Genomic DNA, 72,089 nt, shown 5'->3' with positions numbered 1-72,089 from the left:
TCTTTCTATACCATTCGAAACCAAAGAAACACATCTTTTGAAATGTTGATTACAGTTCACTATTATTACACATCTGAAACTGACTTCATTATTGCACTTGAAAACCTTCGCACTCACAAGATACTCCATACACAACTTCACATCTCACCTTCACTACATATATCATCCTCCAAATAGATTTTATCTTTATATACCATTTGAAACCAAAGAAACATCAACTAGGTCGACCTAATCTGATGTAATGTGTACCATACAAAAAGTCACCTCAAAAAAAATCTCCAAGGCAATGTGGAAGGATAAATAAAATGTGTGAAGGATCACACTATGTTGGCACACCTTCCTATCCATACCACTAGGTCAACTCCTATGATTCTACACACTATTGCATGAACCAAAACTGCACAAGTCAGGTGCAAAGGATAGAACTGTTAAAGCAAACCAAACAATCTTACTCAAAACATGATGCAAACCACCAAGACTCTTGTGAATGCTCAACATAGCATCACCTAACACCAACATAGCCAAATCACTAAACCACACCACCAAAATAATTGAAGGCGAAGAAATGCAACACATTCCTACAAATAGTCACACTGTCACTGTATAAGTCGATGCTCAAATCATTAGAACTTGAATTGTAAATCAATTGAGAACACAAAAACTGAGATATATCGAGAATTTGCACCCACCAACATCATACACCAATTGTAAGCAATGATGAAACAATGTGCCACAACGCGAACCATAAAACTATATCTAATCTAATAGATTATTCACCAAAACAGTGACCTTTAGCCATCAGAACTGCGGACCACAAAGTACATCTCCATAGTTTCAGGAAAGTCATAAGACAATTGGAAACACCATCTTAATCAATCTCCACATATCTATGTGAGCTCATAACCAATCCTCAGATACTACAATATTGTCTACTGACACTACAATACTCTGAAACACAACTGCTCAACCTTCTAGACCAAAGTTATCATCAATGGCAACAAGTTTGACATCAATGGCAACACAAACTCATATTTGCAACAATCTATGCCTTATAGATCAATTTTGCATTGCTTGAGGTCAACCCACAAAAGATTTTAGATTTTCTTAATGTTTAAAGAGTCCTCAAGATTGACCCATAAAATATTTTGAGTCTATGTACAAAGTTCGAAACAAATAACTCCTCAAGACAACCAATTTTATATATTATACATTATATATATAATTTGAACACTAAATACACTCATCTTTCACATTTCAATTTTTTAAAATAGCATTTCAATCTATTAATTCCTCACTCAACACACTTCTTACTTAATTCTAAAACTCACTATTCTTTTATTACTTGCAAAAAGGATTTTATTCCCTTCCACTAAGATCTATTAGTTCCAAAAGGAAGTTAGGCTTGTTGCAACGACTTTGTTAAGGATAAAAGGATTTTGCTTCTATCACAATCTAGATGGGACTTGTACCCAACCTTCCTTCACACTCAATAAAGTATTTATTCACCAGTATTTCAAACTAAACTCAATAAGCTAAGCTCGTAATTGAGGGGTATAAAAGTCATAAGTTATGGGTCCCCATACACTCTTTGCCCTTTCTCTTGTTTTGTAGTGAAAGGCACCCATAACTAGGTGTAAGAATAGCTTTTCGTAGTACTTTATATTATAGCATTTATTTATTGAGGGTCCCATTTGACCATTCCCTAAGAACAAGGAATGACCAATTGTGTACTAGTTGTTGTTATAAGGCACAATCCTCCAACCATTTGTAGGGCCAGGATTCTCTACACAATCTCATCATGGATTTAGAGAAAACAAACACTCAATATGGAGAGGCATTATTAGGTGGTTATAAACTCCCTTGCTCTAAATTTGGAGTATAAAAAATGGCATCTTACCAATTTTCAGTTTTCTATTGCATTTGAATGATGGAAAAGATGAGAAAGAGTGTGCAAGCGTTTAGTTGACTATTATGTCTTTTTAGGTGAAAATGTTGTTCAAAGTCAATTTTAGAAAATGTGTCTCCTCGTTTCAAAAATTAGGATCTTTTACAAGCGTTTATTTGAAGACTATTTTATTACTTTCAATTTTATAATATTTCCCTTGGTGACCTATTTAATGGTTTTGTTATAATATATTATTAAAAAGGTATAATGGTTAATACCTAATACGGTTAGCATATGGTTTCTTAAATGTTTTCAAACTAATTTTTTAGTTACATTGACTCAATCTAGAGTATTATATGAATTTGCTTTAAGGAGATGGTTCCTTTCCCGAGGTCTTAAATTAGTATTTTAACACGTTTAAAATATATAGATGTATTTAAATTTTGTAATTTGATTTTTTGGGTATATTGAATATTATAAAAAATATAATTATTTATTAATTTTAATATTTAAAAACTATTTACTAGAACATTAAAAATTTTGGGTTTGAAATATTTTATAGGAATCATATGTTTTATGTTGGTTGTGTATTATATTGATATTATTTTTAGGTTATGTATTTTTGTTTTATGTTATTTTTAAATGTGAGATTTGTGTAGTAATATTTTATTGGATTGCAATTGTTCAATAGAATCTTTATCAACAATGATAGTTTAACTATATAATTAATCTATTAATTATTAATGATATTATTCTTTGTATTTTTATGTTTAATGTGATATTTAAATTAAAAAAAATGTTTAGTAAATATTTGTTATATTTATATTTAAACTAGTTGTTATTTAAAATTTAATACAATAAAGACAAGGCATGTATGACATAGTCTTATATAAAAACAATCTTAGACCAAGGTAATATTATTGAGAAATACCCACGCCTATAAGAATATATAATGAATTCAAATGAAGCAAATATTGATATGTTAAAACCCTTTTAAATTAGGTTCAATCTATATCAAATTTATAAAAATATATAGAGATAAGTTTCCTACAAGCTACAAAAGCTAAAATTATCTTGATTTATAAACTAGTGAGCCATCAAACCAAAATTGGTGCATTTCATGAACATAAATTAATATATTGTACATTAATTTGTAATAATTTAAATTACAAATTTCTTAAATATTCTAGCCATCTAGTTAGATTAATTAACTTTTAGTAATAGTTTCAAACTAGATTTGATTGATTGGTATTATCAATTGAGTAAGTTTTAAGGTTAACTTGAATTTTAGTGCACTTTTTTTTATTAGACAAAACTTATAATTTTTTTTTGCAAAGTATAGCAAAGAAGCATAGTACACTTTTATATTTAGAATATACATATGTGTTCCTTCTCCAATTATTTTTATGTGTATGGAATCTAATTTTTTACAGGAACCATTTTTTAAAACTAAAAAAATTAACTTTTAGTACACTTGTGTATTTAGAATGCACAAATTTGTTTTTTCTCTAATTATTTAAATTATCTATATAATCTAATTTTTATCTTACAATTTTCTTTTGTTAACAAAGTGTTATCAAGATTCTACTTCAATCTAAGTATCAAATAGTTTATATGTGCAAGGTTATTTCTAGTGAATATGACAAGTCAATGTTCAACATAGCATAAGAGGCATAACCTTATACCTCCTTTTTGTCCTTATTCTAGTTTGTTGTATTTTTTAGTTGAGAAAGAATTAAAAAAATGAAAAAAATTAGATGTTAACAATTTTGAGTTTCCTAGAAAAAAAATTGATTGCACCACCATATCCAAAATGCTTGAAAACATCAATACCAAACTAAAATTCACTTGATTATGAAAATATAGTTTAGGGTTTCTTGTAGATCTTAAAAATTCCTTTTTAATCTTTTTTTATAAGATTTTAAAAGCTTTATTTTAGAAATGTGAATGCTCCTAAATTATTTTAAGTCCCACAACATACAAACCACATTACATTAAGCTCATTTTTTCATAATTAAAAAAATAAAAATCTAAAGTATCTTTTAAACAAAATTATTAAAATATATTTATTGGACATAGCTTGATTGTGTGGTTTGTGTGTAAGAATAATTGAAACTGAGATTTTAAGTTGTTCATGATATTGTGTTCAAACTTAAAGATTTGTTTTTTATTTGTTTATAATATATCATTATCTTTTGACTTTAAAATTTCTCAAAATGCTATTTTCTAAAGATTTAAAATTCCATTATCATCTTTTTGTTCAAATAGATTATTTTGTACAATTTGAAAATAAAAGATGAATGCCACTTTAATTATTAATCAAATCCCCACACAAAATATTTCTTTAAAACAATTTGTTCATGTAAATCTACATTATATTTACCGTTTGGATCACACCTTTGTATTTTATTCATGTGTAACCCCTCACTAGTGAGCAACATTTCAAATACTATTTCTTATTTTACTCACATGTTGGTTAAACAAAGGAGTTTTTTTAATTTTTACATCATAAAATTAATCTGGATATTTTAGCATAGTGAATTTTTTTTATCAATTCCTAAGAACATTTCTTTAGTATTTTTGAATGGTTTCCTATAAAAAATATTATAGGATCACTAAATATTTTATCTAGAAGAGTTAGAAGTTGTTCTTTTTCATCATTTTCTCTTTTAGATATATCAAGTTTAACAATAAATATTTTATAATAAATATTAAAAAAATTAATTATTGTAATCATCTTTTTGAGAGATTTTTTTAATTTGATAAAGAAAGAGTTTTGGAGATTTTAAATTGTACTTTAAACTGTTTATTATTATTTATTAGTAAGATTGTATATTTTAGTCTAAGTTATTTCTATTATAATAGTTGTGTAAAGTTGCATTTTCTTTACTAGTTTACATTTTGTTCATTATAAACACTTTATTATTGTTGTATTGTAAATATTTTTCTGCATTTGTTTATTGTGGAGTCACATTTATGATTTTCAATCGCATGTTTAGTTTTTATATTAGACTTACAGATATATTTTTGTTGAAGTTTGTTCTCGATTCAATGATGTGGGAGCATGCAGGTTCATATGCAGTCCTACATCTCATGATAAAAATGTTATTTCATTTAATATTGTTTTATTTGGTTTTCTTTGTCTTTTGTAGAGTTCCAAGTACCTGAAGAACATCCATATCAAAGATATTAGATACATAACTTGGTCAATTTAGTGGCACAATTTTTTTTGAAGATAATTGAATTTAATGCATATTTAAATTGTGTTTGACTTCAAATGTGAGGAGTAAATACAATGCCCAAGTAAATATTTGGGTTTTTGATTGTTGATTTGGGATCCATGTGTAAAATTCCAATTCCCCCATTTGGCAAAGCATTATTCCAAGCACCTAGTTCTTGTTGGAGAACAACGAGTTACATTTGCTAGAGTGTTTGATTGCTAATGGGGCCTACCAAATAATTTCACACACACACACACAAAGAGAGAGAGAGAGAGAGAGAGAGAGAGAGAGAGAGAGAGAGAGAGAGAGAGAGAGAGAGAGAGAGAGAGAGAGAGAGAGAGAGAGAGAGAGAGAGAGAGAAGGAAAATCCAATGTCTAGAGAAGGGGAATTGAAGTTAGCTAAAGATGGTTGGATGTTAAAATTATTAGAGATGATTGAAATGGAAGGTTTCAATGCCCAAATAGGGTTTCCTAGGGATTTTGGCTTGAAATGAAGCATGTTGTTGTTGATAGTTCTGATTATGCATTCTTGTAGACGAATATTGGAACTTTGTGCAAATTTTTAGAGGAAAGGGACTTATTTTGATAGTTCAAAATATTTTTTGAAATTTGGCTTGTGAACAGGTTTTACTATACAAGTGTTTGAGGAATAATGAGATAAATTTCTTTCCATTAAAAGTCTATCTCATTTAGCTATAAGAGTATATTTGAGTGAAGAAGTTGGGATTTTATTTATGGTTGAAAATGTCAACACTCCAAATTGGAGCTCTTGATCTTCAATTTGCATCATTTAGCTACCAATGTGATCAAGGCACCAATTTTTAACAATTTATTATTCCACCACTCTAATTAAAATTATTCAAGTTTAGTTCAATTTTAGTTCCTTATCTTGCTTTCTTGTAGTGATTTAGTCTTATAAATTATATTAATTTTTTAAAGATATCAAAATCCAATATACATAACCATACTTTTGTGGTTTATAAGTTACAAATTTTTATTTCTCAATTCATGAGATTCGTCATAATAATTATAAACTTGTTTCATAATATTTTTGCGTGTACATACTTTCCATTGTTGTCTTGTTATGCCCCTAAACATATAGTGTGTATTGTGTTATGAGTAGTTAGCCTGTGGCTACCTAAACTCTTAAATACATTACATGGTCATTTTTATAACCATGTATATGTATTTAGGTCATCCTAGGAGTTGTATTTCAATATGTAAGCATAAGTATGTTGTATATAGGAGATGTAGCTTAGTTATTATCATCATGTTGAGTATTGAGTTATGTTGAAGACTATTATAGATATCCCCCTTGAAGTGGATTAAGAGGTCGCTCCCTCAAAACGACATATTATTATCAAGTATTTACAAAATATTTCTTATTATATACTTATTGTGTAATTTATTCCATGGCAATTGGTATCAAAGCATGATCTTCGTATCATGAAGATAAGGCATTTTTTTCAAATTTAGAGGTCATTTTGGGAAGCACGTATCTTTCAATTTTTTGATGAGTTTTTGTTTAATTTTAAAAGGGTTTTTAAATATCTTATCAAGGTATCTTCAACATTAATTTTAAAATAATTTGAGCGAATTTGAATGAATTGTGGTAGAATTAGGGTTTCTAGCCATTTTTTGTGAAGCATATGCCTTTTTGAGTGAATTTATTCCTAGTTTTTAAGGGTTTTTCAGGGGTTAATGAAGCATCTACTTTACAATTTTTAGAGAAATTGGAGTAGAAATAAGAAATTTATTATATAATTTGAGTTTCCAATAAATTTACTCCCTAGGCTACAAACTAGCTAATTTTTTGGATATTTTTTTGAGAAAGTGTCATTTATGCCATGGTAAGGAACAAAAAAGTTTAGATCATTTTAAGTTGCAGTTATTGTGGACAAAAAAAGGTACAATTATCCAAAGAAATTGCAGATCAAATAGAAAAAGATGACCTTTCAACTTGGAATTGTAGTCCTCTTCCGATATCTCAATCAAAAAAAGATGGAACTCCATAACAAATAGCCTCTAAATCTTTTTGTGGGAGGAAGCCTAATAGTCAAAAAACACAACTTTAGATCATTGTAAGGATACAATCACCAATAGAACAAAAGTTGAAGGCAAAAAAAGAGTAGAAATTCAATGTTAAAACAAAAGGGAAGAGTTAAAAGGATTGAAAAGATATTTTTTTCAAATAGGAAATAAAAGAAGTTGGAGATCATTGTTTGGGGTTAGCCGCCCTTGAAAAAAAACTCAAATCAAGGAGAATCGATAACTCTGCTTAGGGTCAATGGGGTTGTTTCATGCAATGTTAGGGGCTTAAATGTCTCTAACAAGAGGTGTTTGATAAAATACCAATTAGATGCTATTGGTTCTAATATCATTCTTCGTTGGGAAACAAATCTCTCTATGTTGGAATTCTCTTTGGTTTTTTACTCTTGGTAGAAATGAAAGTATTGTGTTGTCTCTCAACATGGTGCCTTTGGGGGTTGGCAGTCTTGTGGAACTACTCTAAGGTCTCAATGGATTTTATTGTGTTTATGCACAACTAGTTGTTGTACTACTCAACCTCTCAATTCCTCCATTACATGTTTCCTTTTCAATATATATAGTCCTTCAAGTCTTGCCTTGAAGAAGAAGGTTTGGGATTAGGTGTCAACTACAACCATGCCACTTTCAAATAATTTTTTTATTTATGGTAGGATTTTAATTTTGTTCTTGCTACTTTAGAAAAAACAAGTGGTATTATTCCTAGTCAGAAGGTGATGAGTGATTTTAAGGATTTTGTCTCTTTTGCTAAAGTAATTGACTGCATTCCAGCAAATGCACTCTTTACTTGGACAAATAAGAGGAAGGACTTTTCCCAACTTACAAAATGTTTGGATCAATTTTTTGCTTCTAATAATTTCCTTCTCTTCATTCGTGACTTTTCGACTTCCATTTTGGTACACACATGTTTTGATCATTTTCCAATTTCTCTTTCCATCCTTGAAGATGTTATTATTTCTAAATCCTCCTTTAAATTTGAGTTGATGTCGTTTAGAGATTAGAACTTCATTCCACTAATTAGATCCGGGTGGGTCTATTGTCCATTGGTAGAATGTTCTCATGTGTTTAAATTACATCACAAACTAAAAATTCTCAAATCTAAGATAAAACAATGGAATACTTCACATTTTAAGAATGTATTTTTTGAGTGGATTTAAAAGAAGTTAGTAGATCTATATGAGGTAATTTTCCATAAGGGTATGGATAACATTTGTTATGACAAGGAAAAGAGACTCAAATTTGATTTGGAGTAAATTTTGTTGAGGGAAAAAGAATACTGGAAGTAGAATTCAAGAGAATGTTGGATTCGAGATGATGACAAAAATATGAAGTTTTTTCATGCTTCAATAAAAATGAGGAGGCTTATGAATAGAATTGAGCTATTCACTCCAACTATCGGGCTACTTATACTGAAATTAAAGATAGAGGCTGAGACAATGTCCTTCTTTAAGAATATTCTCTCTCCATAACCTCAAGATTGTTCATCTTCTACACTGGTCAACAAAATTCCTAGATTGATTGGAAAAGCTAAAAATAAAACTCTAATGGCTATATATATTGAATTAAAAACAAAAGATGTGATTTTCTCTATGGCTCCAAATAAGGCCCCTAGATTTGATGGCTACACTACTTTATTTTTCTAGATATGTTGGGATATTGTTGGTACAAATATCTTTCTTTCTTTAAAAAAAACTCATAGTAGTAGACCCATTTATAGAAATTTTAAGTCTACTTTTGTTGCATTGATTCCTAAGAAACCAATACCCTGTTGATTTTTAGATTTTTAGTTGACTTTTCTTTGTACCACGATCTATAAATTTTTTACTAAAGCAACTACTATCAAGTTGAGTAATTTAGCCATTTGACCATTTCATAAGAACAAGTTGCTTTTGTTTTGGGAAGAGAAACTTCATATGGAACAATAGTTATGCATGAGGTTTTGCATTCTATTTTGGTTGAAAAAATCTCTTCTATGGTCTTTAAACTTGATATGACGAAGGCTTATGATAGGGTTAATTGGTCCTTTTTGTTGAAGGTCCTTCAAGGTTTTAGTTTTTGTGAGAAATGGTGTAAGTGGATCAAATATTGCATCTCTGAAGCTTATTTTTTAATTCTTGTGAATGGTCTTCTTTGTGGATTTTTTTCCTCATCTCAAGGGATTGGACAAGGTGATCCCTTATCTCCTTTCCTTTTCATCTTAAATGGTTGACGGTTTGAACAAAACTATTAAATTTGTCCATTCTTATTCTCTTTGGAAAGGAGTAAATCCCTCTTAATTTCCTGAAGCATTCACTCATTGCCTTTTTGTTGATGATGCCCTTTTATTTGGACAAGCTACTATGGAAGAGTAATTGATTATTGAAAAAATAATTGTATATTATTTAGCTACATCGGGTCATTGTATTAACACGGAAGGTTCTAAAATATTTTTCATGCATACTTCTTTATTGGTGCAACAATATCTTACCAAAATTTGGGGTTTTACTATCGAGTCTCTTCCTTGCAAATACATTGGTATCACATTATTGTTGGCATGATATATAGGGATATAAGTGTTGGGAAAATGGTATCTCAACATTGCATATCCATAAGGTTACTATTTTTAATAATTATTTTATTTGAATACGAATTGGCCCACAATTCTCCCAAAATCTTCATATTAGCTAAATAAGCATGTCGATGAGTTTTTTGTGGCAATATCATGTCTAGTTTTGAAGATATTAAAATTTTCATTTTTTACGATGTCATATGAAAGCTTCAAATTTGATTTTGAATGCCTTTGAGGCTCAAGATGGGCCCAAAAGTGGTCATAATAAATGTAGTACATTTCAACTTGATAGAGAGAATCACGATCTTTCCAAAACTTCAAATAGTTCACCAATTGGACACTCGGTTCAAAAGTTATGGCCTCTGGAAGATGGGTCTCCCGAAATGGGAAATGTAAAAATGTGTTGGACACATGAATGCACTGTAAAGGGGAGGTACATGTGTTGATGTGTGTTTTGACACATCACATGTCATCTTGTATAGGAGATAAGATGAGTGCCAATTTATTGGGTCGTTTTAGCCCATGGTTTTTGTAATACTGTTTGACAATTTCATGTATTGTATCTCCTATATATGAGGTGCGTGAGATGGGGTTCTGTGTAAGAGTCTTTTAGCTATTGATTTACCCCCAAAGATTTGGCTGGTGATACTCTTATGAGAAGCTTGCTTTGAAAGTATATTATAACCAGCTATTGATTTTTGAATAATATATTGGGTAGCTTTTGGAGTGTGGGGTTTTTCTCTTGAAAGGGTTTTCCGCATGTAAATCATTGTGTTATGGTATGAATGCTATTGTGTTATTTCTATTTAATTTCCATTTATTTGCTATCAAGATTTGAAAAGTTTTTGCATTACCCTCCTCTCAAGATTAGTGTAGGAAGTTGTTATGTGACCTTAACTTCCTCACAAGTGGTTCGTTGGTTTCAGTTATGGGTTGTTGGATTTTTTGAACTAATCAAGATTCTAGTGAGAGCTTGTGTATAATATTACTTTTTGATCTTATTGTAGGAATTTTCAAATGGCAAGTTCATCAAAGAGAATAGAGGTGGAGAAATTTCTTAGAAGTAATTTTGAGATGTGGAAGCTAAAGATGGAGGATTTGCTAATAAATCAAGATTTGTGGGATGTTGTTGATGTGAATTTCTCAAGACCTATAGATCCCCATTTGAATAAACAGTATGATTTTATAAGCCATATAATGTATACATCCTCTCTCAAATATCCTACCATTATATACATAAAATATAACTTAAAGTATAAGAAATCTTATACAAGTGAATGTTATATTCTATGTATATATCACATAGAGAGAGAGAGAGAGAGAGAGAGAGAGAGAGAGAGAGAGAGAGAGGGAGAGAGAGAGAGAGAGAGAGAGAGAGAGAGAGAGAGAGAGAGAGAGAGAGATTGCTAATGCAGTATTCATTTTTTCACATCTAGCTAGCGCCAAATGGTTTGTATTGAAAAACACAAAGCCTTTCTCTTGGATTTTGCTTGGTCATCCAACCCAAAGGCTTGGACCACCATTTTAGGCCTAAGACATGTTTTTTTGAAAAGATAAAAAAAATCTCACATTTTTTGTTGTGCTCTCCATCAAGTTTTCATGTGTCTCAATGCAAACAAAATAAACACCTTGATGATGTTAAGCTCTCTTTTAGCTACCCAACCATATAATTTTTTTCACATTTTGATTATGTTAAGGTTTTCATCTCTAATTTCTTTTGTTAGTGTCTTTTTTTTGGTTAAAAAACAACATGTGCTATTTCAAGGATAGATTTTTTACCCGTTCATCAAATTTGGAAACAATTTACCTTTTTAGAAACTAGACTCCATTCTACACATTGGAAAAAATGATTTTCGATTAGTCTTCAAAAAATCTAGTGGTGAGCACGCTCAAATTTCTATTTTTTAGGATGTGTCCACTTCAAAAATTAGGCATAAACTACAAGGTGTTAGCTATTTTTTCACTAGAGTGGTTTTAGAAATTCTAAAAAAGTTGACATTTTAGGGGGAGCACACCATATGCTATGTTATATTGTTTTGAAAAAAATTGGACCACATTATGTGTTGGACCCCTTTTTGAAGCCCTTAATCTCCACTATTTTCAAAACAAATTAGTAGTTTAGAAAGTAGATTCAAAGAACTACAACTCTTATTCTTCTTGCATCTTCAAATTTTGAGTGTAACTATCTTCATTTTCTTGTCAAAGTTCAAACTTTGCTAATTTTTTTTTTTTAAAGTGGCATCTTAAGACCTCTTTTTGGTCCCCTATCTTGGTGCACTTACCCCTAATAAAAGTGAACTAAAATGATTAACAAATAATTTATAGTTTCTAAATAATTCATGTCAATACCCTAATTTTCATGTATATTAAAAAATTAACTACAAACAGTTTACAATACGTTATCCACTAATTGAATTCTAACTAAATATTTTTTATATATATTTGATTTCCATAATTATTTCAAAACGTTGCTATAAATAACTTTGTTGAAAGTTGGCACATCAAGCCACTCAATTCCATTTGCTTCTTTATGTTCCATGGACTAATATCAATGCTTGGTTTATCCATTTCCCACCAAGGCTTAGATCCATGATTTGTGGGATTAACTCAAGCTAGTTACATAATTTACAAAAATGAATCTAAAGCTTTTAAAATTCAAATTCAATTTTGGGGTCAAGCTAACCCTTTTTACTAACCATTATAGTGCAAAATATTTTGATTGCTACATTTAAAGTTACATTCAAGGACTAAACTTAACTCATTTTTACACATCTACAACCAAGTATCTAAGAATCTTGAAATTTGAGCACCAAGCATTCAAAAATAAAAACTCAAGCATCCAAATGCATAATCTACTTGCGTTAACATGCATGCATTTGTGCACATTTGTTTATTGTATTTGGTCATAATTTTTATTCATTAAATCAATCCATCTTGGGGTTTAACCAAACATGAAAATTAATCATTGCCTAAAAAAATCCCAAATAGTTTTCATAGTTATTAATACTTTGTATCTACAAGTACTACAGACCTAGGTGAATTATATTTGAATAGTATAAATAAAGCATGTCAAATTTGCACACCAAGGTTCATATCCACAAATCAAGTTTAGATCCACAATTGTGAAAATATTTTTTACACTTATATAAGTGATTGGGGTTTCCCATTAATGAGATTATAGGGAACCCAAGTTAGCTAAATTGAATATTTTGCTTGCCCCCAAAACACTTATTTCCTCTTTTTATAAAAGGGGCTATAGATGGGGTATGGTAACCACCTAAACAATATTGGATTGGGTGGATTCACTTGCTCTACCATCTTAGATCAAAGTAAACACCCCTTTTTCCACTAGTCAAGCCCTATTTTGTTATGTACATAATCTAGTCAATTAAATAAATTTGCCTAGATTTACTTTTTATGAATAGTGTCTATATTATCCCTTATAAAATAGCATTACACATATTCATAAAATAGGTGGGTGGATAAACCAAACCCCTAAAGTTCAAATGGGAGGTTAACCTAGGGCAAGATAACAAAAAAACATAAAATATGCTACTAAGTAGCTAGAGCACAAGTAGTAGGAGGAGGGGGATCTCGATCATTTGGCTTACCCATATATCAGTGAGGTCTGAAATAATCATAGGAGAGTCCCACCCATCATTGCCATTATTAGCATTTTCCTTTTGAGTTCCTTCATTGACCACTTTAGTAAGACAAATAACAAGAGATAAATGGATAAATTTGTCGAAGTCAAGCCAACTAGAATTTCTCTACCAACAAGTGATGGAGATGTAGATTACCTACTAACAAGCCACAACCATCCCCATTGAGCATAATGTATTTTCACAAGGTCATAGAGAAGATTGAGAACAAGCCTCTTTATGGGCATGGGTAGAATGATTACACCCATGACAAAACCTTTGAGTAGGAGATTAACCTCGAGAAGAGGTAAATGATCCAATAACACTTGTAAGTGAGAAACCTTAAGTGCAAATTTAATCTCTTGCACTTGAATCTAAAATAACATTATAACAAATCATAACTTTAGCATACAAAAATTATCGATGAATAAAACAACTTGAAAAATAGCAAAATTTCTATCTTTCCATATGCTAAAAGTAATCTTCATGCCATATTTGATTAACTTTATGAGGTATGCAAAGCTAATGCCATAATACAATTATATGACAACAAAAAGACCCAAATTTGAATAGCATGATGAAGTCATGTATCCAAGTCCAAATATCTTGAGCTCTAAAAATCCAAAAGAGATGTTTGAGAAACTCTTGATGTCCATGAAAAGGAAATCAAGGATAAAAACACCTACATAAGACAATTTAGAACAATGGAGAGGCCCTTGCAAAAGAAGACACTGAGCAAAGTGAAGCAATTTGGGCTCCAACACTATTGACCATATGTTATGAAACCAACCTTGCTAGACTAAAATTGGTGATTGAAAATGCTACCATTAATTCAAGGTGGGCATGATGGGCAAAAGAGGAGAAAGCCAATAGAATTAGATCTTTCGAACCTTGGTGAAAAGAAATTGGCTAGATTCTTGAAAGCTACACTGGTGAAATAATTTAAAATTAATTTTTAGATTCTAAATAATTTGTCTAACTACTCTAATTCTCATCTACAATGACAAATTTGTTGGCTTGATGATGATGTTTGAGTTGTAATTGATGACTTGTATTGTGTTGTCATTGATGGAAACCATGTTTTGTCAATCGTCTTAGTCATTTATTCCAACCGGTAAAGCCTAATCAGTAGTGGAGTCAGTTAAACAGTGAACTGGTAAAACATGTCAGAGAACCGGTAATTAGTGACAGAGCAATGTTCATGAGAACAATACGAAAGATTGGTGAAGAGTTAGGTGATGCGGTTTTGCAGGAGTGTTGGAGATTGTATCAAGCAACTACATTTCATATGGCAGCAGAAGATTCAACATGATGAGCGAGTTATGATGAGCAGAGCAATCAATCTTGAAGAATTGTTAACCGGTAGAGCATAATAACTTAGATTGGTAAACCTGTAGTGTTTAATGTTTTATTTTTATTTGTGGCTGACATAAGTAAAGTGTGTTGAGCAATATTGACCAGATACATTGAACCTAGGAAATTGTTCCAAGGTTGTTAGCCGACTTAGTTGAGATGTTTATAAAAAGAGGAAAAGTATGTGATGATGTACCAGATGAAGGGTTTATAGTAAAGATTTGATTGTGTAGTGAAAAGAGAAGTTGTGTGATGATGTATAGTTGACGATTCAAGCAGAATTGAAGTGGATCTATCAGGCACATAAGGTGCTATATGCAGATCAGTTACCTGTTGTTTCCTAACAGTTGCAATAGTCAAAATCCCTTAACCGGGTAGGTCCTAACAGACCCGATTGTATAAATCCCTTAACCGTGTAGCTCAACAACTTGAGTTTAAATCCTCAAGCGAGGTTACTCCTAACAGAGTAAAGCTCCCAACAGAGCTATGTTGTAAATCCCCTCACCGGGTGACTCCTAACAAGGTCTTCTCTTAACCGGGCATTATTGTAAAGCTCCTAACTAGGCTAGGCCTTTAACAAGGCGCATCCCGAAAGAGTGCAAATTTTGTGGGTACCAATTCCCACTGTGGTTTTTCATATTTGGGTTTCCATGTGAAAAATATTGTGTCATATGGTGCATGTTTTATTGGATGTTAGCTTATGTGATTATTTTCCTTGCATGCTTGTTAAGTTTCAAGTTGATAAAAGTGTTGTTCCTATTCGTGTTGTTGTTTTTGCTTGCACTAATTCACCCCCACTCTCAATGCCTTATAAGTTTATATCAAAATCATCTACAAATAATTTACAATATATTTTTCAATAATTGAATTCCAACTAAATATTATTTTCTATTTTTCATAACTATTCCAAAATATTGCACTAAATATTTTTACTAAAAGTTGGCATATAACTTGAGTCTTACTTAATTTCATTCATCTTTTATGCCATGGATCGATGTTGATCTTTAGCTTATCCATTCCACACCCAAGTTTTAGATAAATGATTTGTAGGATTGACTGGAGTTATTTGCATAATTTGTGAAAATTAATTTCACACTTTTAAAATTCAAATTCAAATTTAGGGTCAACCTAGCCCTTCCTACAAGCCATTACGTGTCAATTTGAAGTGTAAAATATTTCACTTGCTACTTTTGGAGTTGTATTTGAACATCTTAAAACTCGAGCATTAAGAATTCACAATAAATTATGGGCATCCAAATTGCATTACCTACTCGCATCAATATACATGCATTTATATAGGATTGCATGTTATATGTAGTCTTTATTTTTATTTGTTAAATTAATCCATCTAGAGGGTTTTGACCAAAGGAGAATCAATCTTGCCTTGCAAACTCCCAAATAGTTTTCCTAAACTCCACACCTCTATAGCTATAAGTATTATAGATCCAAGTGAACAAGATCTAGAAATGGTAGAAAATAACACAAACCAAATCCACACACCAAAGTTCATATCACGCGTTAGGTTTAGATTCAAAGCTGTGTTTACACTAGTACAAATGACCCAAAACAATTGACAATCAATTTCAAGATTCTAAATCATTCATCTTACTATTTTAATTTTTCTATATATTGATAAATATGTTTCTAAATCATTCATCCAACTATTTTAATTTTTATATATATTGACAAAACCAACTAAAAACACTTCAAAATACATTTTCCATTAATGAAATTCTAACTAAATATTATCGTTTATTTATTTGATTTTTATAATCATTTCAAATTTTAATCTAAATATTCTTTTTCTACAACTTAAATATCTAAATTAATTATTAATATCATGCAACTATAAACTCCTTAACTTAATTTAAAAGGTATTTTAAAGAAGAAAAAAAACATTTTGTTTACTACATAAATGAAGACATATCTTCTATTCCATATCCTAAATACTATTTAATAATCGATTCATACACAAATATAATGTATATTAATATGTAAAATTTCAATAATAATTTCTGTATATAATGTACATTATCATAATATTATAATGATTTTAACGATTTCATATTTAAAAAATATTAAATAAATAATTGTAGTTTTTCAAGCAAAAATAAATTAAATTATGTAAATAAAAATAAATAAAAATTGAGGCAATAAAAATAACTCTTCATATAAAAATAAAATAATTTTAAATGATTCATAAATACGTAAAATCTTTTTAAAATATTCTTAAAGTAAAATATTTTTAATCATTTATGATATAGTGTGTTCGTTAAAATGTGGCATTCTTATTGTTGTCACTAAGATTGAAATTCTTGTTAAACTATTGTGATTGTTGATTTTGTGTCCTTTTTGATCCATTGTGTTGTGGGTTTTAACCTTGATGTCTAAAGTTTGGTTTGCCCCTGATAGACTACTATTACTACAAGTCTGAACTATTTGTATTAATGTAACATATTCATATAAAAATGAAATCCCCATTTTGACTTCAATTAACTAGAATTACGTTAAAATTCTTATATCAACCAACAAAAAAAATAAAATGAAATTTTTGACTTAAAAAATTCTGAAATAAATAACTCTTGATATATTTTAAAGTAATATATTTTTTAAAATATCTATAATCATTCCTCTATTTAGGATTATTGATCACTCTTTAACAAGCAACCACCAATACCATTACATATCGACAAGCATGGAACATGACACCGTAGGGGAAAACAAAATGTCTATAACCATATATAGGGGCAAAATGTCAACAATACTCGTGAATCTCCAAGGCAAAATCATAAAGAAAAGAATTTTTATTGAGCTCATAATTAGCTCTCCTCTCAATCTTTGGATCTTTCGCACTGCTCCTCTTCTAGGGATCTACTTCACAACCACATCCTTCGCTTTTGGACTGAACAAAATATGAAGCATATAAAACAAAAGGGATGATGATCCATCAACTTTCTTTTTTCAATGGATCAGCCACAATAAAAATAAAATAGAATTAACTGTCTGGCGAAGGGCGGGGTCCCACGATCCTCGGTGCAACTCGTGCATTCACAGATAATAACAAGTGATGCATGATAACTGGAATATTATTTAAATTCGATACATTTAAGTGCAGCTGGGCATTCTACTTTTCGCTTATTTTCTACACACCAGTGCTTTTTGGATCTGCTTTTTGTGGTTAGTAGTTATCATGACTGGTTGATTTTTGCCTTTCTGCGTCTAGATCTCACAAAAACTGAGGCAGAGTAAAGTAGTCTTTTCGATTCTGTTTTTCTATTTTATCCAGTCATTATGATTGGATATTTCTGATGGTTGGTGGAATGTTAGTAAACATGTACACTGGAGTTTGTTTTAAGGGTTCGGATTGAAGAGCTTTTTTGGCAGAAAGGTCGGCTTTTATTACTTCGGAAAGATGCAGCAAGATACTGTGGCTTTGGGATCTCCAAGATGCGGTTTTTGGAAGTTCAGTACAAGATGTAGCATTGGGTATTATTGTTTCGGGGACTATCATTGAGATCTTACTTTGAGGTTCGAAAACTGTTACTTTTAGTGGAAAAAAGCACTGCTCAAGTTTAGCTTTGATGAGGTTCTTCGGCGCCTAATTCAAAATGCAGCAATGGGTGCAAGCAATTTGGTGTCTTTATATAGGGTTGTTCCTGTAGTTAGGGTTGGAGTCGCTGTTTAAGAAAATAAGCGGTGCAAAGTTTGCTTAAGCTGGATTTTGATGCGCTTTTCTTGCACCCAATTCAAAATGCAGCAGTGGGTACCAGTTTTTTGGTGACAAATGTCATTAGGTTGTGGTGCAGCAGGGTTGAACTGTATTGTTGAGCAAAAAATTCAATGCAGGCGCTGCTTAAACTGGGTTTTATAAGATTTCCCGCGTTCAATTCACAATGCAGCTATGGGTACAAACGATTTTCTGACTTAAATGGTATTAGGTTATTTTGTAATAAGAATTGGAATTCAATTTCTAGCGAAAAAATGATTGCTACTGTTGCTTAAGTCTGGTTTTGATGGCCCTTTCTTGTACTCAATTTTCCCAATGCTGCACTGACTACAATTGATTTAGTGACTTGAGGTAGGATTAGGTTGTGGGTTTAAGCATATGTAGGATTGGGCCATTTTTGTAATTTAAGATCCCCAGCCAATTGAGACCCCATATGTGCACCTGCTACTGGGACCTGCAGAGAATTGAACGTGTGACCACAGTTTGGCAAATGTGCGTCATTTTAGCGAGGGATGCTTGGTACATGGTAGAGAAAATTTGGCCTAGAATGGCAAGGAGCTGAGACTTTTTTCTCAAAACTGTGTAATGACGAACTCCAGTGTATACTTCAAGTCAAAGATGTTGCCTTTTGGAAACATGGATATGTTAGATTGTTACCAAAGAGAATGCGTCTTGTGGTCAGCTATTCAGGTTATGGATCTTGTCACAAGAGCTGTTGCATATGATGTGATTATGGGTATGGTAGCAAAATGAGGGTTTTTGAGAAGATCGGTTTCCTTGCAGCAGTTGCTATTATAAATTTAAATAAAACTTAGAAATGAGGTTGAAACCGAGAGCTGTTTATCCAGAAACAGCGTGGACAGCAATGTGGCAGTCCTTTATTTTGAAGGTTGGTGTGCTTTGGTTGGCTTGTAGTATGCTTATTTACTGCGGGGACTGTAGCCATGGTAAGTCGCCTTGTTTTTCACTTTACAGAATTGAGAATGGTTGATCTTATTTCGTAGTATTTCTTTCTTGAGAAATTTGCTGTTAAAAATTAATGAGAATTTAGAAATCTAGCGGCTAGTTGGCTTGGATTTATCATTTTATATTTTTATGTCATCTAATGATTGGAATGTCCTTAAAATCCAAGCAAACAATACTGATTTTGACCTCTGCCTGTCAGTCAACAATTACCTTGATCACGAATCTAGTATATTTCTCTTCCATATTATCATGCCCGTGTTTATGCCTTAAGATTACTAATTCTTTGAGGTTGAACTCTCAACATGCCTTACATTTGCATACACTGAAAGTGCCAGTTTTCTATTGATATTCTCACGGGACACTTTACTATCAATGGCTTTAATTTTTCCAGCTAAGAAGATGTGATCTGTTTCAAAATCCCTGGCATGCTGTTTTCATCAAAGACTAGAAGCATTTTGACAATTATTGAAGCAATTTTAATTTGATTTTTGTTTTGACATGGTATAGGCCTTAAGAATATAAGCAAGGGAGAAGAAATCTATGATTCTTTGTTAGCGATAGACAGGGCTAGTCCTGAGGCCATAGATAGCACATACCAATCCCTTATAAGAGAAAGTAGCTATACGCGAGAGGGAATATGTATGCATATCTTGAGATTGGTCAACTGAGCAAGAAGAATATTATTTTGAAGAGGTTGAATTTCTATGATATACCTAATCCCAGCATCCATTCTTTGGTACACTATTAAACTCCAGAGGTTAACGACAGACAGAAACCAGTTATAATTTCTCGTCATTAGAAATATTATGTCCTATATGATATAATAACTTTAATAGATGGTTAAGGTCCAAATTTTTGCTTTGTTAGTCTATGGAGAAATGCAATTCTAATGTTGTATTTTTCATGATCTTGTAGACCAAATGTGTGGTGGCTGGAAGAGGTATCAGGGATATACATACATATAAATAACGGATCTCTGTATGCTTACCTTCTGCATATTATAGTTTTTACTGAGATTCAAGTTATGGTTTGTGGAGCAGTTGCCCAGGTTAACTGATAACATATCCATAAAAATCCTATGTTAGGATTGATCCACATTGATATCTGCTAAGTGCAGGGATGTTTACTAATATTCCTTATTACAGTCATATAACATCTATGTGAATATTTATTATCTGTGATTCTCTTTTTAATGGATGTTGGAATGAATAATGATTCTACTCAAACTGTAGTTTAAAAGTGAACCTTTCCTACCTGGAGTTGAAAGGAACAATATCTTGTGTTTATGCCAGGAGACACTGTTCTTCTGTAGGCAGTCTTATGAAAATTTTGTATAGGTTAAACAGTAGTAACAGGATCTTCATCTTTTTCATAAATTTAATGAATGATCATTCCACATCTGATTAAGAATGTTGCTAGAGATACTTAAAAAAGCTTGTAGATTATCTCTCATGAAAAAAACTGTGTTTTCACATACCAAGTTATGACAATCCTTGAAAATTTCCCATTATTTGTTCTTCCTTTCCTCCAAACCTTTCATTTGACCACTGACTACAAGACAAATCTTTTCAATACAAGACCATGTTCCGTTTGGGCCGATAGGAGGAGCTCCAATTAATTCATAGATTTAGTGTCTTATGAAAGTTGTTACTATCTGACTCAAAATTGGATTGAACGCCTATGTCACAAGGTTTCCTGCATATCAACCAATTTTATTTTTTTCAAATCTGGAAAATATCATTACTATCCCCAAAATTCCAGGTAAATTTGTCTGTCATATCAATTCATATGAATGCATAAGATTTTTATTCGTGTCAAGGACACTTGGTTTTCTTATTCGTGTCAAGGACACTTGGTTTTTTTATTCGTGTCAAGGACACTTGGTTTTATGGCAAAGTCCATGTTGTAGGCACCTAGAAGGTGCAAGTTCAAATCTTCTTCAATACAAAAAAAAGATTTTTATTCAAAAATCTTATGAAAATTGCTAGAATTCACCATTTCACTATCCAGAAATTGAGGTATGTATTGAACAATTGGTGGAATCAGATCAAATCACGTAGAGAGCCTACTGAACTTGCATAGCTAAAAAGTAAAACAAGTTCATAAATTTTGGCACACAAGGATTTGAATCCCCAATCTTGTTAATTAATTGTTTGACGACTGTTTGAAGCCAGCCAGAAAAAAAGAGATTCTTTGCTCCTTCTTGACTCAAAAGTGCTATTGATATATCATGTTGAGCTGATCTAGGGGTAGGCCTTTTCATCGATTTGTTGTTTTCCAAATGATGCAAATGTTGCTTTACAGAAATGGGGAAGCTTAGTTTTGATTCTTGAAAATAGGTGTGCAAGTGGTTAACAAGAAACAAATGCAGAGTGGTTAAGGCCTCTTGAGTGCGGGTACCATGTAACCATATGTGTTGATCACCAGGGGCATTCACACTACTCCTTGATAACAAAATGGACTATGTTCCCTTTCAAAATAATGAAAGTGGATAAAGATTAAAATTATATAAAATTAAAAATCACTAGTATAGTATATTTTATAATAAGATAATTGATTTAATTTTAATTTAAAACTTAAAAGTACTTAGTATACTGACATATTACAAAAATTATATTGCTATAATTCTAATTCAAAATTTAAAATATATCAACTTACTTTAAAATATATTGATATACCATATATTTGATTATTTCTAAGTTGCCGGTTCGGGTTTTGGTTCGAAGAACTGGTACACTGGTACGGCAAAATTTTGAAAAGGGGTTTGGGTTCGTTTAGTACAAAAACAATTAAAACATATATATATATATATATATATATATATTTTATTTATTTATTATATTATATTATATTATATAATTTATATTGAATTTCAATTTATAAAATAAAAAAACTTATAAATAAATAAACCCCGATAGCTACTTACACTGCTGCTGAGATACTCTGACCAAGGGCTGTGGCATGTCAGCTGAGTCAGATGAAATGTCAGCAGCAGGAGGCCAAAACAAAGCGCAGAACATAATAAAAATTTCGCCCAACTGAGTGACCGAACTGAACTACAAACCGTATACAGACCACGAACCACGAACCATATTTGGGCAATACGGGGGCCTATATAGCTGAACCCGGTAACTCAGGATTATTTTGTACAAATTTAATATGAAATCATTTCAGTGTATGTTTAAGGTATTAATTTCTGATTTTGAAGTTTTCAGAAATTTAATTTAAGTTTTTAATATTATATTAAATGTTTATAAACACGTTTAAACATTTAATATTATTAAATAATAATGTAATAATTTTTTTTAATAGATTAATGGTGGTTCTATAAGGGCCCTTTGTCATGTCCCCTCTTTAGCTCTGTCTAGCAGAGACATGTGAGTTAGCTTATTATGGGGTCGTGTAGGCTGACAGGGTTGGACAGAGACCCGGTATGGTTATTCAGTGTTGGAGACTTGGTGTTCTAGCAGTTATTGATCAATTGGGAGACATTCCTTGTTTTTAGGAGGCAGTTCCTACTTTTTAGGAGGTTTGATCATGCCCAAGGTTGGGTCTCCATGAGATGCCTCTTTGGGTTCAGTTTCAGAGAGATTGGGCTTGTTTCCTAAATTTTAAGAGCATCCCTAGATTTTAGGGATGAGACTACCAGTGAATCCTTGATTTTCGACTTCAGTCACAGACAAGTGACAGGATGATTTTAGGGTTTGTAATGTCAGTTGGGCATTTTATGGCTATTTGGGTTATATTTTTAATATTTCCTAAGTTAGCGTTTAATAATTAAATAAGGCTAAGTTGTTAGCCATTTTGGAGTAATAAGGGGATTTTTGGCCTCATCTGGATGCGCACCCTATTGTGTGATAGCTCGTTGGAAAGATCTTGAAATTATTTAAATCTTTCTCTTTGGTCTCAGGGCAATTCAGTGAGCGGATTTCTGTCTATGAGGAAAAAGGTCATTTTCTAGTAACATGACCACTTTAAAATAAGAAATTATAACATTTCCACTAGACCATGCCACTTGGAGATAATTAGGGTTCGATTTGCAATTGAGAGGGGTTATAAGGGGATAGGAGCTTCATTCTATGATCATCTTTTACACATTTTACATCTTGGATTTGAGATTTGGCTTTGGAAGAGCTTTTCAGCATCTGGGACGCCAACCCCAATGCCTTGCCTGTTTGGGACGTAGCCCCCAATACAGTGGTTTGGATTTGTTTGCAGCTATTAGCATCTTGGAGATTGTACGGCATTCTTTCTGGAGGTTCAGCAATTCTGACAGAGTTCAGCGTGGGGTTTGGGGTTTCTAACCAGTTGGGTGTACTTGGCAGCCGTACGGCTGTACCTGGCAGCCACTTTCCTTCCCACGTGCAGCACTTGGAGGGCTGGAATCTTGCCACAACTTCATTCCTAGTTATGTTACTCTTTCAGCATCCAGGTTGGAATTATTCTTGATTGTAATCTTCCTGAAATTATTGGAAATCTTCATCTGGTCAAATATTTGATTTTATATTCAGAAATCTGCCTTGAATCGAATTTGTTTTGGCTGTATATGAACTTCATTTTCAGTACTTTGTTCATGTACTTGTACTTCATTATTTACTTGTTGAAAAATCATCAAAATACAAAAAGAATTCAACCCTTCTGCAACTTCTGTCTATTTCTGAAAGAAAATATTAATAAGCAGGAAAAATCAATTTAAATAAATAAAAATTACAGCAGATTGGTAAAAGAGATCCATCAGGGATCTTTCACCCTTGCCCATGCTCCAATAGAAAAGGTACGAAGTACAAACAAAAAGTTCATTACCAACCTCAGACTACTAGAACCTAATATGCCTATAAGGAACAAAAGGGATTAGGAAGCTCCTTACACATAACAAATAGCAAAACATATATATAATAGTTTTTAGGATGGAACCTATAGAAAAAGACAACCCAAATTTATAGATTAGTAGTAGGATTTTATTTAGCTCAAAGTGCACCCCATTTGGCAATACCATGTGCTTTATCTTTGACTTGCCTGGAGAACCCTTTGCCAACTTGAATTGCCATCATGTCATCTTTAGTGTTCTACACTCAGTAGGCATTGCAGTCCTCTAGATATTGGAAATTCAGTCCTAGGATGATCTTTGCTTGCTGCTACATGATCCAACACTCTCCTTCTAATGTAGGTAGGGTAAATGCACTCACGATTCCCATCTTTACCGGACTGTGAATGATGGCAAGATGCTTAACAATCATTTGTAAATCAAGATAGAAATCATGAACCTCAAGAAGTTGGTCATATATTGCCAAAAGTTCCTTACTGAGCACACATGTTTTCCATTATTTTTTTTTTGGTTGGTAATATTTGATTTTATTAATAGTATAAAGATAGTACAATATTCATATCAAAATTGCTTGCATGTAGAGGATAGGCACGTCATTTCTACAAACTACCCCTACTCCGAACCACCCTGTAGATGCCTCCACCATACCTTTTTGAAACCCTAAACTAAAATCGAAATTACAGACCCTTGACAACCCAAAAAGCAAAAACAGGGGAAACCCTACTCAAAAGACCAAACCTAAACCCAAAACTGGCTGGTAATGTATACATTTTGTAAATACCATAAATTTTACAATTTAAAAAAATACAGACAAAAGCATATGTTATTTGACCAGCATACCTAGACAACCCAGAAAACTAGCACTAAACACACCACTCAGACTCACCACCCATCCCTGCTGCCACCTTCTTTGCGTTCTTCTCTCTCCCTGCTCTCGAATTCTTCTCTACCATCAGCAAGTTACCCTTTGGCGCCATCATCTTCTCTTGCAGAAAAAACTGTAATGCATCCCACCCAATTGCCGCCTGCGCTCGCCGTTCATCTTGATTTTATCCAATAGCCCAACGCATGAAGGGAACCAGTTCATGCACTTCGTCATCACCATCAACCCCTTCTTGGATGTCAAAGTCTGCACTCGAAATTGCCCATTCCAAGATTGAACCCAACCTGTGAGTCTAGTCGTCATGAATGCATCCCATTTTATCTCCTCCTCCTCCACGACCCAATTGCAGGCCCCAGGCAACCACCATTGACACAATGTTAACATTGGTGTGATATCCGTGCTCCGAGTGCAAGAAAATATCCCCCAACAAGGTCTCCATGATCTCCACAAAGGCATTGTCCTGAAATTTAAAAAGGGTCTTGAGTCATTTTGCAGAAATTGACCCTAAAAAAGCCAACTGCTGCCGGGGAGTAGTAAGCGAGAAATTGGCCTCCATGTCACTATAGAGAGATGCCACTCACCAACACAATTGTTCAAGACATTGCCTTTGCCAAATTCACTACCTTTAAAAAACAACTCGCACGAAACCAACATACCATTAAATGATAGCCATCTACTCATGGTAGAGAATGGCCTCCCTCTCAATCCAATTGGGATAAATCCATAAGATTACGATAATCCTCAAAACCTCTATTGTATCATCAGTATTAAATTTTGTTGCACACTTTGAAAGGGCATTCGCCACATCATTTCTTGCACATGGGATGTGCGATACCTCGATCTCCTCAAAGGTGTGGAGTAATTTATTAATAGAGGAAATAATTTTATTTAGATGCCACACGTGGGCTTCCTAGTTTTTAATAGCATTTACAATAACCATTGAATCCCCTTCAAGGTGAATTTTCGAGAGGCCAAGCCATTTACCCATTTTGACCACTTGTAGAGCCGCTTGGGCCTCTGCCATATTGTTAATTCCATCTAGTAGTTTTTTTGCTCCTATTGCGATGATGTTGCCATGCCAATCTTGTGCAACAAAACCTGCTCCAGATGGACCTGGATTACCTTGGAAGCACCATCAAAATTTACCTTGTGGCATCCTTCCCTTAGATTTCTCCATTCAACTTTCTCTCTATCCTCCTTGCTCGGATTAACCCGAATGAGCCCATTAATGGGCCAAATATGTTTTCCATTGTTGCTAACTGTTGTTCCTTTAACCCTCCTCATACTTCTATTAATATTTGTGTTGGTTGTTAGAGATGAAGAGGAGGCTTCATGTGTAGGCAAAAGAAGATGAGCCACCCACTCCATCATTGTACCCGAAACCTCTTCTAATTTTGTAGGAAATTCACCAAGATTACTAGAACATGTCTTGATAACCCTAATGCCTTGCTGCCCTACAATGCTCCCTCACAAGGTTGAGCGTTTTTGTTGAAAGGAAAGTAGGACAAGTTCATAGTCGATCCAATTAGGAGAGTGATGTAAGTATGCTAAATCTAAAAGAATCTCAATGGATTAGTGACACTAGTCAAAGAACAAGAAAGGAAGAAGGGAAGAATTAGAGGAATAGTTAAACCACAACACATAATATACCTTGGGAAAACATTGTAAAGAGAAAAACCCAACCTCCATATCACACACCCATTGTATCATTCAACAACGAGTTACAATACAATAGCAGTTTCCATGCTTCAACGAGGTCAATACTATGAACTTGGAGAAAATTTGGCAGCATAACCTTGGATAAAACATACCAAATATTCTCCATCCACCTTGAATATATATAGGCCAAGGAGACTCAAGAAATCATCAATGGTTTTCCTAAATCATGTGCTCAAAACCATGAGTCAAGAACCAAGTCAAGGTGGTCAGCATTCAATCCATGTGCCCTCCTCAAGTGTAACTCATCCACATAGAGAAAGTAACACCCTAGTTGATCAGTTCACTTGTATGACCAAGGGGGTCCAATGTAACTCGCAAATTCTCCATGTAGGTGTGTAATAATCTCTTACTCAACTATATTTAGCTAGTAAAAGATGCTAGTTATAGTCCACCTAGTAACCCCCTATTTAATGACTTACAACACTCATAAGACCAATGAAACATGGTAGAAAGTATAAACAATGGACTTTCAAGATTAATCCAGTTGGGGCGTCCTTTTCCACGAGGGAAATTATTTTACAATATTACAAATATTAAATAATTCAAATAACCCCAAGACTTGCAAGGTGTACAACACTTAGGTCTAACAATCACCCACTTGTATACATCACAAGATACATAACGAGTTGCAATAAAGTGAACTAAATGCTAGGGGCTGATCTCCATAGCCATCTTGTAGCACTTGAACTTCTCTATAGTCACATGCTTTGTAAAGCATTGACAACATTCGTAGTAGTATCCATCTTCTTGACCATAACCCTCTTGTCCTCTAGCATGTCATGAATAAAGTGATACAGCACATCAATGTGCTTTGTATGAGCATGAAGGTAGGGTTCTTTTCTAGGTAACTGGCATTTTGATTGTCACATTGAATTAGCAACTCCATATCTAAACATGATCTCTGGATCCACATTGCCTAATTAAATGTATCAGTAATTGGCATATACCTTGTGTCTATCATTGAAGAGCAACCACAACCTATCTCTTTCTCATCCAATTGATTGCATTACTAGACAAGGTAAAAATGTACCCACTAGTAGTCCTCCTCCTACCCAATTTGAGCCTACAAATATTTCTATGACCACTTTAGGTCCTCTACGTGTTTGTTGTAGGTACGTTGTAGCATTTCAGTATAGGACCTCCCTGATAGCAAATAGAATAACTATGGAGTGCCACGAAGATACTTGAAAATCCTCGTAATTTAGTCCAATGCTCCTTACTTGGATTAATCGTATACTGATTCAGGACTCCCATTGCTTGGGCAGTAATTGGTCTGATTGAAACCATAGCATACATAAGGTTACCAACTACATTTGCATTGGGGATATAGCTCATGTCCTCTATCTCATTTGGTGTCAAAGGACACTACTTTATGAAAAGCTTTGTTCCTACATGAATGGGAACACTCATTGTTTTGCAATCTTGCATGGTGAAGTGCTGCAAAATAGACTGAACATCCTTTTGTGCGATCAAGCATTTTCTGTTAGCTCCATCCCTCATGATATCCATTCATAAGATTAACTTATCTGCCCCCAAATTGTGCATATCAAACTGTCATGAAAGTTGAGATTTCAAAATGTCAATCATTTCTTTATTGTTATCGATCAAATTGACAACAAGATAAAGAGAAATAACAACAAACTGATCACCTATCTGCTTATAATAAACATAGCAATCTAATTTAGCTCTAACAAACCCCAACTTTGAAATAAAAGAATCAAATTTTTGATGCCACACATGTGGGGGAATTGTTTTAGATCATAAAGAGATTTCTTCAACCTACGAACTATGGCCTTTTTACCCTTCACCACAAAGTCATCTGGCCACGGCATGTAGATCTTCTTCTTGAAATCTTCATGCTATCTTACGTGCATGTTTCAACCTTAGGGTTGAACACAACAACAACAAATGATAGAAATATAATATATAGTGTTCCACGGATGTTGGGGACGGGGAGACGGGGGGATGCGGGGACGGGCTTCGGGGATGGGGGGACAAAGGGAAAAATTTTCGGGGACGGGTTTCGAGGATGGGGGGACTTGGGCCTGGGAGGGGGAAACACGTTTCCGTGGAACACATGTAAGCTTTGCAACATGAGAGGAGATCTCACCAAATCATTCTCTGTACCTGGGAATAACCTTTATAGCTACTGATTTTGTCTTGTACCTCCCAATCTTGTCATTTGAACTGAACTTTTTCTTGAAAACCCATTTGCAGCCAACGAATTTCCTATCTTGGGAAGCTTCATCAATTTCCAGAGTATTTTTCTTTTCTAGTGCAGTCATCCCCTCAATGATGGCCCTTTTCTAGGAATTCATGTCTGCAAACTTCATTGCCTTCTTCATAGTTCAATGTCTATCATCAGTAGTATACAAATAAAGAATGCAATGGAAATTAGATGGGCTTTACCTCTGTAGTTATTTTCTTTTTTGAGTAAACACCCTCAATAGTGAGGAATGAAGCTGTTCTTCTTTTGAACTCTTTGTTTCACTCTCTAAACTATCCTCCTCATTTGATCCTTGTTGAATCTTTGATCGTTGCTCTTTGGCTTTTGTTGCATCAGCGTCTTATCAACTCTAAATTCCAAAGGATTAGGACAATGATCATTTGATCCTTGTTGAATCTTTGACTTAGTCTTAGGGGCAGTCTCCTTAGTCTTTGGCTTTTGTTGCATCAACGTCCTATCAACCCTAGATTGCGAAGGATTGGGACATTATCTTATCTCCTTGAAGATCACTTTTCAAATAGACACTACCTTTGTAGTCTCAAGATTCAAAAGCTTATTTGAAATCCAATTTGTATATCATCTTGTTAGGCACATCTACATATGCCTCACAACTGAAAGCCTTGATATGCTGCAAAGATTTCTTCTTTGCTGACCAAGCCTCCTTAAAGGTTTTTTCCACAAGAGCTGATATAAGAGATATGTTAACCAGGTAACAGGTTGTGCTCATAGCTTTTGCCTAGAATTTTTGATGCAAACTAATTCCATCGACCATACTTCTAGCTCTCTCCATTAGCACGCGATTTATTCTCCCTGAAACTCCATTCCACTAGGGGGTTGTATGGAGTTGTCTTATGCCTCACTATCTCGTGTTTCTGCAAAAGTTATTGAACTCTTTTGAACACAACTCTCCATCCTCGATAGTCTTTATTTTTTTTGGTTCTTTGAACTCTTTGCATTTTGAGAAGACTTCGAATTTATGCTTGAGGAATAACACACATGTTTTCTTGGAGAGGTCATCAATAAAAGAAACATAATATAGGGATTATGCAAGTGAAGGTACATAAATTGGACCAAATACATCAGTATGTATGAAGTTCAAAATCCCTATGTATTTAGTAGAGCTTGAGTAAAACTGAACACTTACTTCTCTTATACACAAGTTTCACAAAATCTAGGGAAGAATCAGCTAGCCCATTACTAAGCTTTCACATTTCAAGGTCCTTAGGCCTTTCTCACCCGTGTGGCCTGTATACTAATGCTATAATTGTCTTCTTAGTAGGAAGTTTCTGATTCGCAGACCTAGGAACCTTAGAATTGTTACACTAAATGGTGCTTGGATCCAAATGAAGTGGGGTTCCAATATGAACTCCCTTAGCCAAAACCATGGCTTCATGCACCATTTTCTATTTGTCCTTGTTGAAGACCACATGCACTTCCAAATCATTCATTTTGCACGCAAATTATAGGTTCTTTGCCAAACTTGTGATGTGTGGAGCACCAAAGAGGGATTTAGTCCACCCTTTTGTGAAAGTGAGCATAACTTTGCCGCAATCAATAATCCTGAGAGAAGAATCATCCCAAGCAGACCCTTCCATCATCATAGCTCTCTTACTTAGCAAACTATTGCTTGTGAGGTCATTTGGAACAATGCACCAAAGTCAATCAACTATATGTGTTCTTAGATGCATGTGTAGTAAGGGCTGTTTTGAACACCTCACTAGTGTCATCAATAGATGCTTTCAACCATTCTTGGATTGTTTCGTGGCCTTTTCCTTGCAACCATTCTTGATGTGGCCAGTCTTGCCACAATTCCATCATTTGACCTCAGATATGTTGGGAGACTTTGATCGAGATCATCTACCATTCTTCTTACTCTTGCCCTTGCTCTTGTGCTTGGAATGACCTTTGACGGATTTATAATTTTTTGACCTCACCTCCTTTGAGATTAATACACCCAAACCTTATCAAGCTTCAACCTTGAGATGGTGCTATTGATTGCTACTACCAGGTTGTCTCATGGATTAGGCAAAGAACACTTGAGCATTATGCATGGGTCCTCCTAGTCCATTTTCACGTCCACAAATGCCAAGTAGCTTACCACAATGTTGAACACGTTTAGGTGCTTTGTCATTCATTTTGAAGGAGTACAGCTAATTCCATAGAAAGGGCTTGTTTACAAAGGACTTTGCTTAATGCAAACTCCCTAACTGCCTTGAGATTTTCTCTATGATGGTTTCTTAAGAAACATTTAGGACATTTGAATCTGCAAGAAAAGCTGAATTAGGCTTATTGCTTTTCTATCAATCACTAGCTAGTATTCATGTTTCATGGTGGAGGGTTCTTTATTAAAAAATAAAAACCACTATCTGAAATGTCTATCAACGAGCAAATCCTCCATGTTGAAAGTTTGTAATGCCCTCCTTTTTCTTAATTAATCATGTGGCAACCCATAAGCCCATTCCTTCAATTTTTCCAGTGGGGTGGAGAAATAAATTGTCTTTAAGGGGTTACGATCTAGGAAAAATTGGTAATAACAAATAGATAATATTTAATGGTATTTTCTATTTAATTTAGTTAGTTCTTGACAGAGGGAGTTACAAATTGACTTTGCAAAGTGGGTCATTATGTTGTTAGAGTGGAGATGCTAAGTTATGGTGGCATTTTGATCTGAATGGCATTTGCTATTCTGAGAATTCAGTTAGTGTATAGGAGTGCTAGGATTTAGGCATTCCTTTGTGCTATAAAATGAGGCATTTGGTTATTAGAAGTCATCCCCTCCCTTTTGTTATATTTCTACATTAATGTTCTGTAGCTGATTTGAGTACAAAATCTCATGAATTTTGAAACTAGAGAATGATAACATGAATTATATGATAAACTATACATGACGACATGAAGCCTATAAAACTATTACATATACTGTGGGAGGTACAACAAGGTTGGATAAAAAATTAGGCATGCCTTATATACAAGAATGAGAAAATATACCACATAACAAAAAATACATCAGCAAACAAGCTACAATGGGCTAGGAAAAGTGTAAGCCCCTTTCATGCGATCAACAACTTGAATCCCTGGTTTGATGATGGTGTTCACAGCTACATGTGGAACACCATCAGTTATAATACTGACATAAAATACCCACTAGAAAGGGCCATAAAATACCCACTAGAAAGGGCCAAACAACCATTTTGGAACACAACCCTCCACTTCCCAATAAAGAGTGATAAATCATGATAGAAAAATTCAACATCCTCTTAATAAGTAGAATCTAGGCCATTGATGAAGCATAGGGGCTTAAAAGGCCATTAAACTATTTGTCATAGCTGTTGAACCAAATGAGTTTCCCGGATGAATACCCAACATTTAACCTAGAGATAGAACTCAACAAATGAGTTGGAAGGATCCACCCACATACTACCAAATACCAACCCTTCATTTTAGCTTCTTTGTAAAGTCTTTTGCTAATGAAACCCATGCGTGAGATAAACATATGTTTGCCAACCCTTATCACCTAAAATTTCCTTTCAGGAAACATAGAGCCAATATTGGTTAGTTCAAAGGTGCACTTGGGTTTAAGAACAAAGACCATGCCTTGAATGGAGGATCACAACCATCTTTGCTAACTTTAGATCCATCACCTCTCTACATTTTGCAAATACTAGATTACAAATAACACTTAAAAGGATCAAGCAAAGCCACAAGATTTTTTTTTTGACAAAGATGTTGAGAACAAAATAAATAGTTTCACTATATATTTGGTTTCCAATGATGGATAGAGCTACAAACTCATAAGTTCCACACTCAAAACCATGTGAGCATTAAAACAAATATTAAGACATGAAACACAAGATTCCACCTTGAAAACATTATCTTTGGAGAACAAAAATTTGCCAATGTTTAAGGGTTCACAAAAATCTTTATCAACCTTTAATAATCAAGCTATATCCCGCTTCTTTTTACCAACACTCAACTTAGATGAGCATGAGAGTTGACCAATTTAAACATCAGCAAGTTGATCCACAATTGATTTGCATTTCTCTTAAACAATGCTTGGAGCTAATCAATGCATAACCATTGCCTCTCACTTACTTCAATAAAGCTATTTAGAGTCTAGACACCAATCTAGAAGACCATCCTGAATGCAACCATTTATAATGATTTGGGAATCCCTTTAACCAAGGTGCTCACAACCAAATGACTTATCTAGTATAAGTATCTTCTAAAAGAGTTGTTGCTTCGACCTAATTGTTTATTTTCAAACCAAGAATGAGAGACCCAACTTAACAAAATCTATTAAATGATTATGGACTATAAACCTTGTTCCTACCATACCTGTATTGCCTTTAGAGGCTCCATAAATATATTAGCTTCAAGGTCCTTTCCATGGTATTCATTTGTCAATCTTTCTTTTCTTGTTATTAGTGTTCATCCCTTGAATGTGAGGCTTGCATTTGTTATCTTGACCATTAGTGTTTCATTCTATTCCTTAATGAGGTTGCTAGTCTTGGACAGAGGATGTTACATGGACCTCAATGCTAGTGTGCTAGTTACCTGTTTTTTCAAACTATCACAGGCAATTTGGTGTTAAGCGTCCTCTAGCTTTTGATTAAATTAGACATGACTAATGACTATTCAATGAGACACTACCTACTTCCATATCATAATAACTACTTAACAAGAAGATGGCTTTCCACAACAATCATTTCTTGCAGATTGTTTATAAAAAATGGTAAAGATACTTGAATGTAATATTATTAATAAAATACATTTTCACATAATAAGCAGAAGCTCCAAGTGAAAAGCACTCAAATAAATGGAGAGGAGGGGAGGGGGGGTGACTCAGTTTATTAAGGATTTTTTAATTCTTTCTTCTTAATTCATTTTACTTAAAAATTTATTTAACAACATATGCAAGTAAGAACACAAGTTTTTACGTGGAAACCCAATGTGGGTGAAAACCATGACAATAATGCAAATAGGCACCAACCCCTAAATTTGTGAGCACCAACCCATTGGAAGCACCAACTCCCCAAGTTCGTAAGCACCAACTTACAAGAGGCACCAACCCCTTCAAATGAAGCACCAACTTTACTAAGATGAAGCACCTACTCCACCTATGATGAGGCACCAATCTGTGCTCTTGAAATTCTGATATTTTCTTCTCCAATCTGTTAAAAATCTCTTACAAATAATTCTGATATTCTGATTACAATCTGCTCAAAAACACTTCATGGATCTGCATATACAGTCCTTATCTCTTTTTAATCTGCAACAATTTTCATATCCTATCCTTAGTTCTGCAGACAACTTTTATGCCCTCTTTATGATGTATATCATATTTGACTTCATACACGTTTTCTCACAGAGATGAAGTCTGTTATCTTTTAATTCTTCTTCCCACACACACCATGCACACCATTTTTTAATAAATTGCATCCTTTTTGTATCTTAATCAGAAGAATCGTAACTCTTTCTAAGAGAGGTATTCTTTCATTATAGACATACCCATTGATATCTCTTTTGGTTAATTTAATTTAATTTTCTTTCTTTTTAAAACATAATTATATTCCTTAATGAATCGTACCTTTTTAAAAATATTAATCTTTCCTTTTAATTACATTACGTCTTCCTTACTTTGATATTCCAAACTAACTTATTTTTGAATCGTATCTTTTAATAGAGTTTGTTGTTTTGAAGAATCACGTTTCATTGTAACCAACTCTTAGCTTTTTCCTTAATGACGTGGTCTCTTAAATTAACCTTTGACTTATTAACGTGGTCTCTTGTATAGTCTGTGACTTATTAATGTTTGTTTAAACAAATTGCAGCATTAGTGATTGCGGCAAATGATGGCCTTATTTCTATGCTAATTGTACTTTCCTTAACACATTTAAATCAAAGATTTTTGACTTTGATTATATTCTAATTGATTCATCGGGTCTGTCTTGGTAGTCATATGTATCCCTGCTCTGTGTATGAACTTCACATTATGATCGCTGTTCCAGAATTTTGTATGTCTTAAGTCTTTTATGGACCACACATTAAATCGTTATTTTTCTTAAGATCCGTTTGTGTATTTTATTTGTCTTCAATGCTTGCACACCCAAATATACACTTCACATCACTGATGTGATTAAGTTAAAAATCAAGTCATCATATGACATAAATATATTGAGCATAGTCTGTTATTCACATAGTTTGTCATACTTCCTCAAAGGCTGTTATAACCTCGTCATGGATCTTGATAGCTTGTGCATAGTCAAGGCTTTTCTTTGACATCAATGACAACATTTCCATCACCAAAGGGCAGCAAAAAATATGCTTTTACATAATAAACAGGCCACCTGAAATTAAAGCAATAACATTGCACAATTCATGGCTAGGCAATACAAAAGAACTGAAAAGAAAATTGATTGTCAAGATTATTTAAGGGTTGGTGAACTGTGAGACGAAGAACTAGGAGAGCCCACATCATCAGATGTGGTGGACGTTGCTGTTGTCGAAGGAGATTGGTGTGGAAGGTGGGGTTGGGAAGGAAGTGCAAAACACAAAATGTCCAATGAATCTTGGATGTGAATGCTATTAGAATAATTAATTCTTTTAGTCAGTTACCATTTTTAGTGGTTCTATTAATGGTCATTTAGTTCGTCATCTTGCTTTTTTGTTCGTCATCTTAGTTGTTGACTTAATTAGCTTTTTAGTTCGTCGACTTATTTAGCTTTTTGCTTTTTAGTTCGTTAAGTGAAACTATTGCTTCTTTTATAAGAACACATAGTTTGCTTTTGAGATTTTAGCTTTTAGCTTTATTTAGCACTTTAAGTGTTTTAGCTTCATGTTGAAGCTTTAGATTAGCGGTCTGTTCTTTTTAGAATACCATCTTGTAATTCCTTCATATACGCTTGTATATCTGATTATTTTGAGCAATCAATTTTTCATGGTATCAGAGCGGGTCAATGGGATTTTTTAGAGTTTAGCAAATTTTTTAAAAATTTGTAGAACCCTTTTTGGAACTTATTTCCTGTTCTTTTATAATCGATTTAAAAAAAAAAAAATCGTTGGTGGTTCATGGGCTTTTTCTTAAGCTGTAATTCAAAGTTTTTTTAAGCCATAATTTTTTGTGCTAGGATTTCAAGGTTTTTGGGTGCCGTTTTTGGTTGCAGAAACCCGCATCTTCTTGTGGCTTTGGAATTTCTAGGTCGCGATTTTATTCTTGGCGTGTTTTTTTGCTACCCGTTAGCAATTTTCACGACACCTTGCTAGATCAAGCTCCAAGATACTAGTGTTTATAGAAGCTTTCACAATAACCAGTTTGTTTTTTTAGACTAGTTTGTATGGCACTGAAGACATAGGATTGTGGGGTCTTTCCTAATTTCCTTGAAAGTGAAAGACCTCCAATGAGCATTGAGCTGTGGTAGAGGTTGTAAGCTTCCATCGCAGCTTTGAGCTTTCCCTCATGGATGAGGTAGCTTTGGATGTAGTTTGATTTCTTGCAAATTGTTAATGGCATCATTGTTTATTCACCAACACCATTATTCCCATGGCTTTAAGTATTTCCCTTAGTTCTGAGTGTTCATAATTTTGTTCTCACCATCTATGAGTTGAGTCAAATTATTATATTTCCTCATGGGGATAGCAATGGTTTTCTTTGTTCTCTGAATGAGATGGTTAATGAGGAGCACTGGATTTTCAAACATTTTGCTTAACATGAAATTTTGGGGATGCACCATTATTTATACAAAGACCTAAGTGGTTCCTTTTCTACCTTCATTGATTATCCTAACCGTGGGTGTTTATCTCTTTTACTTAGTGAGATTTTCTGTCCTAGACACATGACATTACATGGGACATCTGATGTTACTAGGTTGAGTACCTCTTTTTTCAAGCTATCATTCACATTGGGGGTGGTTAGTCCCCCATGGATTTGATTAGATTAGATACAATTGATTAGTCAGACAATGCCGATCTCCATGTGATACTAATCCTTTCCTAACTTTAAGATATCGTTCTACAGTGAACTTTTGCTACAAATTGCTAATGGTATCATTGTCCAACCCAACCATCTACAACATCAATGCTCCCATGTGAGGACTTACTATCCTTTCCTAACTTTAAGATATCATTCTACAGTGAACTTTTGCTACAAATTGCTAATGGCAACATCAATGCTCCCATGTGAGGACTTACTATCCTTTCCTAACTTAAGATATCGTTCTACAGTGAACTTTTGCTACAAATTGCTAATGGTATCATTGTCCAACCCAACCATCTACAACATCAATGCTCCCATGTGAGGACTTACTTTGGATGACAAAGGGTTTGCTACCACTATTTGTGAGTTGAGTTAGATCACCATAATTCTTGTAAGGACAGTGTTTGTTGTCTTTCTTCTCTCAGTGAGGTGGTGAATGGTGTCTTGTATTTCTAGTGTCTTTTTGCCTACTATGAGATTTAAGGGAGGCACTGCCACTTATACAAAGACTGAAAAGGTTGCTTATCTACCTTTATTTGTTTTGGCTCTTTTGATTTGTGAGGTTGCCACTTTTGGATTTAGGACATTACATGTGACAACTAACTCTAGCAGGTTAATTACCTCTTTTTCCAAACAATTGTGCATGTTGTGGGCATTAAACTGCCCCTTGTATTCAACTAGATTGGACAACACTAATGACTTTTCATTTGGACATTGTCTACTGCCTTATGATGTTGCTGGGGCATCCCAAATCATACTCTTATGGAAAGCATTGTGGATTCACTTCTACTTGATGTTGCATGTCCTTTAGTTCTTGTTTTTAACTTAGGGTGATGGAAAAGGTGAGTATCAGTAATTCTCTTCGCTCCTAGAGATTTGTCAACCTTGAATGTTTGAAGAAGCTACGAGGGAAGTGTCTTGCGTCTTCCAATGGTAGTTCATTTTGTCACTCTTATGCTAGGGCACTCTCTTATGAGTGTTAACACATCTTGTATTGGTTGTGTGGGTTGGTTGATGATGCTGATGGTTTTGTTCCTTTGAGCATTGATGGGGACATGCAACTGCATTGGTTTTTGTTGATGTGTTTTTTAGGCACATACAAACATAGAATAAAATACCTAAAGTATCTTATCATCTCTTGAATAAAATCTCTCAGATGTTGAAGATTAGCTTAAAGATCACCCAAGAAGACTCCAAGGTTCATGAATGTAGGATCACTACGTGTGGATAAGCTTTGTTGGTCGTTGTGATTGCTGTTTCATCTAGTGGCATTTATGGTTCGAAAAGATTTCATAAAGTGATTGGCAAATGATATGCAATGAAGTTTCTTCCTAAGGCTACTAAATGAATGTCAAAAAATGGCAAAAGATTAGGGTTTAGAGAAGTTCTAGGCTATCCTAAAATGAATGAATGAAGAATGACACAAGTGAAACTCAACTAGTTATAGCATCGCCATACATGAACAACTCTACTATAACTAGTGCAATCTTCTAAGGATGTTTGGAGATTTTCAAATCACTACTAATCATAGACACCAAGTGAAACTCAACTAGTTATAGCATCGCCATACATGAACAACTCTACTAGAACCAGTGCAATCTTCTAAGGATGTTTGGAGATTTTCAAATCACTACTAATCATAGACACCATTAGTTGAATCCATGTCAATGATTGAGCAATAATCGAACTTAAACAATTTTAAGAGTTCCAGTTGACCACACAAGGCTCACTTACAATCAGCAAGAAAGCTAGTGGTATGGATAACGAGCTTCACAATATATCAAGTGCAACATTCCATCATTTAATCTAATGCTTAAACTAACATCAAAAGATTGGCTTGAGAAGATAAAAGAACCATGCAATAGGCTTCAAGGATTGAGCAAAAACACCATAACTTCAGTGTTTTATTGATCCAATAGCCAAACAACAACAATTCTTCAAGTCTTTCTCTTGCCACTATACTAGCACTATTATTCTCTCTTCTATTCTTTTCTATTCTCTAATGCTATTCTTATTGCTATTGTTGCTTACCATTATTATTAACCATTACAAATGAAATGAATGGAGTTTATATAAGACTCCCAAATACAATGAAGCGTTGAGATCAAATGGAGATCAAGGGCCAAGATCTTGCCACCTAAACCCTAATTAGGGTTTGATACAAATGAAAACACTATCTAGATAATCATCATCATGAATCAACCAATAGGAAATAGCATGTACCGGCACGAAAATCGAGGAAGTATCCTCCTATAGGAATGCAAAATGCCACAAGAGATCATAACAAACTATCTTCTAGAATCTTGTTCCCTTTCTAACGTTCCTTTCTGGCATATTTGATGAATCTAGTCACCATGTCCTCTATCTCGGTCATCGGGATCTCACATAGAGATTTCAGTTGCTCTTCCATGGGCATGACTTCGTCGAAAGCTTCAATGATGGCATCCTCCCATTCAGGTTCAAGTTCTTGAGTTTTGTTTGCCAAGACTACGAACTCTAGCATATCATTCATTTGCTCTTTGGTTGTTATACCATCAGTACCGTGGAAGATAACCTTTATTCTTTCTTCCAATTCCTTAGCCTCTATAACTATCCCTGGATCAATCTTCTTTCCCAAGACAATTTGTGCTACTCCCACTATTTTATCATGGATTCGGTGCATATCATCCCGAACTTGACTACATCCATTTCCAATCTCCTCGAAGATGATCTTCTTTGTGTGAAGCAGGCTACTCCATCATAGAAGGCAAGGTGTAGTTCCTTCTCTCCTTACTTTCTCCCTTGTTAGGACCTCTCATGGTGTCTTCCTTATTACTTGAAGCACTGGAATGATAACGTCCCTAGCATGAGTAAATGCTTCGGAGGCCTCTATGAGGACATGGGTTCTTCCAAGGACCTTTATAACAGTATTGAGTGTTTGCATGATGCCTTTCATGAACTTGCTCACTCTAGTATATGAATCCTCTATCCATGTATCCATTAGCTATGCTAAATTCCTCATTTTCTCCATATGATCAACTGACTCTGCGGGAAACAAGGGAGGTGGTGTGGCTGCCAGACTTTGATGTGTCAATGGTTGCTGAAATTGTTAGACATAGTTCCTCCATGCACTTATCTCCTTTTCCAATCTTCTATTCTTCTCTATTTCAGCTCTTAACATGTCATTGACTGCCTTCAATGAATCAGTTGCATCACCTATAGCTTGCTCAGAGGTGAGTGGACCCAAATCAATGGTCTCCATATCATACTTATCCGCTGTAATCTCTCCTTCATATTTCTCAACTCTTAAAGTGGCTATTTCCAACTGTCTTGATCCTGATTCATCTCTAATCACCTTTGACATCTTTGTAGCTTTCCTTTTATTAGTGACTTCTCGAATTTGGCTCAGAAGACTTGCTATATCATATGTTTGTTCTTCTTCAACTACTATCACCTCTTGAGCTAGTCTTTCTTTTAACCACTTCGGAATAGAAGATCTTACTTCTTGAATTTGTGCTCCTTCATGCATTTGCTCATCTCTAGGTGGTGAAGTGGTTTCATCTTTATCTTCTCCGCTTTCTTCAATCTTTTGAATGAGGTGAGAGAAGTCTTCTTGTTCTTGAGATGCTTTCTCTTTTCCTTTATCATTGTGGACTATAGACTCTGCTGATGCATTGGCTTCTTGACTCAACTCCTTTTCCATTCTTAATTGTTCTTGTCTGGAGGAAGGATGGCTCGCACTTGATTTATGTTTCTTCCTTGTAGGTTCCTTTTCACAATGATCTCCCTTTCTCTTTGATCCTCTTGAATGAGATGGTTGAGGTGCGCTGCCACTTGCACTAGCTTCATCTTCATCATCCATTCTTTCTTCTTCTAAGTGGAATGTTGGTGTTATATTTTTTTCTTTCAACTTTTGGTGTTGCTCATCTATCCATATGCGAGTATACTCCAAGACTTGCTTCATCAATTCTTTCAAGTCATCAATCTCCACATCTGCCCATTTGAATTTGATCTCTTTATCTTCTTTGACATAGGCTCCTTGGATATATCTACCACTATCTTGAACTTGATTGGCTACATGAAACAATTTGCCTTCTCTGATGAAATCAAGGGATAGCTTGGAATAAATCTTCTTTTTCACCTCTATATCATTTTGAACGTTCATCCTATAATCTTCAAGATGCCATCGATGTCTATTCTTCCTTCCCAAAACTTCCTTCACATTGCCATATGGATCAAAGCAATCTCTAGCGGTGAATAGCTTGAGTGAATGTGGTGCTAATTCTTGTTCGACATCTTCTGCAGCATGAATGGATGGGCATGATTCGATAAAATCTCTAAATGTGATGGGAAAAGAAACACCGGCTCCATTCTTGTGTCTATATGCCTGTTGTGACCATTTCACACATCGCCCCATTAGAATGGGGACCCCCTCTTTTTCGCTTGGTTTTGCTTGTTCCTCTCTCTGTTTTTTTTTAGGATTTTGAGTGAGTGAGTTGTCTGGACTATGGTTAAGCCTTAGGGGTTTCTTTTGGATATTTTCAAGCCGAGTCCAGTCGAATTTTGAAAGATTATTAAGCATCCTCCCGAAGATTGCAAATTTTGAAATAGGATGAGCCTGTCAGAAAGTCAGGTATGTCTCAGGATAGGTCCAGTCAGGATTTTGAAGGCAAATTCAAGTTATGCCTAACTGTTAGCATTTTAATGATGGAATTGCACATTTTGTCTAGGTGAATTTTGACCAAGTTTTTGGGAACAAGATAACTGATCCGGGCCTTGAAGATGACCTAACCCTGCATGATGAAGTGATTTGAAGATTTAAATTGTGGATATTTTAACTTGAAAAGGTGAAATCGCCCCTGTCCCTCTCCCAGGGACCAAGGCGAAAATGTTATTTAATGTATATTTGTCTCTTACTTCCTCTAATTGTTTTATGCAGGGTCGCCAGGGGATATAATTGGACGTCAATTGAAGATTTTGAAGATTTTGAAGACTCGAAAATGATGAATTTTGAAGATTTAAGGTGAATTCGCTCCTGTCCTCCACTGGAGGACCAAGGCGAAATAATTTATTTTGGTCATTTTTGGCCTTGGTTGACCAAATTGAAGCATTAATGATGCAATGAAGGATGAAATGAACATGATAGAACACCCGGACTCAGTGAAAGGCAATGAAAGGTTGAACCTTTTGTCTAGCAAAATGAATTCGCTCCTGTCCCTCACCAAGGGACCAGAGCAATTTTCTTTGTGCACACCTTCTTGGACCTTTTTTGGATTTGGGCTCTCGTTCATGGATTGTTAAAAGATGATATCTTCCCCAGCAAAGGAAATTTGAGGTGAAAAGTGAAAAGATTTGGCCTTGAGGACAAAAGGCGCTTCTGTCCCTCACTGAAGGACCGGAGCTTGAATTCCGAATTTGCACTATCCTAGCAAGATTTAAGTGATTTCGCAATTTGAAGAGGTCAAGGGAAGTATGTTTTACTCGTTGAATATAACTTGAGTGGCCTACAAAGGAGAGAATCAACCCAAGTTGCAATAGGCGCTCCTGTCCCTCTCCAAGGGACCAGAGCGATTTTCTCACAAGACAAACTTCTGGCAAAGGAAAATCAAGTTTCATGTTTGAGATGAATAAAGAAGGGCGTAATCAATCCATTGAAGATAATTTTGAAAGTTAGCAAGGCATAAGTAAGCTCATAATTGCCAAAGTGCTCCTGTCCCTCTCCAAGGGACCAGGGCGAAAAACACATTAACAAGCCTTCCTCTCCAAATTTGGGCAAATCCAGATCAAGACATAAGATTGGAGTGATATTTAAAATGCTTCAAGGAAGAATGAAGTTGCAAAGACCACGAAATTCGATGAAAAATGGCTAGGGCGCTCCTGTCCCTCACCAAGGGACCAGAGCGAAATCTTCAAATTTGCCTAATAGCCTAACATTTTGGAATGCTACTTTCGTTTCTAAGACTCAAGAAGGAATACGGAATGATGTTTTACGCCTTGAAGGTAATTAGATGTTGATGTGGTTAGGAGATTGTGCAATAAACCAAAAATCGCTCCTGTCCTTCACCAAAGGACCAGGGCGAAAGTCTTTGGAAGGCATATTTTTGTCTTGGGAAAGCGAGTTGAACATGCATAAAACGAACAACGAAGATCATTGCTTACCTCCAAACTTGAATTGGCGATTTGAAAGACAAAGACCAAGGACAAAGGGTGAGGTCGCTCCTGTCCCTCACCAAGGGACTAGGGCGAAAATGCTTTAAGGCAAGCTCCTTCCACAGATTGAATAAATCAAACTCAAAATTCCAAATGAAAATCCCATTTTGGATGTCCAGGAAGAGATTTTGAACGTGAAAGCAAGGAATACAAGGCCAAAAATGAAAAGGCGCTCCTGTCCCTCTCCCAGGGACCAAAGTGAGGTTATTAGCAAATTGATATTTTTACCATGCCTAGACGCCAATATCCTCCAAATCACATTAAATGCCAATTTCGCGAAAACTCCAAAATATTTTAAAAATTAAATTGACATTTAATAAAGGCGCACGGCATTTAATAATTAATTTTGAGCCTTGGAAAATCGTTTTTTTAATTAATTGAGGCATTTCGAAGTTAATTATTATTAAATTAAATTTAAAATGGAGCGCTTTGGGGTATTATTTTAATATTTTAATTAAGTCGGCCTTATTCTCTTATTATTTTTTATTTATTTTTTGGCCTATTCTCCAAGTCGGCCTATGGGAAATGAAAGGGTGAGCGCCCATATAAGAGAGGTGTGTTGAGCGATTGTAATCCATCATTCACTCATCATTTCAAGTGCGATTTGGAAGAACAACAAGGTGTGCGAAATTTGGTTCAAGAGGAGCGGATTTTATTGAAGGCTAGAGGTGGTGAAGTTGATAAAGGAAGTGCATTTTGAAGGCCTCGACCCACATTTTTGCCTAGCAAACTTGCCTAATTTTCCATCATTTCTTAGAATTAGTTCTCAAGTGGAGGTATGGCGAGATCTTCCTAGTTTAATGTTGAAATTTTAAATTTTGAATTTTAAATTGCGTAGTTATATTTAGGAAATGATAATTCAAAGATTTATCATGAAGTTTCCTAATTTAAAACTTAAATCCTCTTCCTAGTCTATATTTCTACGTTGCAAAATATATTACTCATTATGAAATGTTGTGTAGGTGTCACGATGGCGACCCCAAAGGCAGGAGCATCCACTAGTCGTCCAGCTCTCATGAAGGAAGATCAAAAGAATGAAGAATTGGAGACCAAGATAGTGTCGAAGTGAAGCAACATTGGAGATACCAACTTGGGAAACTTCAATGTGAGGAAGTTTCGAGAGGTCCCTTACATTGGAAAGCCATCACCTGTCGCAAAGAGAATAATTGAAAGTGGCATCATCAAGGCGGCCGGTTTCCCTCCAGCAGTCCAGTGCCATGAGCTGATGATCGAGTGTGCTCGCCATTATGACCCACAATCAAGATCAATCGTGTCTAAGGAAGGGAACACTTTGGCTTACCTTTCAGAAGAGGCTATAAGTGAGGCTCTCCATCTTCCAGAGCATAGAGATATGATATACAAAAGCTTAGAAGGAGCCAGGTCCATGTACGAAGATGATCCAGACACTTACTTGAGCATCATCAATAAGAATTGGTTACTCAAAAGTCGTCCTCGCTTGAGCAAGATTCCCAACACACCACATAGGATCGACTTCCAGGAGGAGTACAGAGATTTGATAACTTTGCTCAACCGAGTTACAGGAGCTCCTCAAGCCTTCTATTTCGAGAAGTGGATGTTCTACTTCATCCAAGTGATAATTCAAGGAAAAGGAACAATTCATTGGGCTAGAATGATTAGCCATTGCTTGGACGTGCAGTTAAGAAGACTGAAGGCTACCAAGTCATTCCATATGAGCTCGTACATCATATATGCCTTGATCAGGAGTTTTGAATATGCAGGACTACCTCACAGAGGAGTGATCGGAAGAGGGCCTGGGGAAGTCAGAGTTTGTGATTCTTATGTCCATTTGCATCATCCACCTGGAAGTGACTACAAGTTCGTCAATGATACCTTCACGATGAACATCACCAGGACATTGCAAGGCGGGATTCACAATCGGCTATCTCAAGATGCACAAGAGCTTGTAAAGAGGTATGGTGCTTGGTTCATCCAATTTCAGAAGTTTACATATATTAGAGTTCATGGGTGTCCTTCACCTCCCTACATGTTGCCGAGATATCCGACAGACAGAATAGTGCTACTCGAAGTGACTAGGTAGTTAGCAACTTATGCGAAGGCATTCAGACACAGGCATGGAAATGGAATTCTTGTGCCTATCATACTAGGAAATTCAGTTGAGGTATGCCCTAATGCTCTAGCCATGGATGATGCAGAAAGGGAGTTGGCCTTATATTCATTTTCATTCTTTGCCTTGAGAGAGAGTTTTGATCCTTATGGATATATAGAAGAGACAGTTGGTAGAAAGTACAAGCATGAATTTTAGGTAGAGGACTTTTGGATGAATCTCTTAGATGATTTTGAAGTAAAAAGAAAAATGCATTCCTGATTGTCTTTAGATTTCATCAGGAAATGCAAAATCTACAGAGTGGCCGATCAAGCTCAGGACAGTGGCAGACATCTCCAATCATCTTATGATTGAGAAAACAAAACAGTGAGGGTAGATTGGAACGAGCCTGAGGTTTTGGATCTAGATGCTTTGATGGCTCCAGTTTTGTCTTGTACTCGCAGATGGGTTGATGTGCAACATCAAAAGTTGAGAGAACAGAACATATCTATGACTTTTACTTTGGAGGAAAACCAGGGGAAGGAGGAGCAAGTGTAAGTGAAGGCAATCCTCATCCTAGAAGCACAAGCGAAGGCAACCTTCGAAGCGCAAGTGAAGGCAATCCTCATCCTAGAGGTTTGAAGAGGAAAGAGAGACCTGAGAAAAGGGAATCCTCCAAGAAGAAGCAAGAGGCCAATCGAGATCGCTCATCCAGCACATCTTCTCGACATGAAAAAAGGACAAGTCAAGTTGTAAGACAAGAGAAAAGGACACTTGAAGTCGAGGAATCTATGGAATCAATGGTACAGAATGATAAGCACGAAGAAGGACAAGCACCTCAACGTTCATCAAGTCGATCTCCCCAAGACAATGAGCTACATGAAGACAAGAATAATGATGAAGTGACATCTCCTCTTCGAGAAGAAGAAACATTGCCTAAAGAGATACAAGTTAGAGAAACGAGATCTGCCATTCCAGATTGGCTGAAGGAGAGACTAACAAGGGTGATTGTGATCGAAGATGAAGATAATGTGATTGACTTGGAGAGTCTTGTAGGGAATTCTCAGGAAGTAACAGAGAAAAGGAAGGCCACTAAGATGTCCAAGATGATCAGAGATGAGACAGGATCCAGGAAATTGCAGATAGCTACACCAGCAGTAGACAAGTATGAAGGTGAAATCCTTGCAGAAGAGTATGATGTAGAAACATTTGAGCTTGGTCCACTCACCGCCGAGCAGACATTGGATGAGGCAACCGATTCATTTGAGGCACTTAAAGATAAACTTAAGGAAGAAATGGAGAAAAATAGAAAGCTTGAGAGAGAGGTCGGTGCTTGGAGAGGCTACTTTAGCCATCTCAATCAACCTTTGGGACGTCAGGATCCAACAGTATCTCCTGTGCAAGCACTTCCCCTTGAATCAGTTGGTGAGGCAGAGAGAGTCAAGAGCTTGGTCCAGCTTATGAGCTCTTGGATTGACAAATCCCATACAGTTGCCATTGAATTTGCAACAAGAATGAGGTAGATCATCCACCGAGCTATCCAGGTTCTTGAGATCATCCACAACCTAATGATAACTATAGCTGCTTTTGCTCACACTAGAGATGTTATCATTCCTGTTCTACAAGTGATCAGGCAAACATCAAGGAAGATCCTAGCACAAGAAAAGATAATGGATGGAGGATCTCATAATTTACTCCAGTGGTCAACTCTACTCCAGATGAAGGAAGTTCTTTTCGAAGACATCAGTACCAAATGCAATCAAGTTGAAGAGGTCATCCATCCGATCCAGGACAAGGTGTTTGAAGTGTTATGTACTATTCTTGGCAGGAGGATTGAAGTTGAGACAGATGTGGATCTTCAAGAGTTAGAAGAAAGAGTCAAGGTCATCTTTTGCAAAGATGAGAATGTTATCACAGATGAGCAACGGGATCAGATGTTTGCTATCATGCTCCTAATTGAGAAAATCAAAGAACTTGAACCTGGATGGGATGCGGCTCTTCTCAAGGCTTTCGATCAAGTTATCCACTTGGAGGAACGAATGAGGAATCTTCTCGAGATTCCTATTGCTGACATTGAAGGAATCGTGTCTAGATTTGTTGCATATGCTAAGAAAGAGCATTGGAAAGGGAATAAGATTCTAGAAGAAAGGTTGTTATAGATGATGTGGCACCTTAATTGTCATTGGTCTATGCTTCCTAGGTTTTTGTGCCAAATTAAATATTTGGCTATGCATTTAATATTGTTCAATAAAAAGGGGACTTTTTGTAATAAACCCTAATTAGGGTTTGGGTGTCATAATCTTAGCCATTGATCTTCTTTTGATCTGGGCCGTTCATTGTAATTGAGGATGCTATATATACCCTCACTCATTTTCATTTTGTAATAGGAGATTAGATGAGAGACTAGATATTAGAGGAGATATTAGATATTAGAGAGAAGAAAGTTATTTTGTAGCAAGATTGAGCATTGAAGAAAGAATTCCAAGCAATTGTTGTCTATTTTGGCTTTGAGATCAATAAAATATTGAAGTGATGGTGTTTTATTGCAATTCTTGTGGCTATCTTCATGGTTGTTTACTTTCTTGAATCATTCTCAGTCGAAGTAGTATTTAAATTTGAAGGACTAAGTGTTGAGCTTGATCTTTGGTGAGATTCACGTTCCAAACCACTAGCTTCTTGCTGATTGTAAGGACGCCTTGTGTGGTCAACTGGAAATATTTGGATTGCTTAAACCTTCAATCATTATTGAACCATTGATATGTACCTTCATGGTAGTGTCTATGATTCTTGATGATTTGAAAATCAATAATCACCTTAGAAGATCGCATCAATCTCAGTAGAGTCGTAATTCCTTGGCAATACTGAAATTGGTCGAATCCTACCAAGTCTAGCCTACATTGAAGTCATTCTTAGGATTAGATTAGAATCTATCTCTTGCAAACCCTACCTTTTGATCTTTTTGAGAACTTGTTAGTTTTAGGAAATTTTCTGTCCCTGCAATTCGGACACGTAAGGCCCCTTGATGAAACAGCATTCACAACGACCACTGGTGCTTATCCACACGTAGAGACCCTACATCAAAGAACCCTGGAGTCATCCTGATTGATCCTTTTTTGCGATATCTTCAGCAATCAGAGGCTTTATTCAAGAGAGGATAAGGTACCCTTGGGTATTTTATTCTGTGTTAGGCAGTGTACAAAATACACGTCAACAATGCCTTAATGTATGCCAATAATTGTCTCACCACCTCAAGTAGCACCATTCTATTCGTTGGGTATCATGACAACATGTAGGGAGGAACAAGAGATCCTTGAACCCTGATGTAGGTGAACCTTGAGAACTGGATGGACCACGCACCATGTTGCTCTACCAACGCCTGTGCTTTTGGAGAGAGTCTCTGTTGTGATCCACCTCGAAATTGCCTCATGATATGCATAGTGAATGCATCATTCACTCTCTTGTAGTGTTATTTTGGTGGATGTTTAAGCTGTGGATAACAATCATACACCTTGATCTCTCCAGGTCTCCTTCCGACTACGCCTGTGTACATGAGTCCTGGATATTCAAAATTTCTCGCAATGGAGTATATAACGTAGGAGCTCATATAGAACGTTCTGGTACACATTAGCCTTTTTAACTGTTTATCAATGTTGTTGCTAACGAGTCTTGCCCAGTTGATCGCCTTCTTATCGCAGGTGATGGTCTCAATGAAGTAGAACATCCACTCCTCAAAGTATGAAGCCTCAGGTGCACCAACCAACTGATGGAGTAAGGTGATGAAGTCTCTGTATTCATCATTGAAGTCTATCCTGTGCAGTTTATCTGGCCATTTGCTTCTTCCTCCTCTACTCTTCTTCAACCAAAATTTGTCAATGATTTTCGCACAAGCATCTAGATTATCATCGTAGGCTGATTTAGCTCCTTCCAAGTATGTAAACCATTTCCTTGGGCTCGGGTAGATGTAATGTCTCGCTAATTGTTGTCTCTGAGAGGTATGCGAGCACTGTTCCATCCTTCGCCACAATTCTCCTTGAGTCAGAGTCGTAGTGTTGAGCACACTCTACAATGAGCTCGTAGCATTGCACCGTGGGAGGAAAGCCGGCTGCATTTATGATTCCACTTTCGATCATCTTCTTGGCCGTAGCTGTGGGTTCGTTGATGTATGATGGGTGGCGGAACTTCTTGGTGTCGAACTTTCCAAGATTAGTGTCTCCTACTTGCTCCAATTCGACGTGATTCTACTTTCGAATGCACTCCCCTTCATATCCTCCTTGATGAGCGCTTGGCAGGAGAGAGTCTTGTTTGGTTTGGGAGCCGCCATCCTTCACCTATGAGAGATGTGCAAGTTAGAACAAGTTGTAGCGCAATGAAGCTTATTTTCTTAACTATGAAATGAGTTTGCTAAAGACTGATCTATTCATTATGATTAAATACATTAGAGAGGTCTGGTTTACTACAACAAATAACTATCAATTCAAATCAAACCTGCCCCTGACTTTACATCAGTTCGACCAACGCACTTACTTCTGATTTTTTAAACTTCAACTTCAAAACTAAGTAATGAAGCAAATTCTAATGTTCAAGGTTCGCTGCCTTCTTGATTAGTTCAGGCGCTTTAAGGTGAATTCGCCTTCCTAAAACATCAGATCTGTATCCTTAATGCTTGAACTTGTTTGTTTTGATCTTCAGGCCTGCGCCTTTGTGTTGGAGCAATTTACTTATACTTTAGTGAAATTCACTCATGAATAGATAAAATTCGCTTCCTTGCTGTTGAAATCTCCAATCTGCACTTGAAATTCGCTGATTGCTACTCAAGAGAGAAGGAATAATTGTTTGATTTGATGCTAAAATGATTATTTCACTCTTACCTTTATAGGCGATCATCCTATGTAGGCCGACTTTGTCAAATTAAGACAAAATAAAAATTACCCTTTGCCGACCTGCCCCATGATTAATTTCAAATTTGTTTTGGGCGCCTAAGTTATGCATTGGTTGTCAATTTCGCTCCATTTTATCAACCCGTGAAGTTCGTTGTTATGTGGAATTTGCTCCAACTCTTAAACTCTTGAAGTCTGCTTGAAATCTTTAACTCATGAAGTATGTTTTTTGCTCCTTGATTCATGAAGTTCGTTTGAGATCCTTAACTCATGAAGTATGTTTTTCGCTCCAATGGCTCAATGCATGAAGTGTGAATTCCGCTCTAAATGGTTTGCACTTGAAGTCTTATTTCAATCGCCTTGCTTGCTTGACTTGCTTGTCTTTTCCGAACATGAAATCCGCTCCAAAACTCTCAAACCTGAAGTTTGTTCTCATACTCCAACTCATGAAGTTGCTTCAAATGTGAAATTCGCTCCAAAATGTGAGATATGAAGTAGGAATTTCGCTTGGGTTGCTCAACTCATGAATCATGTTTTTCGCTCCAATATGCAAAGTCATGAAGTTTGCTTGCAACTTGCAACTCATGAAGTTCGTGTTCTCAAATTTGTTTCATTCCTTTATTCCCTTCTTCACTCATGAAGGCTTGAAGATGTAATTCACTCCAACCTCCTTATTCATGAATTTCGCTCTAGAAGTCCAACTCATGAAGTTGAAAATTTCGCTCCAAGATGTGAACTCATGAAGTATAAATTTCGCTCCAAAAAGGCAACTCATGAAGTTCGCTTCAAAACAGGAAATCATGAAGTTCACTTGACCTTGAATGCATTCAAGGTGATCATCCTTCATTTCTTATTGAACTTCGATCATGTAGGCTTGTTTGTATATGCTCATTGATGAAATTCGCTCCAAGGGGGCAATTCCTGAAGTAGGAATTTCGCTCCAAAAGCTCAAGTCATGAAGTAAGAAATTTTGCTCTTATATGCAAAGTCATGAAGTTCGCTCCTGAGTGTTTGATCATGAAGTAGGTGTTGATTATAATTAGGGAATGGCGGATTCCAATTGCCTTGGGCAACATTGGAATCCGCCCAAGGGGGCCAGCCCCTTTCTCCAACGTGTAGGGCTGGACCCTATACCTCACTTCACTCCACGCTACATAATGAAACCCCACGCCACATACAAGGTAGCGTGCTAAACATAATAGGGCCAACCCTATCTAATGCATTTCGGTTAAAGGAAAAACAATAAATTAAAGGTCAAGCCGACATAAATGGATATTACATCATATAAGTAAAGATACTTTCACCTCAATCAAATACATTCAATACATCATCATGCAAAATATCTACATCTGCCTAATGCGAATTTGAAGGAGCAATATCACAGCGAATCACAATTGCTATGCCAGTGAATTACATCTGCCATTAAAGGGTGCAAAATTCATCCATGAGGAGAGCTAACTGAGGGCTAAGGTTGCTGTCCAACAAAGTGCAGACTTCATATGCAGACCTAGGGCTTGGACCTGATTGCTGTTGGAAGTGGTAAAGGGATGCTTGTGAAAGTGCAGTCTTGTGGAAGACATTATCAGCCCTAAGTGCAAACATCTTCAAGTGCTTGAGATAAGTGTTGTAATCTTTATATGACTATAATCCATAATCAAATCTGAGGATCTTTTCTGGCTGGGTTTTTTCTCCTAGGAGGTTTTCCCAGGGTAACCGTTTGTTGTTCTTATTTCTTTGTTCATTTCTATGTCATGCCTAAATCTAGATATCTCTAAATCTTTCAGCTAATCAAACTAAATTCTGATTTCTGAGTTTATATTAATCTGAAAGTAGTAAAAATAATAGTAGGTGCCTTTTGACTCTCTCATTCTTCCACTTTCAACATGAGGAAATTCTCTCCAATACCCCAACTTGTGAAGTTCGCTCCAAAAGGTGAACTCATGAAGTTGGAATTTCCCCCCAAAAGTGTAACTCATGAAGTAAGTGCTCTCAACTCCTTCACTTCATTCCTTTATCGCTAATCTCGCCTATGGAAGCTTGAAAGTGAAATTCGCTCCAATACATTAACTCATGAAGTTTGATTCCAACTCTTCAAACCTGAAGTTTGCTTCCAACTGTGAAGTTATGAAGTTAAAACCTAGAGAAGACTTAGAGATGAGGTGGATTACAAATGAACTTATCAAGACTTCAATTCTTGGAATAATTCATTCAAATGCTCAAGCTCATGCTTATACCATTTCTCAAACAAAGACTCAAGGGAAAATTCACTCATCTATCACTTAACACGAAGCTGGCAACTTCAATAAACTCCTTAACTAGACCTCTGATCAATTGACATGATACGCAAACCCTATAAACTTACTCATTTCATTTGCAAAAAGGAGGGAGAGGCTACACTACGCACCTAAAACTCAAAAAAAAGAGGGGGTCCCCATTTTGATGGGGCGATGTGTGAAATGGTCACGACAGTTTCCTAGTCGCTAGGAAACTCCATTAAAGGAATGAAGTCCCCTCATTGAAAGCCATACCTACAATAGTGAAGCCCTACTATGTAAAGGCATGGGCAGGCACCTTGTTGTCGATGCCTATTGAGATCTCTTGGATCAATCCATCTCGGTCGAAATGGGGCAAGCAATTAAGTCCCTGCATGAAAAACCTTTTGATGACTGTATTTACAAATGATAAAGCTGTATCTTTATTCAATTCCCTTGTCCTTGTCAAATGATGTCCATGTGCCTCTACACCATGTCTCCAAGTCAGTATATGAGTGGTCTTCAATTTTGACTGTTGTTGGCCTCTTATTTATCTGCCTCTGCTTTACCCCCTCTCGTCATATGCTCGTTGTTTTAGCATTCTAGCTTGTAATTGTCTTAACATTTTGAAAGTCTAGTGTTCTTTTCTTAGTAGTTTTCTACTGTAATTTAATCTGCATTTGAGTTCTATATATATACTGTCCAGAAGTGATGAATGTAGGTCAATGGAACTCACATATATATATATATATATATATATATATATATATATATATATACTTATTTCCTAAATTCCTATTAATTTAAAAATTCTGTATTTTATTTTTATTCAAAATGTTTTGGTTCAATAATTATGGTATGCAATAGTAATCATTCATATTTTGTGTTGTGTTTTTTAAAACTCTTACCTTAATATCCCCCTGAATACTAAAATTTTGAGAAGTTGTTTCTTGTGTTCCTTAGCCTACTAGTGCATCACTCTTCTCTAGCCTTGCCATTTATTTAGCAACTGTTATTGTAATTTTTTGTCTCTGCATCACTCTTCTCTAGCCTTGCCATTTATTTAGTAACTTTTATTGTAATTTTCTGTTTCACTCCCCATTTGTTAATAGTTCAAAACACTCCTGTGTACATTTACACACTGTATATTTTCGAAGGGAAAAGGCTGAGTGGTACCTGTCGATATAAAGACATGTTTTATAACAAAGATTAAGGCAAAATAAAAGCATGCCAATGTTTGTGGCAGTCCTGCTAGTCTTCTATCTTGTTAATTGTTACGTCACTTGGTAAAATGTAACATGATTTCTTTGAGGTGATGCCTTATGTGTAAACCTTGAACAACTGAACTGAACAAAACTTATTTTCAGAAATATATGTTTGACGCCTTTAATTCCTTGTTTGTTTATAGATATGATAAGAGATGCTTTTGAAGGGGACAACATTCTGCTGAATAGTCCAATGAAACAGCACAGCGAAGAATTGTTCTGTTTCAGGTAAGTTATTATCTTGATACCAAAGAAAGCAACTACCAATATGTTGATTCATGTATTGTGAAGTGGCAAAATAATGTATGCAGCTGCTGTTACATCTTGGCTTAATCAATAAGAAGACAAGATTAGCTTTGTTAACTTGTCATTGCTTTTACTTAATTGGATATAGTTGCCAAGATATATTATTAAAATTATTTTGGCATGTGCTTTCCCCTGATACGTAGGAATGGGAATCTTGATAGCTGCATTGGATCTGCTGTCAGCGGTGAAGGGCAAGATTTGGACCAGCTTCTGCAAGCAGAAACACTCAGTGATCAGCAGCTTTTTGATAAGCCATCAAGTTCTGCATTATTGCCTACTGCTCGTGTGTTGCTGGACTCTTTGAGCTCATATTCACAAAGTTCAATTTCAACATCACATAGAAATTTGGCTTCACAACAGTATCTCCATCATAATACTCATTTGGGACGTTCCACATCTGTTGCTGCCAGTCAGTTGACTTACACTTCTTCAGAAAGTTTGCTGTCCAAGTGGGCTCAGCATCTCTTCCCATCAACAAACTTACCAGTTGATCCCATGCCTCCATTCTCACAATCTTTTCAAAACCCATCTCAAAACTTTCCAATTCCAGAAAGACCATATTCTGAAAGGATTGTACGGAGGCTAGCAGATTCTCCATCTTCTGTGATTCCATTTCATGATAGTCAATCTTTAAAGTTGACCTCTCAAAGATTTGATCTTCAAAGAAAGCAATATCCTGGAGTTCCTCCTCCATTGCATGATCAGTCTTCACAACTTCATTTAGCTGTTGTTCATGAGCAAGGTCCAGCACCAAAAGTTGCATTTGATATGGTAGACAAACCTAGTGTACCGTCAAAACAGATTCCTCCAGTTGCTGTACCAATTTCAGTATCACCTTATAATCAGTGGCGCCACAGACATCATTCCACTTATTTAGCACCTAAACAGTTCAATGATCCATTCCCAGCATTGCCTTCAGCAGCCCATTCAAAGACTTTGGTTAGCCCAGCTGGTATGTTTTTTGGATTTTTTATTGCAACTTATTAATGGAAATGTCATACATTTGATTGTTGTTTTGTAATGTGTAACTTGGATTGTGTGAAATATATTTTTTATGAATTGTTAAGAGGTTAAATGATTCTGATCCATAATATCAATGTGTCATTTATTTTCATTTCCTTAAAAAAATAGTAAATCATTGCTTCTTTGTTAAATTTACAGATTTTTGCTATTCTATTCAGATTTCAGAAAAGAGGCTACAATTTAATATAGTTTGAAATAGTATACCAGTAAATCTTTGATAGCAAGGCCTAAACAGAGAGTTTGTAGTAATCTTGTGGTGGAAAGGAAATCTTCTTATATGGTACATCTAAAGAAAAGCGTCTGAACTTTTAAGTTCTTGTTTTTTTTTTTTGAATGCTTGTGTATCGTATTATGTGCTAGAATTGCACTTCTACAACTGTCGACTTCAAACTATTTTCTGCTTAGCTAAATTTTATTATTTTACACTCTTTTTAAGGACGGTGGAGGATGTATGATGGCAGTCCCGCCTTCCCGAGATTGCTTGTCCTCAAGCAATTTTAAATTTTGATGATCAAAGATCTTGGCTCCTTCCCAAGTGGCATCTTCTATAGGTAGACCCTTCCATTTTACTAGATACTTTTGAATGAACTTATTCCGCAATCTCTCTTATCACATATCAAGAACGGTTTCAAGCTCCAAAATTAACTTGCCTTCATCATCAAGTGGAGGTAATTCCAAACATGGAGTAACATGCTATCCCAGCACCTTTTTGAGTCAAGACACATGAAAGGTATTATGGATCCTGCTATTAGCCGGTAGTTCCAACTCGTAGGCAACCTCTCTTATCCTTCTTAAAATCTTGTATGGTCCATAGAATCTAGGTTTAAGTTTCTCAGCTCCACTTATCTTGATCAATGATTGCATATAGGGTTGTAGCCTTAGGATAAACAAGTCCCCAACTTCAAATGTCTTTTCGCTCTTTCAATCAACATATATCTTCTACTGGTTTTGTGCTAGGTGTAGATTATCTTTAAGTGTGTTCAATGTATCCATATTTTGTTGCACAAAATCTTTGGCCCCTGGTACACGACTTTATTGGAGGATCAAACCTCCAAATGAGGTTGCCTCATACTCATACAAAGTCTTGAATGGACACATCCCTATCAACATATGATGGGTGGAATTATAACAATATTACCCTAGGTGTAACCACTTGATCCATTCAATTTGTTGTCCGGTATCATAGTTCCTAGGCATCCTTCCAACCATTTGTTTACAATCTCTGTTTGTCCATCTATTTGGGGATGATAACTTGTACTGGGTGTGAGTACTGTTCCTGCTTGTTGAACAAGTACCAACTCAATCTGATGCCTTGGTATACAAGCAACCAACTCAATGGGGCCCCCACAAGCAACCAACTAAATGGGTGTCCACAAGTAACCAACTCAATGTGTGTCCACTTTATGGGTAGGAATTCATATTCCCGCATTCTTTTGTGTTTGCCTTTGCTGTTGCTAATAAGATTGCTTCTTAAGTCAATACACAATTATTTTTGAAATAAGAAATCTATCTATCAATATTAGATTCCACATATAACATATCAAATAGTTCAGAATTATGAATATTTTCACTATGTCTTACTGCTGTATATGCTCAGTTGTATGAGAACTTCTGATCTTATTCCATGCCTTCCTCCAAATGAAGTTCTCCTTAAATAGCCTTCAAGGGGGATGAATAGACACCTTCCTTGCCTCTTCTCCAAATGTGGTGTCTTCTCCAAGTTAATCACTGCCTTATCAAAAATCATATGCCTCTTCATCTTATGGGGCCCTTGGGAATTGCCTTGTTTAGTCATTTGTTACGTATTACAAGTCTGCCGAATAAAGGAAGGAATTTCATTATGTGGTGGTCGGCTTAGACAAAAGAAAATGGCCAAGTATTATGAATAAGGCCATTTTCTGCATATGGATGCATAGCTAAATTGTATTATTTTACTCTCTTTTAAGGATGGTGGAGGATGTATCATGGCAGGGGCATGACAAATTGTAACTCAAAATGTAGCTGTTAAAGTTTGTTGTTACACCATTATTTCAGGGCCCAAGTATTGTATTCAGCTTATTGTTAATATGCTGTTTGGAGATGCAGCTTAGCTAGTTGAAAGTATGTGACTCTACATGGTTTGGTTGGCCGCAAAATGTTTCCTTTACCCAGATCTTGCATATCCCTACAGTGGGAAACAGATCAGGAAGATTTATATTGGTTGCGTTGCTGCTGAATCAAGTCTTTCTGATCTTAAGTTAGTTTGTTGTTATATTTATCTTTGTTTTACATGCTTGAGTGTCTGCAATTTGATCCAGATTGCTTTTGTTTCTTATGTCATGCATGCAAAGATTTTGTCATCTGATTTGGCTAATTTATGTTATGCTTTTGTTTCTTATGTCATACATGCAAAGATTTTGTCATCTGGTTTGGCTAATTTATGCTTTACTTTCATTCTAAGACAAAGTAACAAAAGGCACGATGTTGCTTATATTATGTAATTTTCAGTACATCATGCTCGTCCTCCTAGTAGTTCAGTCCCTTATTCTGCAAGAAGAAAACGGTCAGAAAGGCATGCAACAGTAATGCCACCTACTAGTCAAGGTATGCTGAGTTTCAATTCTTGGTGTATTGTAGTATTAATTATCTCTTCAGCAAGTTGCTTTGGGCTTTTTAGAGGCTATTTTTAAACCTAGAATTGGAGTCCATTCGGATTATTTATTAGGAACCCAACATGCATTACAACTGTGCATGGTGATGGATGTATGGCTATTTGTAATTTTATACTAACTACTAAAGGAATTCCCAAGAATAATGGTCACAAGTCCAGTGTAATGATGTATTTTGTAGGTCCAGTTGCAGTTTCTCCAAGGAAAGCACCCTCTGGACATCATCCAAAGAAGCCAAAAATTCCTATTGCTGCATCACCTAGAATATTCCTTCCTCCACCAACCTATCAAGGTAAGTACGAATAGTTTCTAACCATTCTTACAAAGAAAAGTTTCTTCATGAATCTGCTGTTTTGTTCAGTGCAAGAAATTTCAACTGTTACAAAGCGGGAAAGTCACCGCAGTTAATAGTTTTCTTGCTCAAACAGAAAAAAATAGTTGTAAACTATTTCTAATATTATTTATTCATCCTACAGACTGTACAAAATTGACTTGTGTTGAACCACTCACAAATACTCCTCCTGATGCACCATGTGGTTGTGTGCTTCCTATGCAAGTTGGGATTTTACTTGGGGTGGCACCTTATGCCATTTTTCCAATGGTGTCTGAGCTTGCTGCCGAGATAGCAGCTGGTATTTTTTTGAAACAAAGTCAAATTAGGATAATGGGAGCAAACGCAGACCCCCAAGACCAAGAGAGAACACATGTGAGTATTGATTTAGTGCCGCTTGGAGAACGATTTGATAACATGACTGCCTTCTTGACTTACCAAAGGTTTTGGCAAAAGAAGGTGATTATTAATGAGACCCTTTTTGGGGATTATGGAGTTGATTTTGTTCATTATCCAGGTATGCATTTCAGGCTATACTCTCTTTTGAAAATATCTAGCACTTGGTATGTGTTAAAATGAAATTTTGAAACAAGCTATTCCTTTTTAAGAGGTGATCATGTTCATTTCAGGGCTTCCTCCATCACCTCCTTCACCATTTTCAAATACAACTGATGGCTCAAATGGCAAGGGCAGTGCGATAAGTGGAGGTTTAAATGGTGAAGAGCCACTTGGGGTTGATGTAAGGAGAAAGAGTGAAAAAATGGGGGGTGGAGTTATTGCGGTTGTTGCCTTATCTTCAGCTGTTGCAGTAGTGATCTGTCTTGCAGCAGTTTGGTTCATTCTTTTGAAATGCAGCAACCAAAGTAAGTTGCCTGCAGCTGTTCCACCCACATTTGTTTCATCTGTACCAAAAAGATCAGGTACGCCTGTAATCTAAAAATGCGTTAACTTCTTTTTGAATGTTTTTTGTTGATTATATCTGTCATTGGACTGCTTATCTAATGACTGCACAATTTATTTTGTGCAGGTGGTGGTTCCATCCTCTCTAGTAGCATACCAAGTTCAACATCATTTTCATTTGTTTCGAGTATGGCTACTTATACAGGATCCGCTAGAACATTTACACTAGCTGAGCTTGAAAAGGCTACAGATAGGTTCATTTCTAAGAACATACTTGGAGAGGGAGGTTTTGGAAGAGTTTATCGAGGAGTATTGGAAGATGGAACCAAATTGGCTGTTAAAGTTCTCACAAGAGATGACCATCAAGGAGGGCGAGAATTCATGGCAGAGGTGGAGATGCTCAGTCGATTGCATCATCGAAACTTGGTTAAATTGATAGGAATTTGCACTGAAGAGCGCAATCGATGTTTGGTCTATGAGCTTATCCCAAATGGCAGTGTGGAATCTCATTTACATGGTATAGTATTTTCTCACCAATCACCCATTTCGTAAGTTATGCTGAGATGTCTGAAATTTATGTTGAGAAGTAAATGTTTAAGTTCAAGTTATTGCTTTCATCATCATGATATTCTTGTATTTGGAAATTAGCAGAATGCATGTGCAATTTAATGTGCAGACTGTGCATTGGTTTCAATATTTCCAGGCCCAGACAAAGAGACTTGTCCACTAGATTGGGATGCACGCATGAAAATAGCTATTGGTGCAGCAAGAGGACTTGCCTACCTGCATGAGGATTCAAATCCCCGTGTCATACATCGTGATTTCAAAGCTAGCAACATTTTGTTAGAGGATGATTTTACTCCTAAAGTATCTGATTTTGGACTGGCAAAAGTAGCTTCTGATGAAGGGAAGGAGTACATATCCACACGGGTTATGGGAACCTTTGGGTATTTAGCTGGATTCTTTTCAGGCTCAGTGCTTCAGATTTTCATTTTCATTTTTTCGGTAGCTTAAGGAAATAATGTGGTATCTGCAGCTATTAATTTGATATAAATCCTATTATTTTTCCAGTGGGAGATATTGACTCATGAATTTTATAAGAATACCTAGACTTACATTAAAGTACTTGCGCCCCTGCAGATATGTAGCTCCTGAGTATGCAATGACTGGGCATCTGCTTGTGAAGAGTGATGTATATAGTTATGGTGTAGTTTTGCTTGAGTTACTTTCTGGAAGGAAGCCTGTTGACATGTCCCAACCTCCTGGGCAGGAAAATCTTGTTACCTGGGCTCGCCCCTTACTTACTACTAAGGAAGGATTGGAGATGTTAGTAGACCCTGCTTTAAAGGGAACCTATTCTTTTGATAATCTGGCCAGAGTTGCAGCCATTGCTTCAATGTGTGTACAGCCTGAGGTTTCTCACAGGCCATTTATGGGTGAAGTTGTACAAGCCTTAAAACTTGTGTATAATGATTTGGATGTGAGCAACAAGGGTGGATCTCAAAACTCTAGTCAAGTAGAAGATTCACCTAGCTCTCAAATCGAGCTTAAGGAAGACTCTGATCATGCATGGTGGCCAAGCACTCGGTACATACCTGATGCTACTTCTTTTGTTACAATTGACTATGATTCTGGCCCACTTCATGCACAGGGTTTAGACATGGAGAGACCTCTTTCAGCATCTGCACTGCTCTCTTCTGGATGTTTAATGAGAGAATCATCAGACTCTTTCAGGAGGCATAGCTGCTCTGGTCCTCTGAGGACAAATAGAAGTAAGCCTGCTTGGTACAGGATCCGGGGTCTAACTAGAGGTAGCATGAGTGAGCATGGTCTTACAAGGCACTTTGGAACTGGTTTAGGTACAGATGTGAATGAGTTTTGGCCTTGATGGTATTGTGTGTAACATTTTTGGCCTGGCTAAGCACATGAGCTGGCCTTATGCAGCTTGTGATACCAGGGTGCAAGGTGGAAAGAACTAAGGCTCCTAATGGAAGTTTTGTTGATAAGGAAAAATTTGAGGTTTCAAATAAATGATTTAACAAGTTGCTTGCTTGAAATTTCTGAGCATTAGTTTAGTAAACTGTTCGTGCATGATGCATGTGATTTTAATTGTGCCTTGACTATCTTATAGAAGAGACAAAATGATTATTGGGGCCATGGCACTGTACCTCAGCTACCAGAACATATCACCATGGTTCTTGGGCCATGGGATTCAGTTTTATGGTGAAATGCATTCCCTGGATTTATGTCTTGCTGGGAACAGCAGTGGAATATATAATCTGTTGTTCAAAAAGAGACAATGAACAGATAGAAATCAAGATCTGTATTGTGCCCTTGTTGACATATCCACGGGAGCATCTTATTACCCAAGAACAGAAGTGAAATAAAGAAAATCTTTCTTGCAGCCAGTGAGTTGAAGATTTATATCCTGGATTATGATAGTTGGAGCTTGTTAGAGAATGGGCAGGGCCCAATTTAACTGATGGAGGTCATTTTGTTGCCACTAAATTTATTTTTGTCTGCATTTTAGTGGATACGTTGCACCCATAAAGTGACACTCCTATGTACTATTCTGCTTGTATTAAAGCTTTTTTAATTTTTTGCACTTCCGCATTTCTCCAAGGATTTTAATTTTGACTTTTACGATACATAAAGACTCCAGCTCCATTTGAACTTTAGTGTAAAGATTACGTATGTTGGGTGATTTTTACCGTAGTTCTGTCTTGATTATTAGATGGTTAATGGCAGGTTGATTAAACTCGTAATCTGCAAATGTTTTAAAAAAATGATGGTTCTATAAATCTCATATGTGTGCTCTGTTGAATGGTTTTTTGGGAATAAAATTAATTTTTTTTGGCAGGTTTTGGAATCACAACTGCTTTAAGTGGGCTTTGATATACCTTTGGATAATTGTTTCTTACTTTAGGAACATTGTTCTGGGTATTTTGGATTGGTCCGAACAGCTTCTCTACTGCCCTCATGTATAAATTGCTAGTCTTTATCAGTGGTAGATAAAATTCACATAGAATCTTATTGTTCCAACTTTCAAGGAAAAGTAATTATGTGAATTTTCAATTTAATATACATAGAAAAAAGGTAATCTGATGTTTTGACCTTTGTATTTACGAACAACTATAGAACAAAAGCTTGAAGCAGTAGAGTAAGAATGACATGGTTTGGGACCTCTGAAGAGAGACTCAATTACAGTCTACCTTTTGGTTTGGAATGAGGAGTGAAGATTGGGATGTCTAAGTGCAACATGTTTCTACTGAAATTAGATTGGTAGTTATTAAGGGAACAAGAACCGGTCACTTTCAGAGTGTTGGAATTCGCATATTAAATCCGTCTATGATGAAATATTATTCCTTTCACACCTCTGCCAACATATATAGAGAAGAATTGTGGGCATAGCCTTTAATCAATTCATAGGCTGCTTTGGCCTCGTGGAAGTTATTAAAATCGATCTTTCATTCATTCATGATAAAGTATTCTACACGTAGATTGAAGAGACGGAAATCTCTCTATAAATCAAATTCTTGTGAGCTTGACTGTTGCAAACTCTAAATTTATGTAGTACATTTTCTATGGCCAAGTACAATGTAAATAAGGACAAAAGTTAGGATTTATAAAAATGACCTAGACAAAGCTAAAGTGCCGAGGATAGAAGAACAGAGCTAAATGCAGTGGTTAATTTGTAATCTTATAATTCAGGCCATGCTGAAGAGATGGGAGTGCAGGGTTTGAAAAACACTCCCAACTTGGAATTTAAAGAAAATATCTAAAAGTTTGTTACCTCATATCCAATTGGAATGTTAGTTTGAACAAATTTACCATTTTTTTTTTAATAAAGAAGCAATTTTACTTTTATCAAATCTTCTACCAAAATTCTCCTCAGTGGAATTTTTCTTTCTAAACAATCTCCATTGAGATGCCATGCCGGAACATTATCATTACTAAAACTTGCTCTATTTCACCCTTGCATTAAACAGATGGCATCTTGGAGAGACCCTGCATAAAGTTAAGGGAACAATGAAAATTGTACATTATTAAAATTGTTATGAAAGAAATGAGAGGCCATAATTTTAAAATTGAAAGAAAATGTACAATCTAGAAAAGCATGAAATTGCGATAGAATATGTAATATTAAATATGCAGACTAAAGCAAATAAAAATAAGTATTTTTTGTTTAAGAGTAAATGCATTTGACTGGAGGTAAGAGAGATTTTGACTGGAGCTATAAATTGAAATACTACGTACGTAAAGAACACAACAAAGTGAACTCAATAATGAGGAACTACATGGAACAGACAGCCCAAAGGAGCAATACAACAACAAACCAAAAAGTGGAGTGAAACCTCCAACCAATCGACTGATAGGCATCAGCTAAATGGTGCTGCAGCCCCCAGGTGGATCCGCTCAGAATGGTAAAAAGTCAAAAGGCTCTGATGAATTCAGGGCTTGAATGCCAACCCCTTCTCCTAAATTCCTTGCCATTGCTAGCCTCGTAAGCCATACGCAATTCAGAGGGGGCTGGGGTAAGAGGTACATACCTCCTCTTTCCGGTCTTGTCAATTATTTTAAGAGGCATAATTTATTGAAGTGAGGCATAATCTATTAGAGGGACAGTTGAGAAGTTGGGGGAGTTCATCATCTTAGAAGACTCACCAAAACCACACCTCACACTAGCACTTTCGAGAAACCACCACAGTCCAGCTTAAGAGACTCACCAAAATCACACCTCACCTCAGCACTTTCGAGAAACCAACACAGTCCAGCTGAAGGCATCAACGTTGGGCTTTGTACCATAGAACTTAACAATCAGGGAGTCCCTTAATCTAGCAGAGGCCCTATCAACCATGCTGTCAGGGATGAAAAGAGTCAAGCAATTCCTTCCCAAAGACCACGCCCAAGTCAAAAGGCGAGGCCAACAGCTCAAACGCGACCTGCAAAGCTTCACGGCAAGGCATACGGGCCCTACGCTCCTCCACAAGCCCCTGAGCCTCCAACCAGATGTCCCAGAGTCGCTCGTACTCCTCTTCCAAATCCCATGTGCCACTCCATTCATCTTCAGGATCAGGCCGACCAGCCACATTGCATCGCCGTCATCGTCACCCTGTCCCTCTTCTGGAGTATCCTGCAGATTTCCGCTACTCCCCTTCGAATTTTGTCTTCTCACTCATCCTTTTGTTGACCAATATTTACTTTTATCTGTTGATATGTTAACGCAAATAGTACAACTAGCTTAAAATAGTTAAACAACAGTCACAGATTTATAATTGAGTAATATATTTTATATGTTTTTTACCTATTCAATCCAAATGACCCGGTTTTCGTAAATCGTGTTTCACTGTAAGCCCTCGTCATGAGTATGAATGGTCATTTGGCTCTCACTGGATCTGGGCCCCAATGCACATTGAGGGGAAGCACCCAAGACACTCATCTCATAAAATAAACTACAAAATTAGTTAGAAAATAGAGCGCCCAGTGCAAATCCTCCCTCAGCAGTGGTCTTTCAACTCTACAGATGGAATGGAATTCTAATGCAGCTTATGCTCTCATATTTCCTTGGATTTTATGGTTCTTAAGCAATGGACGATCAAATGTAGGCTGTTTGTGCCGATCAATGCAGTCTATAGCAGCTGCATCTGGGTTCTGCATGGGACACAATTAAGCTTTGCATTTTTAGACCTTACAAAATATTTTCTCACCAATTTTTTTATTGCTTGATCTTTCAACAGACCTAACAATTTTTCTCAAAAGCTCAAGTACTTCGGACGCTTTGGTGGAATTACGTCTTCCCATGTTAAAATATTTCTCACAATACTGAGAAGATTGCCTTGCCTCTAACTTCGTGACAGAGGTAAGCACCACCATAAATACTAGAACTAAAACTAAACCATTCAAATCCATTCATGATGTCTTCTTTGGAAATGCTCTACTAAAGGTTGCCTCTATAATGTGATGGTGCAGCTTGTCTCATGTACTGTAAAATAAGAAAAATCCATACGATACTTAGTGACCATGATTTGTTTATGAAATTTGTCGCAAGGAGATGGATTTCTTCAGCATTGACATTAAATCTGGTGGTGTAACAAACATGTAAATGCCATAAATAAGAATTTTTTTTTTTTTATCTTAAATTTGTAAGAGTATTAATCTTCATTTATCTATTCAAGAGAATTAGACAAAATTCCAGAATTTATTAGTTTGAATATTTTTTTAAGATTAAATGGGGTAAGTTTTTCATCACATTCCATAATTCATTCATCATCATTTCTTTTATCTTATTTGTTCATTTTGATGATGAATTATCCAAAATATTGATGAAGAAATTTTTTTTCATAATATTCAAAACTATTCAAACTAACATTATGAAGTGAAAATTTATTTTAAAATTGAATAACTTACTTGGCCTCTAAGAAGATTGAGGGAGCTTACTTTGTCATAATTGAATGATCGAAGATACAGAACTGTTTTAAATGATCTGGGAAAAAAATAACATTGAAAATATCGACAAGTGTTAGAAACAGTAAATATGATGCAAATATGTAAGCAAAATTCAAATACTCAGATCAGACTAGTTCCAGTTAAAAACATTTAAATTCATGTGATTTCACCTAAATAGAATTGATGATCATTTATGCAGCATCACTTTTAACTATTCCTATGCATAAGACCTTCCATTGTGTGCTCTGCCATTTAAGCGTTCGCAGCAAGAAAGATTTCTTCCCGAAATAGAGAGAGAGAACCTTAAAAAAGCACAAATATACAGACAAGATCAGAGCCGTAGAAAACGAGAAATTTATAGAAAAAATCTCAACTACCTTGTTTTCAGAAACTTTGTTAAAGCTTATTTTCTGAAAACGTCAGAAATCCTGCTTTTATATAGTGAAAAAAACATAGAATTAATGTTTTTTAATTTTTTGAAGACCTATAATGATAATGGGCTTTATTAAAGATAGAGGACTAATATAGGATGAAATGCACAGTTGGTATTACCAATCACCAGTTGTCAGTAGACATTTTTCCGTAACGGTCCCAAAATCTTACTTCATACGGTAAGACAATCATTAAAAAAATAATATTAAAGAACACTATAATGGTGATTTGCTTTTCTAGTATATCTATTTTTAATTATTTTAAAGCAATTTTAAAATATCTAATATGAATAAATCATCAGTTTTTTATCAGATTTACTTTAAAAAATATTATACACAGAGAAAATATAAGATTATTAAAAATATCTATTTTCACAAGTTTATGTACAATATTTCTACAATATCCATGAACTAACTTGGACATATCCAATGATTTTATTTGAAATGTTTGAAAACTTTTTTAAATATAAAGATACACATAGAAGCAATTGAATGTAATAAAACTAAGAGCTTAACAATTAAGTTTAATAAAATTTTGCTTTAATACAATAATCAATTTTTTTTATTTTTATAACAAACCCTTGATCATAATTTTGATATTATTAGTAACTACAACTAGTTTCTGCGATGCCGTCTGCTCCCGTTGCCCTAAGGCCGGCTGTGTCTGCCGCCGCCGCTGCCCTAAGGCTACATGCTGCGAAGTCGTCTTCCCTAAGATCGGCTGGTGATGCCGTCCAGCCCCCTCCCCCTGGTACGGTCGGTGAGACTGTTTCACCTGGTGCTTTGAATGGGGGCTCTGTGGGGGTTTCCTCTAAGAATGGTGATATGGTGCATCCAACGCCCTCTGCTGCTAATCATGCCCGTGGCTTGGGACCTGTGGCTGTTACTGTGTGCAAACCTTTGGTTTTCAAAGTGTGATGAAACTGATATGGAGATCATCCACACTTCCTCTGTGTTTGAAGCTCATGGTCTGATTTGCAAGTTTCGGGGTTTTTGGCCAAGCCTTCCTTAGCTGCACACTTGGATTTCCCTAAGTTGGGAACCAATCATAAAAAGTTCAGTTAACATTTTTCCTTCAGCCAAGGGTTTTTTCATTGCCAAATTTGAATATGCAAAGGATAGATCGAAAATCTTAGGTATTAATCCTTTCAGCTGGAAGGACAAATTTGTTTTGATGGTTAAACCCTGGTTTTCGGGGTTTAACCCATCTATTGATTCTTTTAATGAGATTCTTATTTGGGTTAGGCTCCCTAACCTTCCCCTTTATCTATGGACGGATTCTCTGCTAGAGGAAGTGGGGGAGGCTTTAGGCGAATTCCTAATGATTGATAAGGAATCTTTCCGAATCTATCATTCTACTTATGCTCGGATTTTGGTTAACATTGGTGTCTCTAAAGGACTTCTAGCTGAGTTAGAGATTGAATCTTCCTTGGAATCTTGGGTCCAATCACTCGACTTTGAAGGTATTCCCTTTAGATGTCGAAAGTGCTTCCAGACTGGACATGTTGTTGCACAATGTGAAACAGATAAAAAGAAAAATAGATCTGCTTCTTGGTGGAAGGGTGCATCCGTTGAACACTATTTTGTTAAAAAGAAAAGCTTCTCCCAGGTGGTGGCATAGGTTCCTCAGGTCGATGGTAGTGCGCCTCTAATTGCTGCCTCCGTTTCTGGTGTTGCCTTGCCTCAGGAATGTGTGGATGCTTGTGGTGGTATCCCGACTGATCGTTTGAAAAATGCTGGATCTTCTTTTTCAATGGATGACCCTCCCGCGTCCCAGATTGGTGCTGGATCTTCTGCTATCCCTGCCTCTCTGGATGTTGGCTCTGTTCCTCCTGATGATGGGAGGTCCTCTATTCTGGACCCATCCTCTTGGCAAAAGGCTGCTGCTAGGGTTGAGGAGGGATGGATTACTGTTAAAAGTAAAAAATCTAAATTGTCCCAGTCCTCTTTTGATATGACCCTTCGATCCCACAAGGGTAGGACAAATTCTTGATCCTTCCTGGCTGGGTTAGGGCTGCTGGTTTTTTGCAGTTGGTTGGTTTTTGGTGGGGGTTTTGTTGTTCCCCTTCTTTTGATTGGCTGTGCCGAGTCTCTTTTGTGTTCTGTTTCTTTGAGTGGACTTTCAAGTTTATCTTTCGGTTTGGGTTGTAGGTCCTTCTAAAACCTATTGTAATAACCCACCATAATTAACTCAACAAAATTGACCATTCTTTTTTTTTTTTTGCTTTAATCTATTCATTGTGTTTGATTCAATCGCATACTCTGGGCATCCATCCATTTGGATTAGGCATTCATCCATCCGGGATGAGCATCTAACCATACGGGTTAGGCATTTGTCCATATGGGACATAAGATTTCATCTATCTAATACGGGATAGGCATCTACCCATGCAGGGTAGGCATCTATCCAATTCGGGATAGGAGGTGCTCTGGCCAGAGACTTAGACTCATCGAGACCATTCGGGTCTTGAGCCACTCACTAAGTACTACACTCTTCTAACAGAAGTGCACCGAGGTCGCCGTCCTTAGGAGTAATTAAATAACATAATACAAGCTTGAATTCCGCTTCGAAATTTGGCTTAAAGCCTCGGGAAGTCAAGCGAATCCATATAGGATTCCTTCCGAGTATGCGTTGAATTTCTTTTTCCAATTTAATTATCTTATCTTTTAAAATAGGATTCTTACTCAATCTTCCTTTACCAAGCCTGGACCCCACCCACGAACGCCTGAGTACGAGGGACAACTCCGTCCCAAGACTGCCTACATACCCGCTTCGGCATGGGATCAAGGCGTAAAGTATGTAGTTCTATTTTCTATTCTATGGTTTGATGTAAACTGATTTGTGGGTACGCAACCCTTTCTAGGGTCAATGTCCCAAACAGTTTCTCTGCGGTTGCTACCCATGGTGGTAGCACTTAAACAAAGGCTCAAGATGGCCTATTGTTTATGGCCTAATAACTACATCCTAACACCTATCATGAGCGTCACCCTTGACCCAATTGTCAATCACCAATACCCCTTCAAGATTTTAAAAAAATCAATTTTTATAAAAGCATTTCACTCAACATCCCTATAGGGGTTTACTATAGTTTAACTTAGCGGATGAAAGATCATTTAAAAACTATCTTATTAAATTACTGATCCAAGCGGGATTACTCGCCCATTGGATTTTAACTTCCACGTGTCCCTCATTACTCCCCGATGATTTATAGGGATGATGCCATAGACATCGTTGATGTAGCTTTATTAGGCGTTAAGTGCAGTAATTCAACACGACGACATTACCCATAAGCGTGACCCAGAGGCACTATATATACCGAACGCTACTTGGTTTTGGTTTTCCAACTTCCTTTATTTAATTTTCTAACTTATGATAAACATCATGCTTGAAAAATAATTATGAATTTAGACATTTGCAAAGCTTAATTACTTGATGAATTACATGGAATAAAAACCATAACTAACATTATTTATTATTCAAACTTGAACTATAACTTTGCATAATAATAACAAATAGGAAACTTGCATAATAATACTTAAACGTGAAACTTGCATGGAGATGGAAATGCCAATAAATGTAATTATTCTATAAGTAATTTGCATGTTATAAGAATAGTTCAACTTGTATAAAAAAGTCAATAAATGTAATTAATCTATAAGTAATTTGCATGTTATAAGAATAGTGCAACTTGCATGAGAAGGTCAATAAATGTAATTAATCTATAAGTGATTTGCATGTTATAAGAATGGTGCAACTTGCGTGCATGATTAACCAAATCCAAAAATAGTGATTGATTCAATCATATTCACGTGAATTAATTGCTAAGGGCCAACTAAGTGCCCAATGGATCTTAAATGGAACGAGTAACTCTAATTAAAAGAATTTGATATAATATAATTTATGAGTATAAAATTTACCAAGGATAATTTAATCGTGAATTCACTACACAAAAATCCCTAATATTTAAATTCAACAACTTAAAATTTATATTAAGGAAAGAATTAATATTTCCTAATTTAACTTAAAATTTAAACAAAAATACTTATTAGCAATTAACTTGAAATTTATCTAAAGACAATTAATAAGAATTAATTTAATATTTAACTAAAACAATTATTAAAATTTAACTTAAAATTTAATCCGAAGTAATTATTAAAATTCTAAATTGCAAATTTTTAAATATATATAAAAAAAAATAACTAAGAAGAAATATAATTTAAGCAGAAATTTTGTTTTAATAGTGATTGGGGCGGTGGGGACCACGGATCCCATCACCCCCCTGCGGTCCTGCATGTGCAGGCCCGCAGGGTTGAGGGGGCCTCGTGGTCCCCTCCACTCCCCTGCTACATAACATCTTGGTATTCACAACTCCATGATGTCTATTGACATATAACGGTCAATAACGACCTACATGGGAAAGTGACATTCAACACATAATAACTGTTGTCTATCCCTTGACCCAAACTGACTCAACGACCCATCCAAGTGAAATGTCTTTAGTTTTCCCAACTTTTCAGCTTAACTCAGATATACTTGTAATGCTTCACTGTAAATACGGTTCTTAGTTTTCTCATTTAACATTTATCAGATGCATGCCAAAAGACAGATAAATACTAGAGACGGCTAATTCTTCTTTTCGGTCCTTTCATCTGCAAGGTCAAAATGATAGAAGGGATCCATGACTCGGGTCTTTATTTATAAATGCAATGCACAGACAGAATGCAAGCACTCAGATTTATTTTTCTTTATTGAGACAATAATGATCAATCTCCTATCTTGCTCCGAGATTCCTTCTCGCAGTCAAGCACTCCAGAGAAAATATACACAAGTATGATGACCCGCAATATGATTCTTATGCACGAATTTAATTAATTGATAAGGATCTAATTCTATTTAAACTATTCCGATGAAAAGATACTTTCTAATAATATTAAAACTCCTTATCTTTTAATAGCTAGCATTACAATGCATGAGTACTATATGCAATATGCCATGACAATATTATCTCTGCTATAAACTTTAACCTGTAAGTCGGCAATTTCCAATGATAAAATGCTTCAGCCTATGGTGCAATCCACAACAACACTCCTTGTGAACCCCTACACGTATTATGGTGTAGGGTATACTTAATGACTGAGACCAAATGCAATGATCACCTGTGAACTCAAACAAAATGCAATGATATGTTTAGCAGAGTATTGAAAAGAGATGATTGCGAATGAGAGCCATGGGGAAGAAGAAGTAGAATCCCCTTCAAGAAAAGGTGACAACCATCTTGAACGATGGTTACATGCAAGAAAGACTCTCAAGGTGGTGGGAAGAGAGTAACGCCTCTCACCTCTAATACAATTAATATGTAAGGCTTCACCCATAAGTTCTTTACTTATTTCTCTTAAATGCATTTATCATATATATATATATATATATTTCATATTCCCTTACTTAAAAGACAACAATAGAGATTTATTAATGAAAGTAAGAACAAAAAATAGATGATCAAATAAATTGTTTTTTTTTGATTGATTATCACAGTAAACAGGTGTTTATCATTTACAGAGAGAGAGAGAGAGCTTTATCCAACAACCATAGGGAGGGAGTTTATTTCCAGACTTCACAGGGAAATTGTTTATTTCCAGGATTCATTTCCATTGTTCACAGGAGGATTCATTCATCTGAAATTCACAGTGAGGTCTTTGTTCAACTCACAGGGAGATTCAAAAATAATCACAGGGAGATTCAAAAATAATCATAGGGAGGGAGTTTAGAATAACCATAGAGGAAATAATCACAGAGATTTAAAATAATCATAGAGATTTTAAAATAATTACAGAGAGAAATTTAGAATAATCAAAGAGGAAATAAGCGTAGTGAAATTTATCCTTACTTTTCAACTAATTTTCACAGAGAATTTATATAACCATATAATGAAATCAAATGAGAATATCACAGAGGAAATAATCACAGCGAAAATCTATCCTTTCATTTCAACTAATTTTTTTACAGAGAAATATATAACTAGATAATGAAATCAAATGAGAATATCGTAGAGGAAATAATCACAGCGAAATCTATTTAAAGGATGAGATTCAGATTTCTATTCGAAAACTAGAGAGATGAATTTAGAGAAAAGAAATAAAGATGGATCTAATCTAGTTTTTCAACAAGAAATTGATCTAATTCTTATCAAGAAATTTAAACAAATTGATCTAATTCCTATCAAGAAATTGAAACAAATTGATCTAATGCATGATTCAAAATAAAATAAAACTAAATAAAAAGAACCTGGATGCTTGCAATTGATGTAGAATCCCCTATGAATCCTTCAATTAGCCTCCCTTGAT

General features: G+C 35.7%; 1 protein-coding gene and 1 long non-coding RNA gene across 3 annotated transcripts; one reads left to right on the top strand and one right to left on the bottom strand.

The window, feature by feature from the left end:
- Positions 1 to 17,624: 17,624 nt before the first annotated feature.
- LOC131057389 (receptor-like serine/threonine-protein kinase ALE2) lies at positions 17,625 to 61,584 on the top strand. Of its 2 annotated transcripts, none has more exons than XM_057991552.2 (10): positions 17,625 to 19,368; positions 53,805 to 53,889; positions 54,111 to 54,919; positions 57,478 to 57,573; positions 57,820 to 57,930; positions 58,115 to 58,486; positions 58,599 to 58,889; positions 58,997 to 59,386; positions 59,546 to 59,816; positions 60,010 to 61,584. In XM_057991552.2, the coding sequence occupies exons 1-10, from the start codon at positions 19,239 to 19,241 to the stop codon at positions 60,755 to 60,757; spliced, it is 3,303 nt and encodes a 1,100-aa protein (XP_057847535.1). In that variant the 5' UTR covers positions 17,625 to 19,238; the 3' UTR covers positions 60,758 to 61,584. The 2 variants fall into 2 exon arrangements, with proteins under 2 accessions (XP_057847535.1, XP_057847536.1); XM_057991553.2 differs by having other exon boundaries at positions 17,629 to 19,368; positions 59,573 to 59,816.
- An 877-nt stretch (positions 61,585 to 62,461) lies between these two features.
- LOC131057428 (uncharacterized) lies at positions 62,462 to 65,706 on the bottom strand. Its single transcript, XR_009108978.2, has 3 exons — positions 65,487 to 65,706; positions 65,278 to 65,353; positions 62,462 to 62,877 (listed from the first exon to the last, which is right to left on the bottom strand). It is a non-coding gene; the product is annotated as an uncharacterized LOC131057428 (long non-coding RNA).
- Positions 65,707 to 72,089: the final 6,383 nt, after the last annotated feature.

Source organism: Cryptomeria japonica, chromosome 5 (assembly GCF_030272615.1).
Source record: "Cryptomeria japonica chromosome 5, Sugi_1.0, whole genome shotgun sequence".
Lineage (NCBI taxonomy): Eukaryota > Viridiplantae > Streptophyta > Pinopsida > Cupressales > Cupressaceae > Cryptomeria > Cryptomeria japonica.
This window is presented reverse-complemented; position numbering and strand designations above follow the sequence as displayed.

Excerpts from the sequence above, each read along its gene's own strand:
- LOC131057389 (XM_057991552.2), top strand. The coding sequence starts at position 19,239 with ATGAGGTTGAAACCGAGAGCTGTTTATCCAGAAACAGCGTGGACAGCA. Across the intron at positions 54,920-57,477 it reads GACTTTGGTTAGCCCAGCTG|TACATCATGCTCGTCCTCCT; the intron begins GTATGTTTTTTG and ends TGTAATTTTCAG. Across the intron at positions 58,487-58,598 it reads TGATTTTGTTCATTATCCAG|GGCTTCCTCCATCACCTCCT; the intron begins GTATGCATTTCA and ends TGTTCATTTCAG.